Source organism: Rhinatrema bivittatum, chromosome 1, assembly GCF_901001135.1.
Source record: "Rhinatrema bivittatum chromosome 1, aRhiBiv1.1, whole genome shotgun sequence".
Taxonomy (NCBI): Eukaryota; Metazoa; Chordata; class Amphibia; order Gymnophiona; family Rhinatrematidae; genus Rhinatrema; species Rhinatrema bivittatum.
The window spans coordinates 337,864,266-337,936,354 of record NC_042615.1 but is presented as its reverse complement, the minus strand read 5'-3'; the positions used below and the strand labels follow the sequence as shown (position 1 = coordinate 337,936,354).

General features: G+C 44.6%; 1 long non-coding RNA gene across 1 annotated transcript; it reads right to left on the bottom strand.

Annotated features, from left to right (window-relative positions):
- Positions 1 to 39,623: 39,623 nt before the first annotated feature.
- Positions 39,624 to 60,296, bottom strand: LOC115080742. The gene is made up of 3 exons (XR_003853643.1): positions 60,171 to 60,296; positions 40,977 to 41,011; positions 39,624 to 39,755 (listed from the first exon to the last, which is right to left on the bottom strand). It is a non-coding gene; the product is annotated as an uncharacterized LOC115080742 (long non-coding RNA).
- Positions 60,297 to 72,089: the final 11,793 nt, after the last annotated feature.

Below are 72,089 nucleotides of genomic sequence, written 5' to 3'. Positions count from 1 at the left end.
ACTGACTCTAAGCCTTCATATAGGAGGGAACATATCATCACCTTTTCTTTCAGGCCATCATTCACGTCCACCAGTTACACCAGTCCCAGAGGCTTCCAATAGCCTCAATCTCTCTCCCGACGATAGCAAGGATGAGGAGGAAGCCACCCAAGGGTACACCACAGGCTACTATAATCCCATAGCAACATCAGTGAAATATTGGAGAAAAGGCTGACTATCCCCTTGTGCTTCACTATTGTAAAGGCAAAAAGAAAGAAGACAAATTGGAGCTCTTCTCAGCCCACACAGCCTGTCACTATTTTGAATCTCCCTCCTTAATCACTTTTTCTAATTCCTGTTTCACTATTTCTTTAGTCTTTTCAGGGATATAGTATAGCTTTGGAGTAAGTTTTCTCCAGGATGGGTCTCAGTTTGGTGTACACAGAGTTTACTTTTGACTTACACAAAAGACATTAAAACATTTTTTTATGTATTACGTCTTAGCACATTGAAGTGAAGACAATTTTCACCCCTCCCCCAATTTCCACAGTTTAAGTGGCTATATATTTTGCTAATTAATGCCCCTGTTCTGATTCAATTTATTCAAAAGGAACAAACAGTTGTCCCCTTTTTCATGATTTTAGAAAATTTATGTACTAAAATATGTTTGTCTTTCTTCTGGTCAAGTTGTATATATCATGGTCCATAGGGCCTACCTTTCTTATCACCTCATGTTGCTTCTGCCATCTGGAAAATAATTTACCCTCTTTTGAGGAATAAAATCAACCTGACCTCACAGAGAGAAAAACCATTTGAATGTCTGATTGAAATATTTCTCACAGCAAATAGTAGAAGTAGGGAAGGTATGTCCAAGTGTCATATATCTGAATCAGTACATTTTCTCAGCATCATTTTTCGTGTTCTAGTAAAGTTCAGGCTAACTTGCCTGCAGATGTTCCAATGGATTAACAGAGAGAATACTGCATCAGATGGGACATAAAATTGATCCTTAGGTCAATCATTCTATTAAATACTTGTAACAGTTTACTGATCACTATTTTTATGAATATTGGTTGACCATAGGGGGATTGCCTTGAGATGTCTAGTTGAACAGTCCAATATGAACAATATATACTGATAATCCATTGCACTTTGTTCCAGTGCTCTAACCATGTTTACCCCAATTCTCTCAAATGAGGTTTCCAATCAAGGAGGTACTAATGTTATTTATGTAATCCCTTTTGATGCTAGCAATTGGCACTTTGGGTATGAGGCATAGAAAATGGCAGTCTTTATATATACTTATGGTTTAAAAAATTATTCTATAATATAGACAAAGGTCTTTCCCCAGTCTAAACAAGTAGACAATGGGGGAGTTTAAGCCAGTTTAATTTATTTCTAACTCATACGGCTAAATTTCATTTACATTTTTAAAATTTATGAATTGCCTAACACTAAAAATAGGTCTAGACGATGAACAAGGAAACATACATAAACACTTATAATAAAAATAGCAAAAGAACTGAAATAACAATATAAAATAGAAGCTCAATAAACAATATTAAAAATAATCAAATTAAAACAAATTAAAATTAACGGATAAAAATAAAAATCATAATACATTAAAAATAGGCTGTCTTAGACAAAAAGGTCTTTAAACCCTCTCTAAAGCTTTTAACCAAATCACACTGACTAAACTTCACTGGTAGAGAATTCCAGAGCGATGGCCAGCAATTGAAAAAAGAGCATTCTTGGGTGATATGTCAGCATTCAACTTTAGGGGATTGAACATCTAATAAGCCCCGTTGGGAAGAACATAAATTTCTTGAGAGCTGATAAAATTTCAAGATAGTATTCGCCCATGGACAGGATTGGTCGGTAACCAGTTTTTAAAAAGTCATGACAATTTTATATTTAATTCTCTTACCAATTGAGATCCAGTATAACTCAATCAAAACCTGGATAATATGATCAAAATGTTTCAACCATTGATTAAGCGAGCTGAAGAGTTTAGCAAAAGCTGCAGCTGATAATTGGAAATATCAAGGCTTGTAGTACAGTATGGAATTCTGAAGCATGTAAACGTTTCTTAAGCCCAGACATAACATGCAACCTGTAAAATCCTTTTCTGATTACTTGATTGATTTAAGGTAGAAAAGAAAGGTACTAAGGGGGTAATTTTCAAAGGAGTTATGCGCATAAATGTAACTACTATTGTAGCAATTTTCAAAAGCCATTTACTCACGTAAAGTGCACTTATGCGAATAAATCCTATGGACGATTCAATGGCATATATTGTAGCAATTTTCAAAAGCCCACTTACTCGAGTAAAGTGCATTTACATGCGTAAAACCCAGATTTACGCATGTAAATGCTTTTTAAAATCGGCCCCTAAGACAATAACAATACTTTTGACTTGATTCTTGATCTGAAATTTAGTATTATCAAGTTGGATGATTTTTCAGTGAATATAAAGTAAGGACTGGATACCACAAGAAACTCTGTATTAGATATATTTAATGAAAACTTGTGGTAGTTTAACCAACTTTTGATAGCAAAAAAGCATATATTAAGGTGCTTGAGAGTTTCATTCCAAGAGGAGCAAATACACAAAAACTGAATATCATCAGCAAAGACTTTGTAGCAATCAGTCAAATTAGATAGGATTTTACAAATTAGAGTTAAATAGATATTGAAGAGAGCAGCAGAAAGAGCTGAACCTTGAGGAACACACGTTTTTTTGAGAGAAACTAAAGAGATTTCATGATTAAATTTAATGTGTTGAGAACATTCAGAAAGATATGAGTGAAACCAGGTTAGAAATGTTCCAGCTAATCCACATTGTAGCAACAGACAGAGAAGAATGTCCTGATCAAAAGCATCAAATGCAGAGGAAATATCTAAAGAAACAAGGAGGAATTGATGACCACTATCAATACCCCTTCTTGACATGTCAGTGAGCGATAAAAGAAGAAGTTCTGTGCTCACAGCATGCCTGAATCCATATTGGTATTGATCGAGAATATTACATTTTTCCAAATGGTTAAGTGACAAAGTCCTGAGGCCTTGAGTATCTTAGAAACCTAGGGTAAGGACGAAATGGGACTATAATTACTAGGGTCAGAAGGGTCCAAATTATGGGGTAGATTTTCAAAGGGGTATGCGCGTACCCCCCGAAAACCTACCCCAAACCCCCCCCTGCACGCGCCGAGCCTATTTTGCATAGACTCGGCGGTGTGCGCAAGCCCCGGGACATGTGTAAGTCCCGGGGCTTGCATGGAGGGGTGTGTCGCGAGTGACGCGGCGTTTCGGGGGCGGTGCCGCGGGCGTGGTTTCGGCCCCGGGGCGTTCCGGGGGCGTGGCCGCGGCCTCTGGACCAGCCCCCGGGACCGGAACATGGAGTGGGGCAGCCGGCCCAGCGCGCAAAGTTATGCCTGCTTCCAGCAGGCGTAACTTTACCGACAAAGGTAGGGGGGGTGGGTTAGGTAGGGGAAGGGAAGGGAAGGTGTGGGGGGTGGAGGGAACGGAGGCAGGCTGCGCGGCTCGGCGCGCACAGGCTGCCGATTTTGGGCAGCCTTGCGCGCGCCGACCCCAGATTTTAATGGATACGTATGGCTACGCGTGTATCTATTAAAATCCCGCATACTCTTGTTCGCGCCTGGTGCGTGAACAAAAGTACGCGTGTGTGCAGATTTATAAAATCTGCCTCCCCATTTCTTGAGGAGTGGATGAACAACAGCCTTCCTCAGATTGATAGGAATAACACCTTCAGTAAGGGACAAATTAATGAGTTGTGTAAATGTGGAAGATAACGGGTCTCTTATAACTTTGAAGAAGACTGATGGACACTGGACAGTTACTTGAAGGGCATAACTGATAATCAATGTCTTCAGTCTAGCTATCTTGAATAATGCAGTGTAATATTTAACTATGAATGTCAAAGTAAGGAAATTGATTGGCCTATTGGGCATTCACAACTTTGCCATTTACCATGACAAAGATGTCATATTAACGACTTAATGTTAGTCAGGTTCAAGATTTGGTTACTTTTGGGTTGAAACAGAAATTAGCTTAGAACTTACAGACATCTACATCTACTTCTTTCATCTCACTTTTCTTCAGTGTAGCTACTTTTATTAGTTCCAATATCTGGAACTCTTTTTTTAAACTTGTATTCTCTTTTTGTTTTCTGTGGTCATTTGAGAGAAATATCTTGGATCTTTAAAAGAGTAAACATTTTCTTGAGTTTTCCTCTTGTTAGAAATTTGTCTTGAAAATTGGAAGTCTGAAAATTGTTGCCAATTCCTCATGGTAAGAAAAGAGTGCCTACTATCTCCATAGTGATTCAGGACATTTGGGTGTCATATAGTTCTATGTCAGTCATAGGATAGATAGGATAGGCTCTAATATCTATATATGTTTACATCTATCTACAGTATCTCTCTCTCTTTATAAATAAATATATATATATATATATATATATATATACACACACACACAACCAAATCACAGAGGGATAGATTTTCTAAAAGTGTGCCCGCGCGTACTTTTGTTCGCGCACCAGGTGCAAACAAAAGTACGCCGGATTTTATAAGATACGCTCGTAGCCGCGCGTATCTTATAAAATCCAGGGTCAGCGCGTGCTAGGGGATGCACATTTGTGCAACTTGCCTGCGCTGCCCGTTCCCTCCGAGGCCATTCCGAAATCGGAGCGGCCTTGGAGGAAACTTTCCTTCAGCCTCCCCCCACCTTCCCCTCCCTTCCCCTACCTAACCCACCCCCCCCAGCCCTATCTACACCCCCCCTACCTTTGTCGAGAAAGTTACGCATGCCATCACCCGACCCGGGGGCTGTTCCGGAGGCCTCGGCTGCGCCCCCGGAATGCCCCTGTGCCGGCACCACGCCCCTGACATGCCCCCGGCACGCCCCGAATGTTGTGCCGCCCCAATACACCCCCGACACACCCCCAACACGCCCCCTAGCAAAGCCCCGGGACTTATGCACGTCCCGGGGCTTGCGCGCACCACCGAGCCTATGCAAAATAGGCTCAGCGCGCAGGGGGGTTTAAAAGGGTTACACGCATAACTTATGCACGTAACCCTTTTAAAATCTATCCCAGAGACACTAAATATTTTTTTAATACTCTTTAAACAACAGTAATATGCTGTCACATGTGGCTTGTGCCACTTACCTGGGATGAAAAAGCCAGTTCACAACTTGTTGCTGAAGACCGTAAGCACTATCACTTGCCATTGTATTGCCTCCAGATTTTGCAAGAACTTTAATAATAACTGGTATAAAAGACATTCCAATTTGTCCAACAAATTTTATCCAATTTATATCAAAACATTCCCAAAATGTGAGTTTTGTAATGAACCGATCACCAAGATATATTAGTTAGCACAATGATAATTCAAAATATGTTCAGCTCAAAAATTCAAGAACGTTATGTTGCCCTAACAAAAGGCCTATGTTTTGCTAATATTCCTAGGGGTAGATTTTAAAAGGTTGCGCGCAGGCATACATGTGTGTGCGCTACCCGGCGCGGGCACATGTACACCCCATTTTATAACTTGCACGCAGCCTTCCCCCGTTCCCTCCCCCTAACATGACCTTCACACCCCTTCCCCTAATCTTTCCCTCCCCCAGCCCTACTCTAACTCTCCCCAAATTTTTGTTTTACCTTTTGCGCCTGCCTCTGGGCAGGTGCAAGTTGCGCGCACCAGCCAACTGGCGGCGCGCAATCCCCTGCATAGCAGCAAATGGCCGCTGTGCCAGGAGCTGCTGACCCCGCCCCTGGACTGCCTTGGACCATCCATGCCCCACCCCCTTCCCACCCCTTTTTGCAAGCCCCGGGACTTACGTGCATCCCAGGGCTTTACGGGCGCTGCTGGGCCTTTTTAAAATAGGCCTGTCACGCTTAACCTTTTTAAAATCTGGCCCATAGTTTCTTCAGGGAAATTTATACATAAAAGTATTATTAAAGAATTCTGAACTTAAAATATTCATAGCTGCATTTTGAGCAATTAGCTTGTTCAAACTATAAAGTTATGGATGAGCACTACAACCTAAAACAGAAAAAAAAAATCTAATCAGCTTATCTTACAAGGAATAATACTTAAAATTGAAAAACTTCTTATTCTGCACATACTTGGCATTTCCCCATTAGACTCACTTTGACTAAGTATAAAGTTATGCTGTTCCTTAGGGCTTATACAGTAACTCTCAGCTTGATGTCAAAGCTAAATGAAACAATCTTAGTAGAATATATATTAAAAAAACAAAACAATCGAATTAAGCGAAAAAATATGCTGAACATTTAATACATCAAAAACTTCAAAAAATTAAAAGCGTCATAAAAAAATACTTCAAAAATATGCTTCCCACTCTATAGTTTATTTTAAGCATTGCAGAAATACCACATTCTAAGAATAAGTAAAGTATTGCTCACGTTGATGTAATTGTAACCTCTATTGGAACCTGGAGCTTTTCATTTTGTTGACCAGGCCTTTTTGATGTCGACACTAGACTACTGTAACTCAATCTATTTAGGTCTACTAACATCTATAATAAAATCATTGTAACTTTTACCGAATGCTGCAGCTTGGCTCATCACATGATCTGTTTGCCTTCCACTGGCTTCCAATCCAGTTGAGGATCAAATGTAAAAATTACTATTGTAATACAATATAGGATTGCTATAATTTCACTTCCTTGGATAAATGCTATGCTGCGGATATATAATCCAGCTAGGGCTCTTTGCTCTTCACAGAGAGCTTTGTTGGATATACCTACTGTCCAGAAGGACAGACTATTGGGCATGAGAGAATGTGCTTTTTCAGTAGCGGCACCTATATTCTGGAACTCTTTACCTCAGGAGTTAGGGACAATGGAATGAATAAAGACCGTTAAGAGTTCCTTTAAAACATTTTGGGGTAGATTTTATAAATCTGCGCCAACGCGTACTTTTGTTCGCACACCAGGCACAAACAAGAGTAAGCAAGATTTTAATAGCTGCGCGTATCCATTAAAATCCGGGGTCGACGCACGCAAGGCTGCCCAAAATCGGCAGCCTGTGCACGCCGATTTTGGCATTAACGCCATAACGCATGCAATACTTCCGGTACCACATGGCATGAATGCAAATTTTTGAAAGGGGCAGGGCTGAACCATTAGCATAGTCCACATCAGACACTGATGTACACCTTCTTTTAAAATGGATGGTTATTCATGAATGATCAATGCTATTGAAAGAATGCTTTTCATTGAATGTTTGGAATTCAATTCTACTAAAGGTAGGGCCGGAGTTTAAAAGGTTACGCGCGCTTGGCTTATTTTAAAAAGGCCCGGCGACACGCATAAAGCTCCGGGACACGTGTAAGTCCCGAGGCTTGCAAAAAGGGGCAGGGATGGGGCGGGGCGTGAGCTGTCCAGGGCTGGAGTGGAGACAGGGTCAGGCTCCCGGTACAGCAGCCATATTTGCTGCTGTGCCAGGGATTGTGTGCCGGCAGGCGCAAAAGGTAAAACAAAAATTTTGGGGGGCGTTAGAGTAGGGCTAGGAGGGGAAAGGTTAGGGGAAGGGGTGGAAAGGTCAGGTTAAGGGGAAGGGAAATTTCAGAGTGGCCTGGGAGGGAACGGGGGAAGGCAGCGCGGCTCGGCGCATGCAAGGTGCAAAATTGTGTGCCTACTTGCGCGTGCCGACCCCTGATTTTATAACTTGCGTGCGCACACATGTACATCAGCGTGCAACCTTTTAAAATCTACCCCACAATGTGTAGTCAATGATTGTTATTATAGGAATATGCTATATATCTTGTTGATCTCACCTCATGGGTTTGTCTTTTTGAAATGTTGCAGTTACTCACACTTAAAAATTATGGGCCAGATTTTAAAAAAGGTTACACGTGTAAATCCAGAGGATTTACGCACATAACCGGCCTTACGCATGCTGGGCCTATTTTAAAAAGGCCTGGTGGCGTGCATAAAGCTGCAGGATGCACGTAAGTCCCGGGGCTTGCAAAAAGGGGCGGGGTGGGGGCAGGCTCCCGGCACAGCGGCCATATTTGCTGCTGTGCCAGGGATCATATGCTGGCAGTTGGCCGGCAGGTGCAAAAAGTAAAATAAAAATTTTTGGGGGGGGGGTTAGAGAAGAGCTGGGGGGGGAAAGTTAGGGGAAGGGGTGGGAAGGTCAGGTTAGGGGGTATACATATTACCTGACTTTGTACAGCGGCGCTTCTCTGCAGATATTTGGACACAAGGATATTTACAAATAATTTAATTGAGGCAAATATAAATTTATTATTGCATATCCTTGGGAGATACAGACTATCAGACCTTCAATACAGAGAAAGCTCTACAGCCTGTGTCTCTCAGTATCTTGTAAAAAGCTATATTATATAGATTCAAACTGCTAAATGCTTGTGACGAGGATCACTTACACAATATGACAGTGTAATAAGCTGACCTTCTCTAGCCTGAGAAATCTCCTCCCACCTGAAGGTGCCTTTGTTTAGCATTGCTTTGATGTGCTCTGTTTCTTCTGAACTTCTTTAAGAATGCAGTTTCAGCCATCTGCCATCGATAACCTCCTGACCTTTAATTATAGGCTTTGCAGAGCCTACAGGTCTTCCAGATATCTTCCAAATTCTTGAGTCTGAGGTCAGTGAAAGGTTCACTGTATACCAGCAGGTTCAGTTAAGGCAGACAGCAAAGGACTCTGGGACAAGCTGAGTGAGCCAAAGGCCTGAACCAAAATCTTATGTTACGCTGCCATATATCATTGGAAGGGAAATTTCGGAGCGGCCTGGGAGGGAACGGGGGGAGGCAGCGCAGCTCGGCATGTGCAAGGTGTACAATTGTGTATCCCCTTGCGTGCGCCAACCCCTGATTTTATAACTTGCGCGCGCAAGTTATAAAATCAGGCGTATCTGTGTGCGTGCCAGGTAGCGTGCGCACATGTACACCACGTGTGCATGTTATAAAATCTGCCCTATGTGCACTTTAAGCCCCGATGAATTTTTTTGAAATATAGTGCTATGTCGGGTTTTCAGACAGTTTTATCATGACTATCTAAACGACTAAAGGAAAATAACTTGCTATATGAAACTACTTTTTATTTGCAATATGAAAAAATTCTTAAAGATATGATACTTGAACTAATGAAATAGTGTGAACCTATCATTAAAATTATGACCCATGCATTGGTAGCTGATGAGTGAAAAAATATCTCCCTGCTGTAAGGGTATTCATGATGATTCACATGTATTGCACAATCTATATAAGCAATATTGATAAGATTTGTCGAGCCCAATGCCTGAATCCCAGACAAGCCCGTTGGTTCTTATTTTTTAGCCGTTTTAATTTCTCTCTACGTAACCGGCCAGCATCTAGGAATCTTTGTGCGGACGCACTCTCCCATACTACTGAGACAGAGGACACACTCACCTCTCCTCAGTACATCTTAGATCCGGCTAAGGTCATCATTGCCGCCTCTGAAGTGGTTCCCGCTGGCAAGACGGTTGTGCCCATCCGTCTACGAAAGGAAGTCCTCTCCTGGGCACACGACTCTCTAACGGTGGGGCATCTGGGTGAGGCCCAAACCTTGGAGCTTTTAACACAGTACTACTGGTGGCCACATGTCAAGCGTGAAGTCCAAGCATATGTCAACTCCTGCCCCACCTACTCTAGGCAAAAGCCCTTGCCGGGTCAATCCCTGGGGCCTTCTGCAACCTCTTCCTTTACCTGCAGAACCGTGGACGTACCTCTCTACAGATTTTATAGTAGATCTTCCCCCAACTAAGGGGAAACAAGTCATCTGGGTCACTGTAGACAGGTTTTCTAAGATGGATCACTTTGTGCCTCTCTCTAAACTTCCTACTGCACCAGAGCTTGCGCAGCTCTTTACCCAGCACATTTTTCATGCACATGGACTATCACTACACAATGCCTCAGATCGAGGTTCGCAATTTACAGCTAAATACTGGAAAGCGCTTTGTAAAATGTTTGAGGTTCGCTTGGACTTCATGTTTGCTTTCCATCAGCAAGGCAATGGACAAGCGGAACGTACTAATCATTCTCTGAAGGCTTTACTCTGTTCCTTCGTGGGGGATAAGCAAGACAACTGGGTACCCCTACTATCATGGGCAGAGTTCTCCTACAACTACCACGTTCACTCTGCAACTGGAGATTCGCTCTTCCAACTTGTCTATGGTAAACATCTCAAGCCTCCCTTGCCGCACCCTCTAACAGTACCTTCGCCTGTGGCCCAACTCACAGCCCAGCAGCTTCGCTCTCTCTGGGAATCTACACAAACTAAATTGCAGCAAGTGGCTACCATCGTGAAAAGGAACACTGACAAACATCGTCGTACAGCTCCTATTTTCAGCCCTGGAGATAGGATAAGGGTAAGCACCAAGCATATTTGTCTCCGGATTCCCTCCATGCGCCTGGCCCCTAATACATTGGTTCCTTTGTGGTCTCGGAACGAGTGGGTGCTGTCTCCTACCACCTACGTCTTCCGCCTACTTTGAGGATATACAATGTATTCCACATTCCCTTACTTAAGCCATTGATACTTTCAACTTTTCACCGCAGACCTCCCGTACCTTCCAAGACAGTAGCAGAGGAAGAGACCATATACCAAGTACGTGATGTTTTGGATGTGCAGTTCTACCATTGAACATGGGAGTATCTAATTTCATAGGAAGGATGTGGTTTGGAGGAGAACATGTGAGAGCCTGCCTCCAACATCTTGGACACATCACTTCTCCGTCAATTCCATCATGACCATCTGGGTAAACCAAGACCCCAGGGAGGGGGTGTAAAGGGGGGACGACTGTTGTGAACCCCGTCCGTGGGCCCCACAGCCGGGTTCCCTCCTTACCTGCTGCACCTCTCCGGTCCTTGGCGGTGTTCTCTGTGTGGCTCCAGGCCTTGGCTGGGCCTTCTCGCGGCATTCTCCCCACGATGGAGACGCCGCCAACCTCCTCTTCCAAACCCCGCCCCTTAGGCGCATGCACAACGGGCCAGGATTTAAAGGGGCCGTAGTGGGAAACCTTGTCCCAGCCCCCCAGCTTGGATCTCTGTTTCCTGCCTTGGGAACAGGTCGACTCGCTGAGTGTCTAGTTGCTGCGTTCTTCAGTTCCTGAGTTCCTGTTCCTGCATTCTCCAGTTCCTGTGTTCCTGTTCCTGCGTCCTCCGTGTTCCTGTTCCAGCTCTGCTCCTGCCTCCATGTTCCTGCCTTGCTCTGCTCTCAAGTTCCTGATCCTGCTCCTGTTCCCTCTTTGGTTTGCTTCCCTGGTTTGACTTCGGCTTGGCTTCTGGTTCTCTCTGTGTCTGCTGCCCGTCCTGACCCTTGGCTTATCCTTCAACTTTGCTAATCTTCAGCCTGCCCCAACATCTGGCCTGGATCTCTGTCTCGCACCACTGCTGCCTGCCATGATCTCTGGACTGTCTCCGTCTCTTCCACACTTTTGCCTGACTCAACCCGGACTGTTCTTTGGATTCTTCATAGCCAGGAGACCCTCGCCTAAGTCCTGCTGGCCCCAGCACCCAAGGGCTCAACCTGCGGGAAACAAGGGCTGGTATAGGTGAAGGTCCTGCACCGCTTGCTGGTTACGAGTCCCGTTGTAGGCCTTCCTCCAGCGAATCCTTTCAGCACTCTAGCCGGTCCACATTCATAACAGCCTGATAAAAAATAGTTATATCTAAGCATTCTTTTCAATACACCACTAAGTGCTAATATTTTTTTTTCTTTTACTTAAAATAACATTTGAGGCAACAATCCATTGTCAGCAACTGGCATTTTCATTGCTTGTTAACTATGAACTCCTGCTTCTTTTTTTACATACCAAGAAAGAAGAAACAACAATACTGCAGTGCCAGAGAGAATAATATCTTTTTACTGTTGAAGATAAACAATGATAACGAGCGGCTTGTGCTAGTCTGCCATCTGACTCACCAACACTCTGTATAAAATAACCCTCCTTGACAAATTCATCAAAACTGGAGAAATAAATAAACTATAAAAAAAGAACAGCCACCTCAAAACGGATGGTGCTTTGAACTTGTGTTCTACATGTAACTTGTGCACTGACGGTGGTTCCAGATCTTATTTTCTTTTTCCATCTTAACTCTTCCCTGTTTTTTACACCAAAAAGCTTCAGCATACAATTGAAGTTGAGTTTTAGGTATACAAATGCACTGTGTGTTAGCTATAGACAGTGCTAATATCTGCTGCTTAGCCCTCCGTAGCAGTAAGTTTACAGAAGATAGATCCGCATGCTTTCCTGTGACGTTCACTTTCACTCTCTCTCCCTCTCCATTTTTCTCTTTCAAAAGAGAACTAAATCAGTGTAAGCTTTCTGCACCTCCCAGAAACACTTGAAAGGTCAAACTACATAACTGCAATTTTTATTCATCTTAATCTTATTAGGCCAGAGCTTCTGCTTAGGGGGGGGTGGGGGGGTGTCAATTTTCAAAGGCTGTAAGCACTTAACTTTGGGACTTGGGCTCCTAAAATGGTGTCTTGGGATTCAGCACCAAGAAATGCATCCGGGGTGCTGCAATCCAAAAGAGCTTTACAATGTGGGTGACAAAAGCCTAATGAGCACGGACTCTGAAAGGGTCCTAGGGGTGATAGTGTCTGGTGATCTGAAGATGGCAAAGCAATGTGACAAGGCGATAGCTAAAGCCAGAAGCATGCTGGGCTGCATAGAGAGAGAGGAATAACCAGTAAGAAAATGGAGTTGATCTTGCCCTTTTACAGGTCCTTGGTGAGGCCTCACCTGGAGTACTGTGTTCAGCTCTGGAGCCCTTATCGCAAAAAAGGCATGGAGACAGGATGGAGGTGGTCCAGAGAAGGACGACCAAAAATGGTGTGGGATCAGTATCAGAAGACCTATAGGGAGAGACTGAAGGATATGAATATGTACACCCTGGAGGAGAGGAGGTGCAAGGGTGATATGATACAGACATCTGAAAGGTTTTAATGATGTAAACATGTCAAACCTTTTCGGTTGGAAAGAAATCAGTAGAACTAGGGATCACAAAGTAAAATTCCAGGGGGGATGTCTCAGAACCAACAATAGAAAATATTTCTTCATGGAGAGGGTAGTGGATGCCTGGAATGTCCTCCCAGATGAGGTGGTGAAAACCAAAACAGTGAAAGAATTCAGAACTGCATGGGATAAATATTGTGGATCCCTAAAGGCTGAAGAATGGAAAAGAAGAAAAGAATGCATGGAGTAACTTGCTGGTTTGGCAGTTATTACCCTTCAACCAATAAGCCTTGATACTGTTGACCAGGGGTGGGCAATTCCAGTCCTCGAGGGCCGAGAACCAGTCAGGTTTTCAGGATATCCCTAATGAATATGTTATGTCCCGGAAGTGGATCCTTAGGCCGACCGGCGAAGAGAGACGGTCGGGAGGCAGAACACGCTCAGCCGAAGATGGATCTTCACCTGGAGGCCCGAGACGCCCCCAGAGGAGCTGTCGACGCCCGGGTCACTAGGGCTTAGGTGGCTTCACCCTGGAAGTCCGAGGTCCCCCCAGGAGGAGCCCGTAGGGACCCGGACCGCTGGGACTTAGGCGAGAATACGAGCCGAGGTCAGGGCAGGCAGAAGACAGAAGCGTGGAGACATACCGAGGTCAAGGCAGGCAGCAGAAGTCTGAAGCGTGGAGACGTACCGGGGTCAAGGCAGGCAGCAGAAGTCAGGAAAACAGGAACAGGAGCGTGGAAACCGGCAGGCAGGATCAGGAACAGCAACTAACACTCAGGAGTGACCACGTTGCAAGGCAAAGCAGGAAGAAGCACTGCCGACTTAAATCCCCCGCCGGCGCTGACGTCAGGAAAGAGGGCGGTTCAGCACTTCCGGGTGCTGGACCTGTAAAAGGACAGCCCGCGCGCGCGTTCCTTGCAGGGGGAGGAGTCGATATCGGGCATTGGCAGCGTCGGCGGTGTCTCCCTCGTGGAGACGCCGCTGCCATGCGGCCAGGCCGGCCCCGGATCCTGCGGCTCGCGGCAACGCGGAGGGGACCCTGTCGGAGGTAAGGACCCGGTCGCTAAGACGGCGACCGGGGCTGCAACAGAATATGCATGAAATAGATCTGCATACACCTGAGGTAGAGTGCATGCAAATCTCGCTCATGCATATTCATTAGGGATATCCTGAAAACCCGACTGGTTCTCGGCCCTCGAGGACTGGAATTGCCCACCCCTGCTGTTGACGCTACTCCATCATTGCTTGATGCAACTCCATCGTTGCTCTCTGCTTTGACATTGAGGAGAGGGGGGAGTTGGAGCCGTGTGGTAACCATCGGGGGCCCCGACTTGTGTGGTCTGGGGAAACAGGTATGGGGGTAATTTGCTGATGCGGTGGTTACTGCCCTGGCCCAGTGAGCCTTGATACTGTTGGTGCAATTCTAGAGTTGCTTTCTGCTTCGGCGGCAGGATATAATGGGGAGCTGGATTCAGACACCAACCAACGAGGACCCTTTCTTTTGCGGTGTGGGAAGCTGATGGGCATGAGGTGGCCTGTGGGGTGCAGCAGATATTGCCATGGGCTTCCTGGGAGGACTGGATGGACCATTTGGAACTTTTCTGCCAAAATTTCTATGAATAGGCCTATGGTCTTAAATTTAGGCCCCTATCAAGGGCTGCTACAGGGATAGAGTTAGGGAGGGGGAAAAAATCATGTGCTTAGCTTTAATTTTCAGATCTAGGCTCTTAACTTAGGTGTATAAATCTAAGTAAATTAATTGCAAATCTAAATTTAAACATATAACTAACATAGAGGTTGATATGCAAAAGATTTGTTTGGCTAGCTGACAGACCAATGTAGACAGTGTGTTGAGCTGAACACACCTTTCTCCTGCACTTCAGCGTGCATTTTCTTTGCACAAAACTTAGTCAAGATGCAGCAAAACATTTTACACACAGAAAATGTGCGTTCCTAAATGGGAGTTCTGTTTAACACCCTCACATGGAAATTCCATGCAAATGAGATCATTAAGCAGTACTCTCCAATGCAAATAGTTTCCCCTGGTCAAACATGGGCTTTCTTAGTGCTGGAAGCTTAACTCCTGGGTCAGAGACGGAGTTAAGTTTCCAGCGCTAATGCACTGGCACTTAAAAACCCTATCAAAAAGGGAAAATAGGAAAAAAAAGTAGTCTGGACTTATCAGGCTTACAATAGCCACTTAACAGGATAAGCATGGACTTATCTAGATTCGTAGCATTCACTGCTGATTAGACGGATTACTGTTTATACATATCTGGATAAGTAGTGGCAGCAGTGGCAAACAGGACTGCATCAGTCTATCAGGGACAGCTCCTCTGCATTTTTTAGTTAAAATGTGGGTTCGGTTTGCGCAAAACACACATTTTACACTCAACACGCTTTAACATACTCTAACGAGAGTTAGAAAAATGTCAATCTGAGCATTAAAAATGTGCACTAGAATCCAGAGCAGAGTGTTTTAACGCGCAGATTACTGCATCGGCCCGTTTGGAAGTTAGCTGGACAAACCTACAAGGTTAAAAATAAACCATCGTCTGCAGAAACTCTGCCCATATAGCAAGAGGCAAAATTGGAGGCTTTTTGGGAATGTGATTACACTTTAGCTGGAAGATTCTCCAACTAAATTTAGATGGGTAAGTCAGGTCAGGTCTGTCCTCAGGATAACCAGGTAATGGTACCCAGCTATATTTAGCAGCAAATTTATCCTGATAAGAGCTGCTGAATATTTATGTAGAATTACCCAGGGTAACCTATTTGTTCACTGACTCTCTGACTACTTACCTCTTAGCAACATGGTAAATAATGGCAGATAAAGCTCAAAACGGCCGCTCCAGTTTGTCCAGGAGTGGCCAGTTCGCTCTGGGTAAATATACACAAATTCTCACACGGAATCTGCCACCTACTCCCCTTCTCCCATGCGTTGTAACTACCACTCCATGCAAGTTACCCCATGTCTTACAGCAGAGGTTCCCAAATCTGTCCCAGGGAACCCCCAGCCAGTCACATTTTCAGGATATCCACAATGAATATTTGTTAGGAGTAACACTACAATCATACAATCCGCAGTGAATACTAAGATTGCAAAACAAAGGACTATTAACTATCCCCACAATATGAAGCACACATCTAACGCAAATAAGACATCCATAGCGGATCCAAAATTCTAGAATTTTCTGCCTGAGACGCTACGTATTCTACCAGATAGAAAGAAATTTAAATGTGAGCTAAAAACATGGCTATTCAAAAACACATATAATCTAACTTAAAACCATCAGAATATACAGAGCAACAAAGACAAAAAAGGACAAAAGATTACATTTGAATCATGTAGAATAAACCAAACGAGAGAACATGTTGCGAGCGTGGAGGTTCGGTTGCTTGCTCACGAGAGATTGTGAGCCCTTGGACCACAGCGCGGCTCAGGGAGGAGCCCCAAGACACATACTGTGGGAGGTGAGAGTGTTCAGGCACTGGCTGGAGCAAGACTGGACCACGATCAAGGTGTGGAACATCAGGAACTGGAATAAAGCAAGCTCAGCCCTCCACTGGACCTGCACACACCGGTGAGACCAGGCAATGCAATGCTGGTCTCAAGAGTATAAGCATGCTTTATCTGTAAACCATCTTGAGGAGTTACCCTTTTTTATTCTATTGGTACATCATTTAGTTTAATATGTTTTATATTAATGTTTTATGACTATGTTTATTTGATTAATTTTTATGAGTTTTTATCTTTCTTAACAGCTAATTTATTCTTTTAGTCTATATAGTTTTTAGCTGTTACTATTTTATGAATATTGTATTTCTGATTTTGTTTATGCTGTGTAAACCGATGTGAAGGCTTGTCCGATGTGTCGGTATATAAAATTTAATAAACCATTAAACCATTAAGAGTAGCCCTCCGGCCACTCGGTAGCCCTTCCGGACCTGCCGCTTGGGAACAATGAGTGTGTGAGGCCAGACGGAGGCTGAGTGCAGGAACAAGACAAGACATGGAACTCAGAAACTCAGACGAGGATACATGGAACTTGGAAGACTCAGATGAGGTTTCAGGATACTTCGAAGACTTGGACAAGGTCTCAAGGAACTTGGAAGACTCAGGCGAGGATTCAGTGTTCAGGCACTAGTACAGAGTGAGTACTGCACCACAGCACTCTACACAGCTGCCCATGGCTGGTCGTGGACCACGCCAAAAGTGAAGTAGGCTCCAGGCAAGAAAGTGAAGGCTTGGAACAGGAAACATGTTGAAAGTTCAGGAGAGGCCTGCACTGAGGCATGCCCTACACAGCTGCCCATGGCTGGTCGTGGACCACGCTGAAGCTGAGCAGGTTCTGGCTTGAGACTTGGGCATGGATGGAAGCAGGTCCAAGGTACTCTGAAGACTAGGAACTGGATTCAAAACTCAGGATTCAAGACTCAGGAATCAACACTCTGAACTCGGATTCAGGAATAGACCTCGGCTTTAAAAACAAGGGCCTTCCGGAGACTTGTGCTGCAGTCGTGAAGACAGGCCTTGTGCCACGAAGCGCCCTACACAGACTCCCATGGGCTGGTCATGGACCACTACGGTGGCACACCAGGAAAGGTGGATAAGCAGGGAACCTGGAAGCAGGACAAAGAGCCAGAGACAAGGACATCAGGACCAGGACTGGAACACAGAACATCAGGAACTTCAGGACATGGAACATGGGACTTCAGGACAAGGAACATTAGGACACCGAATAGACAATGAAGGAGATCCAACAAGGAACAGGACCAGAATCATCAGGATGAAGGAGACCAGGAACATCAGGAACATCAAATAAGACACGAGAAGACCACGGAGGACCTTGACCGGAGAAAGAAGCATGCATGACTATGGATCCGATTCAAAGACCCCAAGGAAGTGGAAGAGAGCCTTTTATAGGCCTGGATGAGGAGCAGACTGATGATGTCATCCGGTGGGGCTGCGGGTTTCTCCTGCTGCTGGCCCTTTAAATATTGAAGTGAGACCTGCACGTCCACCTATGCAGGACTGAGAAGGTGGAGGCGTCAAAGTTGGCAGCGTCCCTGCCACATGAAGGAGGCAGTCAGCAGCGGCACTAGGGCTGCAAAAAGATGTCTTGGCAGCAGCTCCTGCCACAAGGAAGAGGAGCAGCGGCGGTCCAGGGCGGCTTAGCCGCACTAAGAAGTCCTGCGACATCAGGCGGCAGCTCCTGCCACTAAGTGGAACAGCAGTGATGGTCTGGAGCGGCCTAGGTGGCAGTGGCATGGCAGTCCAGGCCGCGGAAAGAGGATGTCCTGCAGGAGCAGTGGCAGCGTCGGGCCAAACCGTGCAGGTGAAAGGCTGCTCGCGGGATGGGCTCCGCAAGCAGCATCATAACAAAACGTATGTTTTTCAAAACAACCCTCTAGCTAAGATGTGAAAACTATCATTTCACTCTGATTTTCCATACTCATTGCCCTATGTACTAGATTAATTATTGATACGTACTAGATAATTTAATTTGATAAATATGAATGACGGTCTATGAGCACCACCCCTGTAACCAATCATTGTTTGTTTGTTGAGTTATAACTATGAATGTCACTTTGTAAACCGTTATGATCTATACATGGAATGATGGTATATAAAATGTCTAAATAAATAAACAAACAAATAAATAAATGAGAGACATTTTGCATGCATGCTGTGGAGGCACTCCATGCAAATCAATCTCATGCAAATTCATTGTGGATATTTTGAAAACCCCGACTGGCTGGGTTTGAGAACCACTGTCTTATAGGAAGCACAATGCAGTCGTATTATACAGGTTCGAGCTGCAACCGCTGCTGCAGGTTACTCCTATGCTTCATTACCGTTCTCTTGCCACTGGAAATCCTCTGTATTTAGCTCATGCTTTTTTTAAATTTAATTCCGCTATCATTTTTGTCTCCACCGCCTCCTCCATTAGGGCACTCCAGGCATCCATCACCTTCTCCTTGAAAAAAAAAATATTTCTTGATGCTAGTCCTGAGTCAACTCCCCTTGGAGCTTCATATTATGACCTTAGTTATTTTCCACTTCAAAAGCTTTGCTTCTTATGAATTAATACCTTTCAGGTATTAATTCAAACATACATACTGCACCTGAAGTACCCAAGTGTATTTAAATGCTTGTTTGTCTTGATTTTTTAGGAATGTAATATTGTAAACTGCCTAGACGGGCAGACACCTGCTTTATTCGTGTGGTATATAAGAATTTTAAATAAATAAATTTAAATGTCTACAAGCTAATGTTTTAGCAAGTTTTCAGTTGAAATTTTGAGTACCTATATTCAGCTAAAAATCACCTAAATCTGGAAATCTAACTGATTCATTCAGTGTTGCTCTATATTTTTTTTTTAATAGACTCCTTAATGAACATGTATCCTGCTCATTTTTATGCAGAATGTAGACTTTCTCAATTCAGTTGTAAATAAGTATGGTCAAGTCTGAAAACTTCAAGTCACAATAAATTAGTTTTATCTGACATGATGTACAATCTTTAAGGCCTTCTTTTCTAATGTTACTAATGAGATTCATGGAGCTCAAGCCACCCTGGTTTTTGGTCTCCATTTGGTAAATAAGCATTTGTTTTAATTGGATACAGTGGGGCAGGACCAAGACGGAATTGCTCCTGCCCCTATTTTCTGGCAAGACCCACATGGAAAGGGTACATAGGGGATGGGGAGGTCCCAGCCCTTGGAAGGGAGATGGAAGGGCCCAGGGAGGCCCCAGATGGGTTTGGCTCAGCCCAGCCGGGAAAGCCCTGGCATATTGGTGGGGGAATGGAGGGTCAGAATGGTCCTGTTAGGCCAAAATAAAAAAAAATGAACCTAATGAAAACTTTTGGTCTCTACATCCTGTAAGAGGTACCAATTACATGCACATCCTTCTCTGTCATGGAAAAGTAATAGAAAATTTAAAAAAAATTAAAAATTTTCAAATATGTTCCTTTTAGTTTGCATAATTGGTTTACTGTATCTTTTCTGATAGATATGCAAGCATGATTGATGTGCATAATTGCAGGCAAATGGGTGCACGTGCACAGAGGAACAACTAATTTATGTATGCAAGGCAACATTTGAAGATAAGGTATACATGATAAGGGAGGCTATATTTATTTTATTTATTTATTTAAAAGTTTTTATATACCGCACAATAAGGCAATTATATGTCCGTCTAGGCGGTTTACAAAGATACAAAGATAAATTTTGAAACAAAACGAGGTTACCACAAGATTAATAACTGAAGTAAAAGATAAAAAATGATATACATACATTAAAATCTAACACTGGTAAACTTATTTTCATAGAAATGTATAGCGCATATTATTGTACTCTATAAGCATTGTTAAATAGATATGTTTTCACTGTCTTTATGGTTTGGTATCAATTGGATTTGTTCTGGGAGATTATTCCTGGGAGATTATGTTCTGGGAGATTATCCTGCTACCGAGAAGGCCCTTTTTCGTTATTAGAGCTAAACTGACAATTCTAACTGATGGAATTTCTAACAAACATTTGTCCATAGAACGGAGCTGTCTTGACAGCTTATATGTACATTAACAGAGAGCAGAGCCATACTGAATCAGGGTTGTAGAGAAGATTATGAATGATGGGCAGAATTTTGTATGTGATGCGATGGGTAATAGGGAGCCAGTGCAGATGTTGTAAGATGGGAGTTATGTGTTCTTTTCTTGGTAGGTTGAAGAGCATTCTTGTTGTTGCGTTCTGGATGAGTTGTAGAGGGTGTATTATGGATAATGGTATTCCTAAATATTGTGCATTGCAGTAATCTAAATTTGTTAGAATCAGTGTTTGTGTGACTGTACGGAAATCAGATGATAATAATATAGGTTTGAGTTTTTTGAGCATGTGTATCTTAAAAAATGATTTTTTAACTGTTTCAGAGATGTAGTTAGCCATTGATAGTCTTGAATCTATAATCATGTCTAGATTTTTTGCATGGCGTTTTATGGGTATATGTTGTCCTTCAAATGTGAATGTTTGCGGAGGTTGATGAATCAAATCTGGTACTGAAGATAGATAAATTAATTCAGTTTTGGCTGCGTTTAATTTTAATCTGTTATGTGATAACCAGATTTTTATTGTCGTTAAATAAATTTGGAGTAGTGAAGAAGTTTTGACCCAAGAATCTGAGAAAGGAATTATGAATTGTATGTCATCTGCATATATTTTAAAGTTTAGGTTCAAACCATCTAAGAGGTGGCATATGTTGTTTCTAAGCCTTTTAAGCATACATGCAAATTAGAAAATATCTGGCAAGCTGCTTTTAAAAGACCAATATCCTCTCTTTTAAAGAAGATAAAACATCTACCAATATAGGACATTTTAAAACTTTGAATATTTTGCTTTTTCTACATTCTATTTCAATGAAATTACAAAGTGATACAGCCCAGCTCCCATGATTTTCTATGGGAGGAAATATAAATAAAAATGGAAGATACAGGGAGATAAAAGGAAAAAGTGAAATTTCAAAAGTTACTCTTGATTCTGAGCAGGAGTATTTGTGGTTGAGGGCTCTAAGATACAAATAAATATCAAGTAATTGAGTGACTCAGGGTTAGGTACCGTTGGTCCTGGTATGCCAAAAACAGGTCTGGTTTTCAGGACATCCACAATGAATATGCATGAGATATATTTGCATACAATGGAGGCAAGGCTCGTAAATATACCTCATGCATATTCATTGTGGATGTCCTGAAAACCAGGCCTGTTTGTAGCACGTCAGGACCAACGTTGCCTACCCCTGTACCAAGCTCTGATGAGCCAGACCAGGCAAAGCCTTAAACACCTTTTCCCTGTGTGTTTGCTGAATGAAATACTGCTGTGATATTCTCTTGAACTGGTATTAACTAAAGTATGGTTAGAAAGGAGCAATAGCTCAGAGGGTCACTGTCAAACCAATTGCAGTGTGTGAAACTTCAAAGGACTGTTAAAAGTGATTTGTATTTTGAAGCACAGATATATATAATAAGGTAGAAGCTCAGTTGCCTTAATCGCACGGGATTACTGAAAGAAGATGCTGCCTCTGCTGTTGGGCAAACATAAATTGTAAATAACAGTATTGCTATTTGGGTGATTGTGAATTAAAGCTTGAGTGGGGAGAGAGATTATAGGCTGAATTGTTAGATTTCTTGTGTTTGAATACTTAAAACAATTATTTATTTATGTATTTATTTTTTTTATTTATTTGTATACTGTCACTCTGTATTCAATTGCGGCGGTTCACAACAAAATTAAAAGACTAACAAAAATAAGCATACTAATTGACAACATATATAATACAAAACATGTTAGGTCATGTAATCTTAGACTTAGATTCCATGAGCCCAAGATTCAAGGCTACTTAGCCAGATAACTAGCAAATTTTCCAGCTAAGTGGTGGCCACCGAATTTCCAGTAACGTTCAGCAGTCGCCACTTAGCTGGATAAGCCACTTAATCTAGCTAAGTAGATAACCAGATAAGTCAAGCAATATGTGTAACAGGGCAGCACTACTTATCTGGTTAATTTAGCTTGATATGTGCTGATATTCGAACTTATCCAGTTAAGTTTACCGGATAAGTTAGACTTGCCAAGCAGCATTGAATACAGGGATAAGTGTGCTGCTGAAAATACCATGTAAGTTAGTCAGCTAAATGAATATTTGAGCACATATCTGGATAAATTCTAGCTGGTTAATAAGGTAACCAGCAAGAAATTAGCCGGCTAAGGCCTGTATTTATCAAAATGCACTAAATATCGCATGCGATAGGAAAAGAGGTGTGTTTATGGTAATAGGCTGTTATTGCAAAGTGTGCTATCTTAGCGCTTTGCATAGGTATTACTGCAAATTAGGGATGTGAATCGTATTTCTGACGATTGAAAATATTGTACAATATTTTCAAATTCGTCAGAAATCGGGGGCTCCCCGAAACCGATAGGAAAACCCCATGAAATTGTTCGTGGGGGTTCTCTTATCATTTTGGGGGAGGGCGGGAAAAACGGCACACAAAAACAATCCCTAAACCCACCCCGACCCTGACCCTTTAAAACATCTCCCTTAGCTTCCCCCACCCTCCCGACCCCCCCCCCCAAAAACATTTTAAATTACCTGGTGGTCCAGTGGTGGTCCTGGGAGCGATCTCCCGCTCTCAGGCCGTCGGCTGCCACTAATAAAAACAGTGCCGATGGCCCTTTGCCCTTACCATGTGACAGGATATCTGTGCCATTGGCCGGCCCCTGTCACATGGTAGGAGTAATGGACGGCCAGCGCCATCTTTAAAAATGCATCAGGTGGGAAGGCTTGAAAAAGCTGCCATGGATAATCCACTGTTTTACAATAGAAATGACTTTGAAAGTTTCTCTCTTAGGCCTGGATTTTCTAATATCGCACCGGTTTGTGAATCGCGCGGTAGCGGGCAGGGGGACAGGCCTGTGAAAGCCGGTAGCGATAGCACCACCGCGGTGTTATCACTGCTGGCTTTCGCACCCAATAGCGCCACCGTGAAAAGTGGTGCTATTGGGCGCGCTTCTGGCGGCGATAACGGGTCTTATCTTATCGCCGCCAGCGAAGTTACCGCCATGTCCACCCCGATGCTGCCCTGACTCCTCCTCTTCTGGTGCCGACTCCGCCCCACCCCTATCTAGCTATTGCAAGTGAAAAGTCCCTTTTCGCGTGTGACAGTGATAGAAAATGACTCCCTTAATTTGTAATCAGGCTTTAATTGTAACTATAACCCCAATTTCCAAACCCAAGTTATGTGTATAAAGTGAGCATGAAACTTGGGTTGTTATGAGGCTCAATACAAGATCATGATTTTACTTATTTGAGAACCAGGCATAAAATTAATGCGAGCATGAAGTTTACAATTTTGTTAAATGAACAAAATCCATAACATGCTGTTGTGTTCCGTGGCCACGGCCCCCTACCTGACCCGTGGTGGCAGGTCGCCATGGCAGTGCCAGCAGAGCTCCGGGATTCTGGTGCCAGTCGCACCGGCGTGGGCCTCCACGGTGGTCGCCAGGTTGGGAGCCGTCCCTGCTCCTCCCTCGCAGCATCGGGCAGCTTTCCTCCACGGACGTGAATCCAAGATGGCCGCCGCCATCTTAGGCGCGAGGCCGCGCATCCTTACTGAAGTTAAAAGGACCTCATCCCTTTAATTGCCTGCACCTGTTTCCAATGAACCAGACCAGGGGAAGTATATAAGGAGACTTCCCCTGCTCACTCATTGACTTGGCAACTTCTTCATCGCTGTTCGAGTCTGCTTGCTTCGGTGAGTCTTCTTGTACTTTGGATCCTTGTTTCCTGGTTCCTGTCTCGTCTCAGTGATTCCTTGGTATCTGACTTCGGATTGGCAAGCGGTGATTCTTGGTGTGTGACTTTGGACTGGCAAGTGGCGATCCCTCGGTGTGTGACCTCGGACTGGTAAGCGACGACCCTCTGGCACTTGACCTTGGACTTCTTCTGGACAATCGTCTCCAAGGGCCCACCTAAGTCCCAGAGGCCCTAGTCCCTATGGGCTCCTCCTGGGGGGACCGCGGGCTTCCAGTGGCGAAGCTCCAGTTGGCCCTTGCACTGATCTCATGACTCCTTGACCTCTCAAAGGTCCACCTAAGTCCCAGCGGCCCGGGTCCCTATGGGCTCCTCCCGGGGGGACCGCGGGCTTCCAGTGGCGATGAACCAGTCGGATTCTCCGACGTCACGACTCCGTTTGTCTCCACAGTCGCCTCAGTCTTCAGTGCCGAGGGTCAGCCGGTCACATCTTTTGTTCTGCCTCGCCACCCAACGGGGGAACCTAAGGACCCACCTCCTGAGGTACACCATCCTCCCGTCGGTCCAAGGGTTCACAAGCCTGATCATAACACATGCCCCAGAAAGTCACTTTTTTATGCAGCACAGTTTATGCTCATTATGAACTTACCAAGGATCTACTTTCATATTAAAATGACATGAACATATAAACAATATTTGTTTTATAGTTGTGTGCTGTTTCCCATCTGAAATGCCACAAAAAACAGATGAATATTGTTAATGTCCTTCATGTCATTTGAATACATGCTATAAAGTTTCAGCATAATATTCAAAAAATATTATATGCTGTAAAATTTAGGGTGGATCATAAAAAAAAAATATAGCATGCACTAAAAATTAATTAATAAAATTATAGACTTTTAAACATAATGAAATTGAACCCTGTCTTTCATTCAAGAACAAACATGCCTAGGCTGACACCAATTTGTTAGTAGTAGCCAACTAAGTAAGGGCTTGTACTTTTTCCATTTGGGACTTGCATGCATAAAATAAAGGAGGTATGTGTGTAAATCAGCTGTGTTCTGTATGTGCATCAGTGGATTCGCAGATACCTAAAATATATATGCGAGTTCCAGGCATGTGCATGGAAAAAAAAATCATTTTTTTTGTTTGTTTTCCATTTACTAAACAAAAAATGAAAACAAAAGAAAATATTAATTTTTTCATGCACACCTCTAGAACTTACATGCACAGAAGTCCTCAGACTTAAGATGCAATTGGTTCCTGAAAACCATATCTTAAGTTCAAACATTTTAAATTAAAACTGATTGTCCCATAAGAACAATGTTCTAATTGAGGGATTGGTTCTAGTACCAGGGCCCGATGCCCCATTTTCACCAAAATACCTGGAATTTAGTAACATATAATACTGTAAAAAGCTGTGACACATTTCAAAGCATTACTTTTTTTATCTGAAGAAGAAAGTGCCAAGATATTAGAGATGTGAATCGTGTCCTCGATCGTCTTAACGATCGATTTCGGCTGGGAGGGGGAGGGAATCGTATCGTCGCCGTTTGGGTGTTTAGAGTATCGTGAAAATCGTTAAAATTGTGAACCGGCACACTAAAACCCCTTAAAACCCACCCCCGACCCTTTAAATTAAATCCCCCACCCTCCCGAACCCCCCCCAAATGCCTTAAATTACCTGGGGGTCCAGCGGCGGTCCGTAGCTAAATCGGGGGAAGGGGGAGGGCAGGAAAACCGGCACACTAAAACACCCTAAAACCCACCCCCGACCCTTTAAATTAAATGCCCCACCCTCCCGAACCCCCCCCAAATGCCTTAAATTACCTGGGGGTCCAGCGGCGGTCCGTAGCTAAATCGGGGGAAGGGGGAGGGCAGGAAAACCGGCACACTAAAACACCCTAAAACCCACCCCGACCCTTTAAATTAAATCCCCCACCCTCCCGAACCCCCCCCCCAAATGCCTTAAATTACCTGGGGGTCCAGCGGCGGTCCAGAACGGTCTCCTGCAATTGAATCGTGTTGTCTTCAGCCGGCGCCATTCTGCGCCACCATTTTGCAAAATGGCGGCGCAAAATGGCGGCGGCCATAGACCAACACGATTCGACTGCAGGAGGTCGTTCCGGACCCCCGCTGGACTTTTGGCAAGTCTTGTGGGGGTCAGGAGGCCCCCCAAGCTGGCCAAAAGTCCCTGGGGGTCCAGCAGGGGTCCGGGAGCGATCTCCTGCCGCGAATCATTTTCCGTACGGAAAATGGCGCCGGCAGGAGATCGACTGCAGGAGGTCGTTCAGCGGGGGTTCCGGACCCCCGCTGTGCGCACATGTAACATACACATGTATTTGTACACGTTATCAAATAGCCTGACCACATAAAATATGCACTCCGCATACACATATGCACTCAGTTTTAACTGAATGCACGCCTATGCACACAAATGCCACTTCTACCATGTAAGTGGGGATATTTTAAAAGGTAAGCGCTCTAATGCCATTGCCAGTTTTCCCAGTGTGTTCCCAGTTTGCCCAGTTAAGGCATAGGACTTCCACACCCCCCTAGTTTAATAGCCCTTCTTCCCCGCCTTAGATCCGACCCTTAAAACCCCGCTGATCTGAATAGATTTTTTTGTTTTATTACTTCCATGTCATCTATAGCAGAAGTAAAAGTACATGGCAAGGGACCCTGGAGCACACCAGTGCACAGAAAGTATTTACACGCTAATTTCAAGTTAAAATCCAGGAACAGACCACGCCCACTCCCCGCCCCTTTTTGGAAACTTTGCACTTGTGCATGCAGCAGCATGTACGCACATATCCTGGCGTCTTTTAAAATCTGCTCGGCGCACACCAGCCTGACATATTCGCACATCCCCTAGTTTCAGTTCACGTAAGGCTTTTAAAATTCATCTATTAGAATATACAACTTACTTACGCACATGGGGCAGATTTTAAAAGCCCTGCGCGCGTAAATCCAGCTACATTTACGCGCGCAGGGGGTTCCGCGTTCCGAGCCTATTTTGCATAGGCCCGGTGACGCGTACAAGCCCCAGGACGCGTGTAAGTCCCGGGGCTTGAAAAAAATGGGCAGGGGGGGCCTCGGAGGGAACGGGGAAAGCAATCAGGGCTCCCCTAGGGCGGTGCGAGCGAGGTGCACAAGTGTGCACCCCCTTGCATGCACTGACCCCGGATTTTATAACATGCACGCGGCTGCACATGCATGTTATAAAATCGAGTGTAGATATTAAAGTCCGGCCCATAGGGTTAGATTTTAAAACCCCAGAGTTTATGTGCATGGCCGGGCCTTATGCATGCTGGGCCAATTTTCAAACAGGCCCAACCACGTGCGTAAACCCTGGGATGCGTGTAAGTGCCGGGGCTTTAAAAGGGGGTGGTCCGGGGAGTAAGGTGGGGCTAGAGGCGCCCGGTACAGCAGCCATTTGCCTCTGTGCTGGGGGATCGCACACCAGCAGGGTGCAAAACGTGAGTTAAAGAAATGGGAGGGGGGGCTAGGGAAGATCCCTCCCAGTCTGCTCATGCGCATATTTTTTGAAAATCTAACCCATACCTTCTTTAGTTTATGCATGTAAATCCTATATGGAAAAAGTACAAGCCCGTATTTAGTTAACTACTTTTAGCAAACTGGAATCAGCATATGTAAGTTCGTTCATGAATAAAAGAGGTCAATATCAAAGCAGTTAAACAGGAAATAGGATGATCAAACTGGCAATGTAAAAAAAAAAACTATAGATCAAAAATGTGAGAATATTGCACTTGGCATTCAGGAAGACTCAAACGAATTATTGTTCTGTGTTCCATCTATGTGGCTATTTGAATTGCAATCTCTTTTCAAAAGGATTAGCCCAGCTAAAGGCTACAAAATGTATTCTGAAGGTTGATTCTTATAAACTATGTAGTCCAATGTGAATGCAGCAAAGTTCTGCCTTCTGCATACAAAAGGACCCTGCTCTTTGTGTTAATATGCTACTTTTAGTTAATTGTGATGCTGTATTTGAGGGTCATTTTATCACTGCCCTTGTAGGGCGGAAGTCTATATATATAGAAAGCATATACAGACTTCAGCCTATATTTTGAAAGCAGACTTAATCACATAAGCTGCTTTGAAAATTATTTCATTTTTTACACTGTATGTGTTAATTGATTTAAATTATGTGTTTTATTATTTTATATGATTCAGTCCGATATATTTTATCTTGTATTTCTCATTTTATGTTTTTTATCTATTGTTTGACTATCCACTATTGTACACATTGCGGCGGATTTTAAGAGCCCTGCTCGCCTAAATCCGCCCAAATCTGGGCGGATTTAGGCGAGCAGGGCCCTGCGCGCCGGTGAGCCTATTTTACATAGGCCTACCGGCGCGCGCAGAGCCCCGGGACTCGCGTAAGTCCCGGGGTTTTCGGAGGGGGGCATGTCGGGGGCAGGACCGAGCGCAGCGCTGTTTTGGGGGCGTGTCGGGAGCGTTTCAGGGGCGGGTCCGGGGGCGTGGTTACGGCCCGGGGCGGTCCGGGGGCGTGGCCGCGTCCTCCGGACCCACCCCCAGGTCGCGTCCCGGCGTGCTAGTGGCCCGCTGGCGCGCGGGGATTTACGCCTCCCTCCGGGAGACATAAATCCCCCGACAAAGGTAAGGATGGGGTTTAGACAGGGCCGGGCGGGTGGGTTAGGTAGGGGAAGGGAGGGGAAGGTGAGGGGAGGGCAAAAGAAAGTTCCCTCCGAGGCCGCTCCGATTTCGGAGCGGCCTCGGAGGGAACGGGGGTAGGCTGCGCGGCTCGGAGCGCGCCGGCTATACAGAATCCATAGCCTTGCGCGCGCCAATCCCGGATTTTAGCGGCTCCGCGCGTATCTACTAAAATCCCGCGTACTTTTGCTTGCGCCTGATGCGCCAGCAAAAGTACGCCTATTTGCGCGGTCTGAAAATCTACCCCATTGTGAACCACTCTCATAGTCTTTTCAGAACAACGATATAGAAATAGTTTTAAATAAATAAATAAAATTAGCAGGTGTTAGGCAGAACCCACTGCGACAGACGTGCACACACTTACTCCTGCTTGACAGCAAGTGTAAATAAAAGCATTTGCATATATATACGAGCATCCTATGGAAAATCAAAAGTATGAAGGGTAAATGGTTTTCCCCACCTCAGCTCCAGCCCTGGGAATGCCTCTTTCTAGGGCACGTTAAAGTATGCACAAAACTGCTTCCACTTGTACTTCTACGCGTACCATCAGGGAGGTTTTATGCATGTAAATACTTTTGAAAATCTGGTCCTTTGAGCATGGCTTAGCTTACTGCAGCCAAAAAAAAATGTACATTTCTGTCATTTTGTTGCATCTTCATTTTTTTTCCTTATTTTTTTTTTTGTTGCTATTGTGTTGTTTCATTTTAACATTCACAATTTCAGCACCTGTTATAATCCATTTAGCAAGCATTACACATGAAAGTCACATGTGTTCAGGCACTTCAGTGTGCATGAATTTTTTTAACCTGTGCTAAAGAATTAAACGTGCACTAAATGAAACGATGCAAAACAAAAGGCAGCACATCTTTATCATGTAAAAGAAATGCACCTGGGTGTGCACAGGGAGCAGTGCCTGTTCTCTTGCTACTAGCTCTGCTGTGTTTTATTTCATCATTTTTCCTTTTTCTTGTGTGTTAGTATTTGCAGCCCTTTTCTCAGCACTTCCCCACCCCCTTTTTATGTCTTTTGTTCAATGTAGCATGACTATGCGGCTCAATCTGACCGCATCAGGCTCAGTTGCATGCCAGCGCATGTATACCCAAGGGTCTTTTTGGATGTGGAGCTGTATGTGCTGTCTACATTCTTGTTTTCCAGCTGTGATTTAATGTTTTGTATTATGATTGAAGAGACTTCAGCATGACATTTATTGTTTTCCTTGCACAGTTTGTTGGCTTTCCTAGGCCTTTCAATCTACAGTAAACTTTTTTTTTTCTCAAATTATGCTGTGGAAAAAAAAACGAATTGAAAATATAAAAATAAACAAGAATATAAACATAAGAAGTCACTGAGGGATCTAAGTCACCCAATTTAAGCCCAGAAATGTTAAATAACTTCAGGATAGTGATTTTAACCTGCTATTCATCATGGAGCAGAGGCTATGGAAGAGGCCAGATAGCAGCCAGGTGGATGATAATGAGCAGATAATGAAGCATGGAAGAAGAATTACCATGGAAACATGATGGTAGAAAAATACCATTATGACCTATCTAGTCTGCCCATCTACTCCAACTAATTCAGCTTTATAATCTCTACCACTCCCTGTGTTTATCCCATGCTTTCTAGGTATGTGCAGGGGAAAACGTTTTGTTTTGATTCAACCATTTGTTTCTCAGGGCACCTCCATTCAGTTCATTTATTTCAAACAAACAAAAAATGTCTTTTGTTTGTTTCATTTGTTCATTCATTTACCATTAAAGTCAATAGCGGAAGCACTGCAGCCTATTTTTTACACCAAAATTGGGGTTCTCTTATTAATTCTAATGAAATGTATAGGAAGACATCATCAGAAGAAGTAAACAACTCCAAGGTGCTTAGACTGAAGCAAAGTGGTACCAAACGTGGCATGAACAGCCAAAGGCACCGTAAAGTGACAGGAATTTTTCAAGGCATAGTCAGAGGAAGAAAAAAGCAGCACGAGTGGAAAGAACACCCCTAGGCTTCAAAAGAGGGCACAAACACCAGTGTCATGATTCATTAAAGGTAGCACGAGAAGCAATGTGGCTCTAAGAATGGCATCAACATCCCAAGGCACTGTGAAGAGGAAACAAAGCAGAAAAGGTGACATAAAAAAAATTCCAAGAAACAATTAAAGGAACAAAGTAACACAAAGGCACCAAAACAGCAGCTTCCTCACAGTGGCAAAAACACCCAAAGGTGTAGAATCTGGGGTACAGCAGCAAGGCAGACTGGCAGAAAGTACCCTAAGGTGTAGCACCAGGTTGACAGGCCGATACAGGATTGACAGGCCAATACAGACTTATTCAGTAAGGGGTAATAGCGTGTCAAAAACACGCATCCAACCCCCCTGAAACCTAATATCGCCCGCAACATGCAAATGCATGTTGATGGCCCTATTAGATATTCCCGCGCAAAACAGTAAGTAAAATGTGCAGCCAAGCCGCACATTTTACATTAAGAAATTAGCGTCTATCCAAAGGTAGGCGTTAATTTCTGCCAGCGCCGGGGAAGTGCACAGAAAAGCAGTAAAAACTGCTTTTCTGTGCACCCTCCGACTTAATTTCATGGTGATATTAAGTCGGAGGCCCCAAAAGTTAAAAAAATAAAATAAAATAAAAAATAAAAAATTTTAAATGGGCCCACGGCTTGAAAACCGGACGCTCAATTTTGCCAGCGTCCGGTTTCCGAACCCGTGGCTGTCAGCGGGTTTGAGAATAGACGCCGTCAAAATTGAGCATCGCCGCTGACGGCCGCCGCTCCTCTCCAAAAAGAGGCACTAGGGACACGCTAGTGTCCCTAGCGCCTCTTTTTGCCACGGACCCTAATTTTAATAAATTAATTTACTGTATTGCGTGCACAGGAGAGTATCGGCCCGTATGGTAGCAAGGCTAAGTGGCAGAAAGGCCTCTATTGTTTAGCATGAGGGGTATAGTAGTAAGGCAGAGTTGCAAATCTTCCTGTTGAAGGATTTGCCAATAGTCAGATTTTGTATGAATGATCTGTCATCAGTGTCAGTTTTATGACAAGCTTATGTTATATTCCCTACTTGAAATTAATCTTACTGCTGGGTAGAATTTTGGATTACTTGTAAAATGTAAAAACTCTTGTCACAATCAGAATATGACAATGGTCTCTCATCAATGTGGCTTTCCTGGTAATTTGTGAAGTTTGCTTTATTAAGAAAGCTGTTCAAATATTCTGTAGCTGAACACAGTCTCTTCCCTTTATTGATTTTATGGTGTTGCATTAGTTCTCTCTTACCAGTGAAACATTTAAACCATTCAGAACATGTACAAAGGTCTCTCCTGTGCATCTTTTTTGATGTGCCTGCATGTCTTCCTTCTAAATGAGGGATTTTAAGGACAACACACTCCAGTATAACCAAGAAAAGTTAACCTCATCATCCTTGTGGACAATACCTTGAAATCTTCAGCTCAGTGTGTGGTGGTGGTGGTGGTGGTGGTCAAAAAGGCAAATAGAATGTTTAGACTTGTTTGGAAAGCAATAAAGAACAAAACTGAGAATGTCATAAAGTGTTTGTATAGAGCCATGTTCTAACTACACCTTGAGTGTTGTGTGTAGTTTTGATAGCCCCATCTCAAAAAAGACATAGCAAACATTGAAAAAGTACAGAGAAGGGTGACAAAAATGATAAATGTAATGGAATAGCTCCTTTATGGAGAAAGGCTGAACAAATTAGCTTAGAAAAGAGAAGACTGAGAGGGAAAATGCTAGAGACATATTACATCATGAGTAGGGTGGAAAAGATAAATAGGGAATGATTATTTACTCTTTTAAACAACACTAGGACTAGAGGACGCCTCATGAAACTAGCACCCTGCAGATTTAATACAAATCATAGGAAGTATTTTTTCACTCAGTATACAATCAAGCTATGGAATCTGTTGCCAGAGGAAATGGTGATGGCAACTAAAACAATGGGGTTCAAAAGAGGATTAGATAAGTTCCTGAAGAAAAAATGCGGCACTGACGCTCCCTGCTGAACCACTTCCGGTGCGAGCTCCCGAAACAAGAACCACTTATAACAAGAAAGAGAATTAGCCACAGCGTTAGAAACCCCGGGAACATGCCTAGTAGGGGTGTGCCTAGCCCATACAGTGATATTCCATCCCATACAGTGCAGCGTGAACTCATGCAGCAGATTGGACACCAATATGCACTTCACAGACTGCCTATTAATGACATCCACCACACTCCGGTTATCACACCAAAACACTACTCTCCTGTCTTGGAATTGCGATCCTCAAAGGAATACAGATATGACAATGGGGAATAATTCAAGGAACGTAATGTTCTTGGTAACCCCGGCCTCCTTCCAGTCCTCTGGCCAAGGTGCCACACACCAGGCACCGTGGAAGTAGGCACCAAAACCAACCAATCCGGCAGCATCGATAAATAATTCTAAGTCGTGATTCGAGACAGAATCATCTTGCCACAATAAAGAGCCATTAAAATCCAACAAGAAATGATCCCAAATCTGTAAATCCTCCCACAGCCACTCTGTTAAGTGAATGTGATGGTCACTCTTCCACAAACCCGCCATACTGGAACTCAACCTTCTCAGAAAAACTCTGGCCATAGGAAGTATGCGGCAAGCAAAATTCAGACTGCCCACCAGGGATTGCATCTGGCGCAGAGTTAGCTTTTTGGCCAGCAATGCCCTGGACACAAGATCCCTCATGACCATCACTTTGTCTGCCAGCAAACTTGAGATTATCTTGATTGAATCCAACTCAATACTCAAGAAAACTAGATGAGTACAAGGACCTTCAGTCTTGTTCTCTGCTAACGGGATTCCAAAGTCAGAAGCAGTGCTCAGGAAACAGCTCAACAGGTGCAAATAAGTCGATGAAGATTAGTCACCAATGAAAAAAAAATCATCCAAATAATGCACGATGTTCGCTACACCAGCTCGCTCGGCAACCATCCAATGAACAAATGAACTAAATGTTTCAAAATAAGCACAGGCGATGGAACACCCATAGGCAGGCATTTGTCAAAATCGAATGCCTCCTGAAAATGGAAACCCAACAATGGGAACAACTCAGGGTGAATTGGAAGCAACCGGAAGGCAAACTCAATATCCACTTTCGCTATCAGGGCCCCCGCACCACAACGATGAAACCATCGACACCACCGACTCAAAAGAAGCATACCACATGGTGCAGAGATCCCTAGGAATGTAATCATTGACCAAATTACCTTCCGGGAATGATAGATTATGGATCAAATTAAACTTACCCAGTTCATTTTTGGGCACCACCGACAAAGGGGATAAGGAAGGAACCTGGAAATGACCCGCAATCCTCCCCAAGTCAGTCTCATGTTGCATTTTAGAGGATACCACATGAGCCAATTTTTGAACCGATGGGCAATTCTGTCCCCGTCCCCCCCACACACACACACCCACAGGACCCGCAAAGGGGATATGAAAACCATGCACAATACCCTGAAACAAGAGCAATGCAGCTTCTGCTTTGTGATACCTACCCAACTATACTGACATAGCTGCTAAATGGATGGGGGTAGGCGCCAACCCCGCTACCTCATTTTGGAGTGCTTTTTGCAGCAAACCTGCCACCACCCCCGACACTGGATCATTTCGGACACTTGGGGGCAGGTTGACCCATCCCACAATTGGAGCATGCATGTTTGAACTTACAGTCAGGGAAGTTACAGGCCAAATGGTTGAAATTCCAACACACATCTGGGAAACTGGCCCCGGCTTGACTGCCACTTGCTGGGGCCATTCTGGTCTGAAAGAGCTGCCCGCAGGCATGCCAGACATTCCACTAATGTCCCCTCTGCCAGAAGACCCTACCTTGGCACACATCTGTGTCAACCACAACCCGACATCCCTACTACCCCAAGTCATAAATTTGTTCTCCTCCATCTGGTCCCTGAAATGCTCATCATAATTGAGCCATGACCAACCCTTGTACACCCGGATGGCTGCCAGAATAGCATCGGCATATGCCAGCATGGGGCCATACTGAGCCAGGTCACGATGACCCACCACACTAGCCAAACAGAGGAATGAGTGAGTCTAGTTAAGTACATTGCAAGCCACCCTGCATGGCATACCCTGAAATCTATCCGCACCCCCTTTTTTCTCTTCTCCCTGCGACCCTCCAGCAGCTGGAAAATATTGATGTACTTACGCTGCCTGATCTTCTTGCGAAGTGATTTATGCACATCCACCCATAGCTCGGACAGGCTAACTAATGCAGGTGCACCCCTCACCTGACCCTTTTCACCTGCCTAGCTTTTCTCACCAGAAGCTATGAAGGAAGGGCTAGAAAAGGTAGAAGAGGAAGAAGACGAAGAAAAAGAAGAATCCGAAGAACTGGGCTTGGAGCACTTCTTTTTATGCCATGATTTCTCATGTTTCTTGGAAACCGAGGAACCAGGAGCCAAAGACTCTGCAACCCCTCCCCGAGAAACCACAGCCTGTTCTGTCAAACTAGGAACCCCAGTCCCTGGTGAAACCTGAGCCCTGATCTGCGATGGATGAACCCCCAGTGATGGCATCAGACTCACAAGGTTGTCCTCTGTCCGAACTCATCTCAATGGTGTTCGAAGCTCGAGAACAGATGGTAGTACTGGAGGTTGAAAACTGGGAGCCACTGGCAGGACCCATCTCACTGGGGTTTGGAGCTCAGAGGCTGTTGGTGGGACCCGTATCATTGGGGGCAGGGTCCCAGGAGCTGGATGTGTTCACCGCCGCTGAGACTGGATCATTTCGCCAACCCTCCTGCCACGAAGGTCCAGGGTAATCGATCGACTCTCCAGCAGGAGAAACCTGTGAAAAAGGAGCAGCAACAACCGAAGCCCTGGAAGATGTTGCGACCTCCGGACCTTCTCGAGGAGGACCCATAGCAAAAGAGGGAGATGCTGGGCCCCCCCCTCCCGCCAGGAACACCACCCCAGGGGGACAATAATGCAGGCTGCATCCCCCAAACCTCCCCTGGGGACACCCATACCAAGCGGGAGGAAGTTCCTCACCCCATGGCTGAAGAAAGGGACCCCGGTTGTCCCCACAGCCCCAGAAATATTCTGGTGCCCTCCCCATGCCTGGCCAGGCACTGCCAAAATCCAGACCTGAAGCGGAACTGGGATCACACATCCCAGGAAAAACTCTCCCCCCTTTGGCAAGAAGGTGCCCAACTGGGTGGCCCACCAAAACTCACCCGAGCATTGGAGTCCCCATGGTCCCAGGGATCCCTCCCCAACACACCCCGGACTCCCTGGGCACAGCATTCCCCCCAGTCTCCAACCCACTTTGCATAGATAAAAGAAAATTCTCCTGTGCTGCACTTCCCCCAGCTTCAGCACCGGACAGCTCCTAGTGCGATGCTGTAGCCGGCACAGCAGCAGGGGAAGGCAGGAACTCCTGGCAATTGCACGAGCAGGAGGGGGAGAGCCGCAGCTAGACAGCGCAGCAGCCTTAACTCTGCAGGTCCTGATCCAAGAGGCCCGCCCTTTACCACCCACAGTATCAGGACACCTTGATGCCCACCCCCCGAGCCAACCGCATCGGAACGTGGTGCGGTCGAGCCGGTCCCGACCTCCCAATCGCTGTGATTCTCACTCTGAGCCATCACAGAAACTTCCTCTCCTGGCATGGCTGCTTCCTCAGACGCCATTCCTCACAACAGTGGAATCAGGCAGTAAGTTGAGGAGCAGGAGCAGGACTTGCAGCATCAGGCACGTGGGGCTTGTCTGCTGCTTCCACAGAATGACCCCCCCCCCCCCCCGACTCCTCCCACTCCCATCTACCCCTGGAGGATGGGAACCAATCAGATCCCCAGAAGCAGGAGGTTTAAATCAAACCTGTGTCTCACCCTCCTTCCCCCCCCCCCCCCCCATCCCCCTGACCTACTCGCTGCACGAGGCCAACGGTCTTTGGCAGCAGCGGCTCCCCTCCCTCACCCACCCACCTGTCCTGTAGGCTTGCCAGGCGTGCCTGACACCATATTACAGCGGCCAGGCAGATATGGGACCTGCCTGACCTTATATAGTTTATATTTCGCCCACTCCACTTTCAAATTCTCTTATGTTCCATGCCCTAAATGATGAGGACAGGCCTTCCTGCAACATTTTCCATTTCCATAAAGCGGTGCTCGTGTTCCGTTCTCTCATGCACTCTGGAAAGAGGCTTGGACTCCAGTTTCTGCTCAGCTTTGAGGACAAATGTCCTAGAATGAGGGTAATGTGTCTGCTTTATAAGCAGTAGCTCCCAGGTTTGAAGAGTCAACTGTCTTTGTCTGCTGGAGACCTGCAGCTAATATGCTATAATAAGTATTCAGCCCTCCCTCCCACCCCACCATTTGCCCACCCTCCTCTTCTATGGTGGGGGGCGGCGAGGCCTTCTCATTTAGGCCAAACAGTCACTGATGTTTCTGGTACAGCAGACATACAGTAAGTGAAGGATGAGGGGATTAGTGTCTGTAGGTTTCAGGCAAACCTTGAGAGACTTAATGGTTACCCCATCTGTCCTCAGTTGCACAGCAGACTTAAGGATGAAGTAGAATTTTTTTGGTTTGTTTTTTTTAAAGGAATAACTAGGGGAAGAGGAGGTAGGGGTACTAATAACTCAAAGAAGAAAGCTGTTTAGCCCGCTCGCTCACAATTGCTCTCATAAAACTTTCATATGAATTTTTATGAAAGATGAGCGAAAGGACAGTCGCCAAGGTTGACGCGCTGATGATTAATGCCGCTGCTGACAAGTTTCTAACTTGTGTTAATTCAGCCCCCCTTTTCTACCTGTTTCCAATATATGTGAATCTACAGCACTTACTTGTACAATTACAGCTTAGGTGGATTTTGCATTTTGCAAGGATACTGTCTTTATAGCCTGAAGAAAATGAATCCCTTGTGTGAATGAGATCATCACTTGGCTGTGAGTGCATCAGGAGTACTTTTAATTAAATTAAACCGCATAGTCTAAAAGCCTAAAGAGAATTATACACACTTTGAAATGTACACAGTAAGAGGATGGAGATTGAGGCAGAGAAAGTGACAATATCTAATGCTTGCTATACTGTTTGTGCTTTTTAGCTGGGATGCTATCCCTGGGTACCACAAGTATCTGGCTAAATGCTGACTTTAGAATATTTTGGGCACTTATCTGGCTAAGCTTTACCAGATATCTCATCATCCTGCTAAAACATAGCTGGATACAAGTAGGGCATTTCAGGAAGGAGTTAAGTTAGCCGGCTAATAGGGTCATTTATCAAAATGCGCTAAGGCATTTTCGCATGCGTTAAGGGCTTATCGCATGCAAAAAGCCCTGTTAATGCATGCAAAGCACCATATTGTATGGTTCGATGCAAATTTGGAAGAGTTAGGGGCAGGGAGTGGGCTGGGTTTGCCTGTCTGTGAAGAGCTATCGCACAGACATAACGCTAATTTTAACAACACCTTTTTGGATAGCGTTAAGTTGTGTGATAGCTGCTCTGATGTAAGGTTTTATCGCCTTGCACGGTCTCCTGCAAGGCCTATTTTAGGTGAATTGAAGCTCCCAGAGCATCAGAGAGAGAGAGAGAGAGAGAGAGAGGTATTTGTATCCCTATGGTAGGCCCACCTAGTAACTCGAGGTGAGGTTTAGGTATTAGTGTAGGGGATTAGGGGCCCCTTTGACATTCAATGTTAGACTGAACATTTGATGACCCTCGGAGTGAGAAAACTCACTCCAAGATGAGATTTGGGCAATGTTCTCTCCACCTAGCTTGATGGACTCTCTACCTGGGTAACATCAAGCTAGGTGGAGAGAACATTGTACAAATCTCATATTTGGGTGAGTTTCCTCACTCCGAGGGTCATCAAATGTTTACAAGAGACCACTGTTCTGTTCGTACGTCTAACATTGAATGTCAAAGGGGCCCCTAACCCCCTACACTAATACCTAAACCTCACCTCTCTCTCTCTCCCCCCCTCCCCCCAGTGGTTGTATGCAGGAAATACAAAGGTCTGGCTCCTATCACAAAGTCTGATAATGTGAGCGCAATTTGCACTAACTTAGCTCTTCGCATAGGTAATTAGCGCAAATTGCGATAAACCATGCCCCTTTTGTGATACCGCATTTTGTTAAATCTAGGCCTATGTTAATGAGCTAACTCCGATATTCAGAGTTAGCCAGATAATTTATCTGGCTAACTTTGGTTGTATCAAAGAGAAGTCCTAACGTTAGTGGATTAAGTTATCCGGCTATCTTTAATACAGCCTGTTATATTCAGTAGTGTGGCTGCACTACTGAATATCCCTCCAAAGTTAGTCAGATAAGTTTATCTGGCTAACTTTGTAATCCAGCCAGTGGCCAAATATTGCTCTTAATTATCATTTTTATACAAAAGGTAACATTTTGGAGGATATCTCAAAGAAAAGGTTGCTCTCATCTTAGAATCTTCAGAGCAAATAGATAACCCCCCAAAAAAGGTTAATTTGCATTAGACATAGGAGGCAAAGTCTACCATGTTAACTGTAGACGTTCAACTATATATCTTTTAAAACAGATCTATCCCAGAGGTAGATTCCAAATAAGGAAAATTAAACCCTGACATTTTTCAGCCAAGTATAGTTTTGAAATTATTCAGTCCTGCTGGCAGTGAATACATTTTACTTGATAACCAATAATTTCAAAGACTCTGATTCTCCCATTTTCTTTTCTAACTGTCCAACTGACATAGAAACAGTCTGCATCTCATTTTCCTGGATTTCTCACCCAATTAAAACGATGTTCTCCTGAAAAAAAAAAAAAAAAAAGCTGTACTTATCTCTTTTCTCCCTGAAATGGAAACCTCTACTGTAGGTTGCAAACTGACTCCCAAACAAAGGGGCTTCCCAGAAGCGGCACCCACATTAAACTCTTGCTTTGGACAGCAGGAAGGGAGGGGAGATCACCAGCTCACACTCTGTCCTTTTTGGGTTAGCAATGGCGGGGGCAGGGAGTTTTTTTGCGGGACACATTTTTTTTTTAACAGAGGGGAGTGCCCTGGAGGGAGGGGAGATTGGCATAGAACAATAAAAGAGATAGTTTGGATATTCGTTATCTTGATGTATAAGTTGGGAAGTGTAACAGAAACACGCACCTCTTAAGCTGTTTGTATGAAGTATGTTTATTAGAAAATTAATAAAAATGTTGTATCATAAAGCTTTGACAGAAGACTGGGAGGGAGAAAATGTCTCAACTGTCATTTTCTAAGTTTTCACGGGAGACTAGGAGGAGGACAAATGGCAGCGGGGATTCCGGGAACATATTTTTTAAATATGTTTTAGACAGTTGAGAGAGAAGGGAAAAAGACTGTGGGGATATTTTTAAAAATCATATTTTGACAGTCAGTTTAGAGAGAGGGCCAGGAGGGAGAGCAGTGGGCATTTTTTTTTCCCATAAAAGTAAAATTACAGTTGGTTGGGAGGGAAAAAGGAGAGAGAGGCCAATAGGGGTTTTTGGGTGTTTTTAATTACAGTCAGGAGGCAGGGAGTGTGAATGGCCAGATGTAGGCCTGTTATTGAAGCTCCTAGATTTGGCTAGCCGAGTTAGGAAGCCAGCGCTGATAATCAGAGCCAGATGCCTAACTTTCTCCCCCAACCTACCCCTGCCCCTGGGCCAGTCCTGAATTTGGTTGCCTAAATTTAGCCACTAAGCATGGTCAATTTTCTGAAGGCTTTAAATCCAATAGGCTAAAGTCCTTACTTAGGCCCTCGTTCACTAAGCATTTTTCCCATAGACACAGAATGGGAGAAAAGCCTTAATAAATCAGGCCCTTAGCCAGCTAGATACCTTTAAAAACTGATCACACACACAGAGAATGAAAATAAAAAAAAAAAAAAATCTAGAAGGGGTTGTGTATATTTACCTAATCTCTAAGGGGAATAAAATAACCTATAAAAGAAAACAAAGGAATTATAAAAGATTCAATGGAGGGAATGAGAATTCTCAATTTCAATAATATTGTTAGTTACCTCTTTTCTGTTCTGCCTGAAGATCTGAAGAGCTCCTGAAAATAAAAAGCAGATATTTATTTGCAAAATTTATGAATTTATTGTATTTTTTGTAATATAACAATCACATTTCCAATTAAGTATTACATATCCAGACACATCTACCCAAATCTGTAGAATTATTGTAACATTTTGTATTCTAGCCCTCCTTCAAATATGCTACCAGTTATCTTAAATAACCTGGTCAACTCAGGACTGCATTTCCACCAACTTAGAATAATATGCTCCTGGCATATTATTCTAAGTTGGTGGAAATGCAGTCCTGCAGTGATGAGGATAATATGGAGTCTGATTCAGCTAAACCTGTCACAAAATCTAGCATCCTAACAATGATCAAGGAATTTAAATTATTCAGAGTTGTATTTCTCAAGCAGCTGTGAATATGAAAGGAGGAATGAAATAGCTGAAAATGAAATGAACATAGGCGAAACTGCTTTCAGATCTAACAGCAACCTGGACATTGTTGAATTTGCTTGTGGGATAAGATCCCCCTCCAAAGACATGGCCAACCTTTTGCTAAGAATGGTTGATACATGGGACATACTTCTTCTGATGTTGGCTGCAATGGCAGTGGCCTAGTTCTTCCCCCATCCTACCCCCCCCCCCCCCCCCAGCCTGGTGCTCCAAGTGGGCATCTGTCTTGCCTATCGCTTGCAATGGCCCTGAACCCAGCATAGCAGTTGGACACATTGGCTCATTTCTCTACTATGTATGCAAAGTATGCTTTTTTTTTATTTATCCCCTCCATTAGTTACAATATTCAGAAAATAACACAGTATAGAACATCACACACACACACACACTCACACACACACACCCTGGGAAAGGTCAGAGTGATATAAAAAAGAATTAGACAGAGAAGAACAAATAATTGAATCTTTGTTGTAGCAGAATGATGATGCCCAGAAAATTGTCCAAAGGAAATACAAATCCATCACGGGAACTGAAGACATACCTGAAGATCATATTGATCTTCAGGCATGTCTACTGAGTTCTGAGGAACAAGAGTAACTAACACCAAGGGTGGTGTCAAGAATTTCAGGACAAAAAGGACTCAAGAGATCAGAGAGCAAGACGCAATCAATTATAAGACCTTGAAGATCAAAATCTTCTCTGTCTCAATATACATTATTCTATAGAAGAAGCGTTCAGCCCTTAACAACATGGCTCAGTGAAAGGGCTTTTCCTTCTCCCTCTGTTTTCAAGTAAATAGCAAAACAATTTTCAGCACTGGAATAGAAAGATGTATGGAACTGTACTAGAAAATTCCAGGGGATGAGAACAAAATAGACCACAAAGGAGAGAGAGAATGAGCAAAAGTGCTCCTGGACAGAAAGAAGATAGCTCATAAGGGGATCAGAGGAGGGAACCAGGTCAGAAATGGAGTTCCTGCTACCAGAATTCTGCCATTGAGTGCATCCCTTGTGATCTTGTCTCTACTTATGTAAAGAGGTCTAGCATTACTAAATATAGATTCACATGGTGCTAACACTGGGCTAGATAACTTTGATCTTTGATGATGCAAGGATGTATAATTTATGCTTCAGCCATCACCCACAAAATATCGGGTATGCAATATTGAGTAGTAAGCATAGACAGCATGTTAGAGTTTGCACAAAGAAAGAGCATAATTACTTCTGACAGGTCTAAATACATCTCAAGTTCTGTCTCAGGGCATACAGAAAATATAGTGCACATCCATTTGCCAACACTGTATTGAACATTTTTCTGCACCAAGCACATAGAAAATGCAGATGTCATAGTAGTTATATTCTTATTTTCTGCAGTAATTACAGAAAGAAAATGTTTCCTTGCTATTTTCTTTACATTTGATAGAAAAGAAAATAAGATGTTCTTGATATTGTAAAGTTATCATCTTTCCCATCAGTATGGGGCAATTTCTTAAGTGCCCAGGGAGCTTGTTTATTTTCAGGAGTGGCTGATTCAGGCCAGCTTATATCCCATTGCATGGATGCAGATCTAGCCAAGCTTTTGGGAAATGTGAGCTACAACCATGCCCTCTGTGTCAATGAGGAAAATAAATCATTGGCATTATGGTCCATGGAGGTAGTTGCTGAAGCTATGTGCAAGGAAGACAGATGAGCTATTAGATGGAGCTTTACAGGATGAGGATCTGTAAGGGTACAACGACAAGCATGATGATTGTGCATCAGCTTTGCAGAGGCATTTCTACCTGCCATCTGTGTGACTGGCAGTGAGCATAGGGCTAGATGAAAGAATGCTGGGAGCTACTGACTTAGCAGCAATCCCTGCCCATACCTGCCAACTTCAAACCATTAAAAGAGGGCAGAGTCATGCACTGAGCTATGCAACACAGCTGTGAAGGACCAAAGACCAATTTTGAGTGTATAGTGAACAGGGCGGGCATGAAGGGTGTGTGACCTGTGAACAGGGTTGGGTCTTCCATTAATATGGACTCTGGATACTTGGGTATGAAGTATTGTTCAGCGTCTGCAGCAATGCAGGGAGAAAGGCTCTTGGACCCCACCTGTCAGTGGAGACGGGGATCTCTCCAGAATGATAAGGCTTAATCCTGGAGAGGTAGAAGAGAGATCACTACAATTACTGGGGGGGGGGGGGGGGGGGGGGGGGGAAGAGGGATGAGAGGGGTTAAAGGGTGCTTTGAAGGAGATCCAGGTTCTTTTGTGGCGATCTGGGTGCTCTGTGGTTCTGGAGGCGGGGGCAGTGGTGTGAAGGGGGTTGATTTTGTGTGAAAAACTGTTGTAGATTCAGTGGACTTAATCTTGTGTGAGGGGGTTTGATGGTATGGATGGCTTGATATTGCAGGAAGGTTGCTTATGGTGTGGGTGTTCCTGATGATGCTGTGGTGGGGGGGGGGGGGGGGGAGCGGGCGGGCTGCTTCAGTCTTGCTGAAGGGGCTGGGAAGAAGAGATCCTCTGTGCTAACTGGCCTTTTCACTTTGGGTTGGGTAGCATGAAGGATTTGGACAGAGTTCAAACATTATATTTATTACAGTTAATGTGCATACTAGTTCCTTGCATTTTATTGTCATATATTTTACATGTTTATGATAACATTCAGTGCATACCTTGTTATGTAGAATGTTAGCATACACATTAAAATGTTAGTGACATACATACTACAACATTTTTAGCATGCATTTTAGTACATAGACTCCTTTATATAAAACATAGTAACATAGAAATGACGGCAGAAAAAGACCAAATGGTCCATCCAGTCTGCCCAGCAAGTTTCTTATGGTAGTAACTGCCGCTCTGTACAAGTTACCCCATGTTTCTTTTAAGGGTGATAATAGCCACTCTGTGCAGGAAACCCCCAAGCTTTTTGTTAAGGGTAATAATACTATTAGCAACATTTTTACAAGGTGAGCAGCCTTGATAATTCAGACAATGCTGCTTGAAAATGCTTTGCTTTGGACTTGGCCATAGAAGCAACCCTATGCTTTATCCCTAATATCTATTTACTAGTACACCCTGGACCTTTAAAGTCAAGGCCCAGAGTTGGCTGTCATCGGAATCCAATTCCTGTTTCAACCCTACCATTGAAATGGAGAATAACGTTGCAATTGCGTCAAAATCATGAAAGCTAATTGGTTAAAGGTAGTAACAGCTGCCCCATGCATCCTTTTCTTCATTTCCATGTTCTAGCCTTTAAGGATCCGAGGTGTGTATCCCATGCCTTTTTGAATTAATATACTGTTTTTGCCCTTAGCACCTCTTTCAGAAGGGCATTCCAGGCATCCACCATACTCTCTGTGAGGAAATATTTCCTGATGTTGGTTCTGAGTCGTTCCCCCTAGAATTTCATTTCGTGACCCCTAGTTCTACTATCTGTTTTTCCAATAGAAAAGGTTCAATGTTCATGCATCATTAAAATCTTTCTGGTACCTAAAGGTGTGTATCATATCTACCTTGCTCCTCCTTTCCTCCAGGGTACATATATTTAGATCCATCGGTCTCTTCTCATAAGTCTTCCGATACAGACCCCACTCCATTTTGGTCGCCCTTCTCTGGACCGCCTCCATCCTGTCTCTATCCTTTTTGAGATACAGGGTCCAGAACTGAACACAGTACTCCAGGTAAAGCCTCACCATGGACCTCTTCAAGGGCATTGTCACCTCTTTTTTCTTATTGGTTATTCTTCTCTCTCTATGCAGCCCTGCATTCTTCTGGCTTCAGCTATCACCATGCCACATTGCCTCTAAATCCATCAAAGTGATTTTTCTTTACCATCCTGATTTCTTTTAGTATACCCTCTATGTGTCAATATGTACACATTGATAGTAACTTTCCAACTGGTGTGCGTGTGCACATATGTTGGCCCACGTCTAGGAACGCAGCCATTTAATAACATGTGCACACATATGGGCTCATTTTACAAAATAGCCTGGCTGTGTGCATATATGCACCAAATTTTAAGTGGGCACGCTCCTGTGCGTGCAAATTCTGCTTCTCTCGCTTAAATCAGGGGACATTAAAAGGGGCATGTGCTGACGCACTTCTCAATTTTACCAGTTCGTTCCCAGTTTGCTAGCTAAGAGATAGGTCCTCCAACCCCCCATGGTTTGATAGCCTTCACTCTCCCCAGTTAGCCCTGACCCTTAAAACCCTGCAGATATTTAAATGTTAACTTACACTGTATCCATAGCAAGAGCAAAGTTAGGTAGCAGGAGACCTCAGTGCGCACCAGGTTGCCTAAGTATTTACTCGCTCATCACAGGTTCATGCCCTAAAAGCCCAGACCATGCCCATGCCCTGATTTTTGAGATGTGCCTGCTGTGGCATTTGTGTGCGTATCTTGAAACTTTTTAAAATACAGTCGGTGAACGCAAGCCCGATTTATTCGTGTATTCCCCGACTGATGTGTGCGCCGGGCTGTTAAAATTCACCTCTAAGCCTCTAAATCTATCAATATGCTTTTTCTTTAACATCCTGATGTCTTTTACTGTATCCTGTATGTGTCAATGTGTACACTGATATGCGAAGGTCATATTTGCCTACATTCAGCTAATACATTAATTAGTTCTGTTTTCTACATGAGAGGGAATAAATAACCAATGTTTGTGACAAACATCAATATTTCATGTATACATTTATGGTATCCAATATAGATGCAAACCCTTTCTCTCTTCTTGTAGCCTTCCCTTAACCCTTCCCCATATGACTATATATGCTGATCAAGTAGTTGTGCCTTACAGTTTATTGACACAAAGTAAGAAAGAAGAGGCAATGATCATGAAGTTCTATGTCTTCTCAAGTTTTGTCATGAAAGTTGGATGAGGAAGTAGATTACATCTAGGTCATCTTGCAAATCTCTCCAAATATAATAAAAAAAATCTCTCATGCCTGTTGTTCTTTAGAAGGCTTTTTGTGCACGCTAAATGAATCCAGCTATAATTTAGCTGGATAACAAAGGGGCTTTCCAGGAGTATATAGAGGAGGGGGTTGAATTATCTGGCTAACCTACCTGAATATGAGATATATCTGACTAGGCAATCTGGATAACCCTAGGCCCCGGCATCGGGCCTTTGTCTGGGCCTAGACCCTGCTGTCGGGACCCAGCCTCCAGGTTGGGTCGCAGCATCGGGCCTGGGTATGGGTTGAGGCCCCGGAGTCGAGACCCAGCCTCCATGTCAGGTCATAGTGTCAGACCAGGAAACAGGCCCCAGCCTTGGCTGAGGCTCTGGATCCAGTGGCAGCATTGGGCCTGGGTCTGGGCCAAGGCCCTGACATCAGGACCTGGCCTCCATACCAGGTAGTGGCATCAGGCCTGGGTCTGGGCCCCGGCCTAGGTCTCGGGACCCAGCCTCCAGGTCAGGCAGAGTTCGTGGCAACCTATTGTGCCCTCGGCCTATGTAAGGCTGAGGCTTTGGCGTAGGCCAAAGTCGATGGATCCCCACCAAACCAGGAAAGTGGGGGACGGGAGGAATCCCGACCCCAGCATTTTTTCGGGTGGATGGGCGGGAGGTCTCATTTTCATATTTTGGCTGTTTTGGGGGGAATTTTTTTAATTGTTTGTTTTGTTTTTTCTCAGGAATGAAAATGAATCATACAATCCATAAACCACAATTTTTGGCAAAAAAAAACTCCCAAAAAAAGAACTGAAAACAAAAATGAATTTTTTTTCTCCTGCACAACCCAATCAGTGGCTGTGTTTAGGAGAGAGAGCGTGCACAAGAGACTGAGTTCCCCACCACAGCACAAAGTGCCCTGATGATCTTCCCTCACCCTGCCAGTGAACCTGACCTCGTGCCCCCCCCCCCCCCCCCCCGGGGGTTATTAATCTAATGTGTGACAGCTCTTTGAGATCCAGGAGAGAAGCTATGACTTTGAGACTCTGCTGTAACCCTTCAATTAGTTGGCTCAAAACCAAGAGGGGTTTACAGACAGTGCCTGAACAGGGACTCGTAGGTGCACTTGTGGTGGCTATGGACCATTTTTATGTGAAGACAGATGTTAAAATCAATAGGGAATTTGTGAAAAATGTCCCCATTGACTATAATAGAGCTAAGATGGCTACCAGCCTCGCCTGTGGGGACGAGGATGGCAAGAAAAATCATCTTACCCCTTGCTGGGAGGCTGTGCATGTTACATGGGGCCAGGAGGATCTACAAATATACTCTGTAGAGCTCAGTGATGTAAGCAGTGGGGTGGAAAGGAATCTGCCTGAATCATCAGAGGTGGCATGGCTTGCAGAGAAGGAGGTAGGTTCTACTGCCAAGTGGCCATCCCCTTTACAGCCCTGGAGGGAGGGGAAGAGCCTGCATGCCACTGTAGGAGGGGCAGAGAGAGACCTACCTCATGCAGGCCTGATTGTGAAGAAAGCAGAGATGAGTTGCATGTTTTGCAATCTGCTTGCCTGTTGCTTTTCTAATGGCTATGGGACTGAAGGCATCTGTGAGGAAAAAGCGGGGCCTGTAGAGGGGAGAGCCATGGTGGCTGAGAAGGCCCAGGTGGTGAGGGCTCGATGAAGAGAGTGGAAGCAGCTGGGGCTGCCTCCACTGCAGGCTGTTTGCCCCGTGGTTCTTACTGCGGCAAAGGAAGAACGGGAGCGGTGCTGGAGCAGAGAGGTTTCCAAAATAAAAGAATCCTCAGTCTGCAGAGACTTACCCCTGCATTGTGGCCAGTTTTGGAGGAGCTTGGCCAGATGAAGGATCACCGCTGCCACTGGGAGAGGCAGGCCCGGTGGCTTGGGAGAACTGCCACAGCATCTCAGCGGAAGAAGGCAGAGCCCAGTGTTGCGTTCAGTGTTGCAGTGACGAGGGGAAGAGGGAGCTGCTTTAAAAGGGAGGTGTCTCCTTTTCTTCCCAGCTCACAAAAAGAGCGTGTTCACTCTGGGGCCAGCCAGGAGACAGAAAGCAGTGCCCCGCTGCCCCTGGAGGAGCCTCAATGCAGCTGGAATGGAGCAGCAAAGGGACTGCCCAGATTCAGTGAACTCAGAGGAACTGGATCAAACGCTGGATTGAGGAGAGGCCCCAGATACCTGCTAGGGTGATCTGGTAGGCAGAAGTTATAGTCTTAGTCATCTTGCTGTGAGTACTTGTCGCTTGAGTGTGCTGGATAAACTGGCTTGCCCGGTTAACACATAGTAAGCTGACTGAGATATCTTTGAACTGAGTTTAATATTGCTGATTTTTTTTTTTTCCTTATCATGTTGGGAATTTAAAAGAAATGTAGTGTTTCTGTGATTTGCCTTTTGTGGGAGGGTATGTTTGTCCCTCTGCTTTTTTTTTTTTTTTTTTTTTTTTACAGATTTCTACACCCATCTACCTCAGCTTCAAGCAAGTGGCACCTGGCATATCAAAAGCCAACGAAAAGTTGTTAGAGTTGCCAGGAGACCGGCTGCTGAATTAAGAATTAATTAGGAGGCACTTATTCCTTACTGTGAGTATGTGGGAGTATTATTTATGTTCCAACTGAAAATGGTATAGGAATGTTTTGATTTGCTTGTAGGTTGCTAGTTGTGCTGGTGCCCTGAGCAAATAACAGATGTGTTGAAATACTGCCAGAGTAAGATGAAGATATGTTATGTTACTGTTTATTTAAGAAAAAAATCATCATAAAAATAGAAAAATATTCACAAAACTTTAAAAATCCTGATGTTCAGTATATATATTTAATTCCTTATGCTACTATTCTCGACTAACTTTATTTTGTGATATATTATTTGGCTATGGAAATATTTGTTTAATACCAAAAAGTCTATCAAGCAATCAGTGTCCTCCTTTTAGGGGTTTTCCTACGTGTGATCTCCCCCAGGGATTACACTGAAGGTTAATTTAAGCTGCAGTGGTTCCTACTGACGTGGAATGGTATACATGTATGTGGTTGCCATATTTTCATTGGGATGCGGACTTAAGTGGATATTGTCTTTTTTCTGTAGTGTTTCCTGCTAACTCCGCATTCGGGCTTGCCATGGATGGGACTGAGACCTCTTTATTGTGAAGGCATCTCTGTGTAGGTTAGCGGAATGGCCCGTGTGTGCCAGTCTGTTACCCTCGCTTTTTCTTGGAAGAGGGCCAATTGTGCCTAGATTGAGGATCGTTCCCTCAGATATGGAGGGATGGTTAGGTTACTGCTGTCCATAGGTAATGGTCCTCTGGTTTGTGGAGCCAATGGTGTTAAGAGGTGTTGAAGTATGGAAAGGTTGGGAGCTCCTCCTTGAGAGCTTGTAATGACTTACAGGTGTTGTATAAGAAAACCCATGGTGCTAGTCTATGTTTAATGTGATTGCCTTATGTAACTCGGGCACTTCTCGGTTTGCCAATAAGCCCTGGGTGAGTGCAGCGTCAGTTAGCTAGAGTAGGATGAATGAAGGGAGGATCCATTCAAATACAGCCCTTCCTTCTGCAGGGTCTGGAATGGCCAGTCCATTTGTAACAGTATATAACTGCACCCTTGCTACAGCTTGGCAGGCAGTCCTTTGAGTTAGAAATAAATACAGGAAGCAGAGAGGAGTTTAGATGTTGTTGCTTTATAGGCCCAGCCAGTTTTAGCCAGGCAAATCCTGTTTGGTTGCTCTGGTTAGGGTCGGGAGGGTTTCTGCCCAGCCAATACCCAACCTGTCTGGTGGGAGATCCCTCTTACATTTGTTGGACTTTTACCTTTTGAGCATAGGGGCCTCGTTGGAGCCTCTTCAGCTCCTGGAGTCAAGGAAGACCTGCCTCCCATTGCCTCGGTGAGAAAGGGGGTGCCAGTGGTCTGTTGTGAGCCATTCCAGAGTTATCCTCAGTTTTGTCAGCCTAATTTCAAGATCCAGGTCGGAAGTTCTGACCGCCCTTCCTTCCTGCTGGGAGCAGGACACCCATCCGGTGATTCTTCAAACCCTGGGGAAATAGAGACTTTAACTTTCTGAACAGCGGCTTAGTTTTCTGGCCATGTGGAAGCAGGTGTTCTGCCCATCCAAAGGACACCCTGCCCACCTGGGACTCTATTTTCCAACAACCTGGAGGGTAGAAGGTACCCTGGCTCTGGCATCAGACATTCCTGTTCAGATTGAGGAAAAACCTGTAAAGAACATATTTGTGGTTCTGTGGACCAGTATTGTGGCATTTTTTAACTATGTGCAACAGTAAAGTTGATTTGGACACTAACACAGTGACTCCTTTGATTTCTTTGGCACACTATGCACAGCACACTGAGTATCAGAATTTCTCTAGCCCGGGAATTCCAGATGGAGAGAGTTAGTCACCCTGCACTGGGAACCGAGGACTCCTTTCATCCCCCAAAATAACCTATACCCTGGGAAGAATGGGAGGATGGAGAGCTAGCCTGGGTTCCTGCCCCAAAGAACTTATAAATTATTTTATGGCCCCATTAGAGTGCAGTCTGCACACAGGGATGGGGGGGTTACACTTACATGACGTATTGTGTATAATGCTTACCCACTATATGACTATTAGCAACTGTACCTGTTCTACGCCCGGGCGGTGAGCCTTTTTATTGGTACATCTGCTCTTGTTTTGAGCAGAATTTCCCTAGAAATTCACTGTAAGAGTGTCCCTTCCACATACACACACCCTCATACAGGCTCCCTCACTCTCTGTCACACACATCCCCTCATATAGGCTCCCTCTCTGAAACCCACACTCAAAGCATCCCGTGCACTCCCCCTCTTACCAACCAAGCTGTCTCTCGCACTCCTGCACACCCCCTGTCCTCTCTCAAACACACATTCTCTCTCACCGGCATCCCCCCACCCACCCTCTCTTACCTCCCATGCTCTCTCTCAAACCCTCCCCCACCCCCTCTCACCAACCATGCTTTCTGTCACCCCCCCCCCCACACACACACACACACACACACACACACATTCTCTCTCACCGGCATCCCCCCCCCCCCATGCTCCCTCACACCCTCCTGCTCTCTCTCATCCTCCCCTCCATTCTCTCTCACCGGCATGCCGCAGGACCCATGCCGTTCGCGGCGAAGATGAAAGCCTGGCGCGCCATTCGCAGCACACGGGGGGGCCTTCCATTTTCGCCTTGAGCAGAAAATAGCAGCGGAGACCCCGGCATGCTGTGAACGGACGCTTCCCATGGCACACGCTCCATTCTCAGCAAAGGCGATGGCCCGGGTGCGCCATCGCAGCACACGGGGGCCTTCCCTTTTTGCCGCGAACGGCGCACCAGGCCTTTCTCCTCACCGCGAACAGAGAGTGTGCCGCGGGACGTGCTCTGTTCGCTGCATGCCAGGGTCTCCTCTGCTACATTCTGCCTGTCCCGCGATGGCCGCTGTCCTTCGTACCTGTGCTGTGTTTAAGCCTCCAAGGCAGCCAAGGAGCCACCTGCGCCATCTATCGGCGGGCTGGGGAACATGCGCGAGCACTGACGGACACACTACCAAGCCCGATATATTATGGATGCTGGCCATAGTTTTTTGGGTGAGTGCTGCACCGAGTGCCCAATGACAAATATTACACCATTGGTGTTAATGTTCAATGTTTAGATGCTGCTGCTAGAAAAAAAGAATCTGAATCAGTGTCCTGCTGAAGTTTTTTGGTTTTGTTTTTGTTTTTTTTTTAAATCTGGAGGAGGATGTAACCAGGCGTGTCAGGGTTTCCTATATCTTAGCCTGGTATAGCCCCCTTCCTTGTTCTTCCCTTTCCACTTATGGGATGGGCTTTAGGCTCACATATAAGGATACGGGAACATGTGCAAAAGGTCTTTGCCAACCCCCAGGAAGGCTGACCAGATGCTGTGAGGTGTGTCTGCGTCACAGTGGACAAGGCCAAAGGAGACAGTTTTTGGAGTTTAGAGTTAAAGAAGATTTTGAGATTTTTATGGAACAGTCACTTTCCCCATGCAGTTAATAGTGGGCTGTATCTGGTTCAGGGTTGCTATCCAAGACCAGTTGACGGTGGGTGGCAATTACTCTGAGGTCTGCTTTTTGATTGTACAGCGTTTTGAATTTTTGTTCTTCAGAGGAGAAAGAGAGTGGGGGATTTTTGAACTTTTCCCCTCTGCCTGATGCTGTAGGGACAGGACAATTTCCTTACCCCTTTTGGAGAGAGTTTTATGGTACTAATCTAGAAGGAAAAGGAAGTGCAGAATACATAAAGACACTGTTGATTTTGTAGTACTCTCTCTGATTTTTGCTATATACTCTTGGGGGAATTCTGCACAAAAAAAAATAAATTCTGTGCATAAAAACTTAAAATTCTGCAAACTTTATATTGGTCAAAATAACACAATTTACATAACAGTCCTAAGTAAATACATTTTAAATTAATACAGAAAACAGTTATTACTTAATGATGCAGAATTTTAAATATTTTGAGCAGAATTTCCCTAGAAATTCACTGTAAGAGTGTCCCTTCCACTCGCTCTCCCTACTCCCCTGGCCACTTTGCCCTCTCAGGCCCCAACTCCTCCACCTGCCAGTATCTCTCCCCTCCACCTCTAGGCGCAACCCCTTCCACTCTGTCGCCAGTCCCAGAGTTTGACCCTGTTCTCAGTACTGCCCTTCACACAGGCTCCCTCTGTCCCTCCCTCTCACACACACACATGCTCCCTTTCTCTAGTGCACATACACACACCCTCATACAGGTTCCCTCACTTTCTTGCACACATACACATCCCCTCATAAAAGGTCCCTCTCTCTTGCATGCACACTCTCACAAGCTCCCTTTCTCTCTCACACAGGCTTCCTATGTCTCTCTCTCACACACTCCTTCACACAGGCTCTCTCTCACACATACACAATCTCTTCACAGACACAGGATACCTTTTTCATACACACCAGCATACCAGTATCCCTTTTTCATACATACCAGCTCCCAATCTCTCACACACATACACACTCCTTCACAATCTCCTCATATAGTAGGCTCCCTCTCTGGCACCCATAATCAAACAACCCCCTGCTCTCTCAATTCCCCCTGCTTACCCTCCCTGGTCTCTCTCACACTCCCTTAACTCTCTGTCTCACACCCTCCTGCTCACCCCCTTGCTCTCTCTCTCTCACCTCCTCCCCCTCCTCTCACACCCACACACATACACCTCTCTACATACAGTAATGCTCACCGGGGCCTTCATCTTTGCCGCGAGTGGAGTGCGCCCCGAGGCACGCAGGGGCCTTCATGCTCTCCGTGAATGGTGTGTGTGCTCCATTTGCGGGATGCCGGGGCCTTCGTCTTCACCACAAACGATGCACTCCAGTCGCAGCGTGCCGGGGTCCCCTCTGACATTTTCTGCGCAGAATTTGGCAATTCTGTGCAGGGGGAGAATTCTGCACAAATTCTGCACTCCACAGTAGTGCAGAATTCCCCCAGGACTATTGGCAGGTATCCTATTTTTCAAACTTCAGTAAAGCTTATTTTTGTTGAATACCATTTCTGCCTTATTGAGAGGGATTCTCTATCTCTGTGAGTAGCAAGCATTCAGTGACTGTGTGCACAAGAGACTAAGTCCCCACCACAGCATAAAGGCCCTGGGGATTCCTCCCTCTCCCCATCGCTGAACCAGTCCCCCCGGAATTATTAATCTGATGTCTGAGAACTATTTGAGATCCAGGAGAGAAGCTATGATCCTGGGACTCTGCTGTAACCCTTCAATTAGGTAGCCCAAAACCAAGAGGGGGTTGCAAATGATTCAAATAAAGAGTAGGAAAAGAAGGAGAAAATTACAATTAGCAATAAGTAAAATAAAGGTACAGGTTATGGAAAGTACAGCCTCAGGAACATGGCTCAGGTTTTGGTGCCGGTCCATATTGTCCATTTCAGGTTTCATTTTTGGCCTGATGCCAGCATACCACATATTTTTTGCTGTTGTAACTGCTACTTCTCCTCTTTCCCCCATAATTATACAGAGGTTTTCTTGCTCATTCTTTTGGGGGAAGTCTTGGATTTTCTTTATCAGCTTTGGGAAATGTGCAGCTCTGATCTCCCTTTATTTTGCACAACAAAACAGGAAGTGAACACTGCTGATTCTAAGTTGTCTTGGGGATAGTGACCACCTTTCCCTCTCCATTACAGGTGCCACCAGTCCAAGAGCTTCCCCAGACTCCCCCTCCATTCCTGAAACAAAGCTTTAGGGATATGAATCATTTATCTGACGATTGAAAATATCTTCCGATATTTTCAATATCGTCAGATATCGGGAGGTCCCCGATAGCGATAGGAAACCCCATGATTAATTTAGTGGGTTTTCTTATCGTTATGAAGGGGGGGGGGGGAGGGGCGGGAAGAAAGGACACAACCTGACCCTTTAAAATGAGTTTGTTAGTATCCCCCCAAAAAATTTTTAAATACCTGGTGGTCCAGCGGGGGTCCCGGGAGTATTCTCCCGCGCTCGGGCTTTCGGCTGCCACTAATCAAAATGGTGCTGATGGCCCTTTGCTCTTACCATGTGACAGGGGCTATCGGTGCCATTGGTCGGCCCCTGTCACATGGTAGGTGCACTGGATGGCCCACGCCATTTTTAAAGATGGCGCCGGCCGTCCATTGCTCCTACCATGTGACAGGGACCGGCCAATGGCACGGATACCCTGTCACTTGCTAAGGGCAAAGGGCCATCGGCGCCATTTTGATTAGTGGCAGCCGAAAGCCCGAGCGCGGGAGATCGCTCCCGGGACCCCTGCTGGACCACCAGGTATTTAAAAAATTTGGGGGGGGGCTGGAGGGTGGGGGGGATACTAACAAACTTATTTTAAAGAGTCGGCTGTATATTTTGGTTATTGGCTCGGGCGCAGCTGATAAAAAAAAAAACGATCGGACTGCAAGAAAAAAATTTCACGATGTGAATCGGAACCGGAATCAGAACAGATACCGGTTCCGATTCACATCTCTACAAAGCTTGCTTTCGCCTTCATGACCACAGTGCTTTCCCATTGGTTGGCCATGCCCTACACAGCCCTTCTGACTCCTGGCTGTCTGCCATGAGGTGAGACTTTTTTTTTTTTTTTTGCAGGGCAGGAGAGCAAGATGGGGCCTACTCTCAGGCAGGGAAGAGAGAACACATGGTCACCCTAGCAAAAAATAAATAAATATCAGGTAAATTTTCAAAGGCCCACACACGTAAATTTTAGGGTTTACGTGCGTGGCCGGGCCTTGCTCGCACATTTTCGAACAGGCCCAGCCATGCACGTAAACTGATATGTGCCCAAGAGCCAGACCTGTCAGAAGGGATGGGCCGGGATAGCACCATCAGTTCCTGTCCCGGGGAATCGTGTGCTGGTAGCTGGCGGGCGCGCAGAAGTTACTTCTACTCCATCGGAGCAGTAAATAAAAAAAACAAAAAAAATTGGGGATAGTTAGGGTTAAGATAGGGGGTCGGGCAGGAGAGGAGTAGAGGTAGGAAGTGTAGGGTTAGGGATAGGAAAGTTTCTTCCCAGTCCGCTCCTTAATTAGAGCGGACTGGGGGGGGGGGGAGAGGAACGGGGGAGACCTGATTGCATCACCACGCCGGCATGTTATAAAATTGGCGCATCCATGTATGCGTGCCAGGAACCCCAATGTGCTCTGCAGCAAGGAATTACGTTAAGTTGTAATTTTAAAATTAGCACTTATCCTGGGGGTGGAGTCAAGATGGCGCCCTGATCGGCAGCACTGCTTGTTTGTCCCCTGAGAATTTCTTAGTAAATCTTGTTTTTCCTGCTTCGAAATGCCGCCAAAAAGAAAGGGTAGGGTGAGGAACTACCCCTCCGTGACCACCCTACCTCCCGGGCAAAGAACCATCACACAGTGCGCCCAAATACCCACACCACAGGGGAATAGTGTTCCGGCTGTTGGACCCGCAGTAGGAGGAGCGGAGCTAACTACGGACGAAATATCACTATCCCCACCTGATGAGAGGTCACCACCGGAGCACAGAGGGACTTCGACCCCGAGCTCGAGGACGGACTCCGAAGGGGAGATCATTCGCTCGCAGGAGGAGGGAGCTGTGTCGCAGGACCCTCTAGCCACTAGCCTCCAAGAGACAGAGGCGATTCAGCCCGGTGAGCGTAATCGGGACAGTGGAGAAGTGCAGGCAGGAAGTTGTGAAGGTAGGCCTGCAATAACTCCCGTTCCTTCCACCGGAGTACTGATAGGCTTGGAAAAGCCTGAGGTGGTGACTTTAGACGCTCTCTGGCACCTAACTTCTGCCATAGTAAAATCATGTGGAGACTGTTCTGACAAAATCAATAACTTGTCTCAACAAATGGATTTGTTGAATAAAAATTTTGGAACACAAAAGCAGGAGGTAACTGGGAAATTTGAAAAAGTAGAAAATGAGATCAAGCAAGTGAAATCTGTGCAAAATGTGATAATTCAAGATTGTGGTAACATCAATAGAAAAATAGAAATGATTGAAAATGCGTTAAGATATCTAAATTTACATATACTGAATTTTCCTAGGATAGTGGGGGAATTTCCTCGTGGTACAATTAAAAGATATTTCACTTAAATTTTGGAATTTCCTTCTCAAGTAACCCCACCCCTAGACAAAGTATACTTTTTGCCAAGCAAGAATAGACAGAATGTACAAGAAATCCCAAGAGACTTTGCCAATTTGACGGAGTTTCTAGAATCTTCGGGATTTGAAATAACTGAAAGAAGTACTTTATTGATTACATTCTACAATGAGAAAGATCTTACAGATGTAATGAGAGCATATTTCAAAAAGATGGAATCATTGTTTATGGGTGCAAAATTGAGAATATATCCGGACTTAACAAAAATTACACAGATGAAAAGAAAACGTTTTTTGGCATTGAAGCAGGAAACATTGGCGTTGGGAGCGTCATTTTTCCTGAGATTCCCCTGCAAGTGTGCAGTGAAGTATAACCGAGATAGTTATATTTTTTTCCAACCAGAACAGTTGAAGGACTTTATACAATCAAAAAGAGTCCAGTTGATGCTACAGAATTAAGGAATGCTCATTATTTGTTATTTGGGGTATTATAGGGTAGCCTGTTATTTGTTTTAGAATTTGAAAGAATTACCTATATATTCCTACTGTTCCCTCCACCCCCCAACGTGATAGTGGTCTAAAGGGTAACATAAGGGAGATTTGCAGATTTAAATATTTCTTTGTACAATTATTGCGATTATGATGCCATGTTTCTGTACAAAGTGAAATACGTTGATGTTCATTTTGAAAAGTTAATAAAGTATAAATGAAATAAAAAAAAAAATTAGCACTTATCCTTATGTAATGAGAAAGCATCATAAGCAAATAAGGTTTTTGCACGACCTATGGGAAATAGCATGGTATGAGCTCTATGCGCACTGTTTCTTGTGGGCTTAGTAAAGCTAGAAAACTAAATACCTGTCTTGCACCAAGTGTTAACTTTATATTTGGCTTGCTGCCTCAGAAAATCCCCTAAAGTGAAAACACCTGCCCCACTCATTAAGTCCCCTCTGAAACCCCAAATCTTTCTGGTGCCTCGCCAGAATGTAGATTTACCATTTCAAAGGGCTGTGCTGTTCAGGGGCAGGAAGGACATCAGAGCTTTCCTGCTCATATTCAGGCCCATACAGTAAAGTGCGCGGGAGAGTTGGCGCTCAGAGGCGAGCGCCTGCTCTCCCAACGCGCACCCAGGCACCTCTCCTGGGTACACGATTCACTATTTAAATTAGGGTCCGTGCTAATAAGGAGGCGCTTAGGGACACTAGCACATCCCTAGCAACTCCTTATTGGCAGAAGCGGCGGCTGTCAGCGGGTCTGACAGCCGACGCTTAATTTTACCGCGTCAGTTGTCGAACCCGCTGACAGCCATGGGTTCGGAAAACAGACGCCGGCAAAATTGAGCGTTCATTTTCCAACCCGCAGGCAGGTTTTTGTTTCTTTTTTAATTTTAATTTTTTTTATTTTTGGGGCTCCAACTTAATATCGCTATGATATTAAATCAGAGGGTGTACAGAAAAGCAGTTTTTTCTGCTTTCCTGTATACTTGCCCGATGCTGTCTGAAATTAAAATGTGCGGCTTGGCTGCACATTTTGCTTTCTGTATTGCGGGTGAATACCTAATAGGCTCATCAACAGGCATTTGTATGTGATGAGCACTATTAGTTTCGGGGGGGGTTTGGCCGTGCATTTTCCATGTACTATTACCCCTTACTGTATAAGGGGTAAAAATAGCACGTCGAAAACGCACAGCCAAATGGGAGCTAACGGTGTACTCAGCCGAGCGCACCGTTCTGTATTGGCCTGATTGAGGTTGGTTGCTGTATCTTGTCTTTCTGTCTGAAAATACACATATGTTTCAATCCACACATACAGTTCCAATTCAAGAAACCATACTTTCTGTGCTCACTTTATAAACATATACATGTATATTTTATGTGCAAAATAAACGTGACCACTGTTCCATCTATGCTGAATGTATTTGTGTGTGCACACAGGTCATGAATACTGAGCATGCAGCAAAACATAGCATGTGTATAAAATGGCATAAATAGCGTATACTGCATATCTTTACTATATAATTATGCTTAACTAAAAAAAAGAAATCAAATATGTTGAAATGTAGAATTTTATTTTCATTAAAATAATAATTTAGCACGTTCAAAATCCAGATATTATTTCCTTTATACTTGCTTCAGCACACTTTCCTCCTAGTGCACAAATTTGAGGTCAGCTTATAATAAGTTGCGCAAAAGGAAATGTTTGCACAGGCAGCCTGTCAAAAATTAGAGGAAACATTAAATTGTGACACTGCACAAATAAGCACCCAAAATTAAACACGGAGGCAGGTATTTTATAAAGTTTGTGTATATACCATTTTGAAAAGTACTTGTGAATCTCCAGTTCACCGATATCTCTGCCAGTTCACTGAGTCCTTTTCCAGTTCACCTAGACTCTCTAGCACTTCATCCTGACTCCAACAAGCAGCAGACAGACTGGTCTGATTTAATTTGCATCAGTCAACTAGGAGGTGTAAAAGTATACAAATATGTTTGATAATGTATACTGTGAAGGTCCACGGTCATCCGACACCTCCGGTCCGCTGGAACACCACTGGAATTCCCACCTCTGTTTCCCCGCTGCAGAACTCCCAGAATTTATTTGACGCAACTTGAAGGGAAAGGTGCGCCTCTGTACGAGGCAGAATAAATAAATTTAAAAATCTTGGTTCACAGGATGCCCAGGAAAGATAGGGAATGTCCAAATCCTCTTCCTCAGAGCAGTTGTCCGGACGTCTCCCTTCCAGTAAATGGGCAAGTCTTTTTCTTTCTTCTTTCAGGGCCTGCCTCCTGGTAGGCCTTCCTCCCCAACATTTGAAATGGCACTTTCCTTTCCTGGGCTTATAGTATTGCTCAGCCCACAGGTTTGCCAAGTAACAAAAACATACACACCAAAAAAAAAACAAACCTTGTGGTTAATCACATTCTTTTCCTCGGGAAAGAAATAGGTGGGTTTTTTTTTTTTTTGGAATAGCACTGCTCATCACAGCTTTGCAAGGCCACAACCACACACCAAAAAAAAAAAAAAACCCCACCCTTGTGATTAGATACAATCTTTTTCTAGGGAAAGAAACAGTTTCTCTCTTTTGAATTGTAGCACCGCTCAGCACAACTTTGCAAGGCCACAAACACACAAAAACAAGCTGAGCAGATTTAAACACCTCCCACCTGTGGTAAGGCATGACGATTCCTAACCAATACTTTGGTTGGGGTCAGCCCTGCCACAACTTCCCACAAATATCTTTCCCTTCTAAAAGTGTGCTGTACCTGCTTGCAGTTTCCTTTCTTCTCCAGCTTATAAATCCCTCGGCTCACTCAGTTTCCATGTCCACATCGCTGACTTCCCTTTCTGAGGGGTAGTTTATTCCTTTCTCCTGCTTGAATGAATTCCAACTCCTCCTCTTCATCTCCCAGGGCCCCTATTAGCTCCTCCCCTCCATCAGGGCGGATCCTTCTGGCTCTTTCCCTGATTCCTCCGGGGGGTGGGGAACCCGCCCCTTTCCTGCCACTGGACATTCCAAGTTGTCTCACTTGGTTGGGGAGGGCCTATCCAGTGAGTTGACCCCCCCCCCCTCTGCAAAGACACCCCTTTTTCCTCCGTTCCACAGTCCCTTTGGGTTAGCACTGCAACTAGTGATGCCTGTTACTACCCTGAGTTGACAGCCTCTCCTCCTTCGCTCTAGTGGGCTGCTATACTGGTGGTGAAGGCTCACTCCTTCACAATACTCATATGTATATCTTTTACAAAATAGCAACTACCACCCGTACTTCTGAACGCGTACCTGGAATGCCCCTACACTACCCTTTTTTTCCCTTGGTGAAATCTCCCTGCAAAACCAAAATACATGCGCGTTCTCAATGTTTATAAAATAGCATATACGCACACATACTGTATATGTTATTTTTATGTGCAGAACCCCTTTCAAAATTCACATCTTAATGTGCACGTTAAAAATTGATTGCACAGGCCCAAAAAATGTCTTTAGGACTTCTGCTGTTGTTCATAAGATAGATATGCCCAAGCTATTGAAGGCACCTCTGAGCTGGTTGAAGATAGTTGGAATCTGAGCCTGCTTCAGATCTTTGGAGTTTGGGATTTTATTTTTTCAGAAGATAATAAGGATGCGAACCAGGCAGCACGTGTGGAATCTATTTCGCCTCTTCATGTGAGAAATTGCAATTTTCATGAGTTTCTTATCGTGCATCGCTGAACACTATACAGGTTTCTCCAGTGCGCCAATGTTATTTATGTTTAGCTTGCATATGCTTGATGTGAAGCCACAGCTGCTTTTCTGAATGATTCATGATCCCCAACCGAGACTCCGATGTAAAAGAAACTAGCTATGTTAACAGAGGCTCTCAGCTCCAAAATCATTCTGTCTATTCCAAACTCTTTTAAGGCTCCCGTAGGACTGTAGCCTTTGGAAATAGAATATAATTGATAATGGCACCATGAAGGTTTGGAGTATGTTGTATATTTATGACCTGTCAAAATAAACTTTATCTGCTCCACAGAGATGCTATTAGAGCACACTGGGATGTTTATGTCTCCCCATGGTGGCCCCTTGCCATTCTTCCTCTGGTATGCTTTTTCTTTATGTAGCAATATTTTGGTATTGGTATAGTCGTATTGATGTTGTTTCATCGGTGCAGAGAAGACAGGATCTTTAAACCTACAGAATTTTTAATAGTCCTTTTACAGGACACCTTAAGAAATGAGAACTTGACAAAAGACTAGAGGGCTTTATTCTTTAATGAGATGAAGAGTGAAATGGAGTAATCAACGACAAAAAGACATTAGTCTTTATGCTCTTTACAAGCTCAGTGGGTGTCCTTGCCACTTTGTTTGTTCATTAACCCTGCTCATTTGTGTGTCCTAACATAAATGTGAACCTTGAGGGCACTGGCACCACAACCATATCCCTGGTCCTTTAGATGCTGAAAATGAGATTAAACAATCTACACCATAAACTCCAGAATGTGGCCATTCAGAAATAATGGTTTTATTAGGCATGTGCATAAACATTATTTTGGTTTAATTTTTTTTTTTTTTTGGGGGGGGGTCCCCATTAGTTTTCCATTTGTTGCTTATTCAAAATGAAAGAAAATGAAACGGACAACAAATGAAATTTTAAAATGTTGAAAAAAAAAAAAACCCTAAATGAAATACAGACCAAACCAAAGAAAAAAATGTCAAGCCCCACTGGAGAAAAAAGACTCTCCTCAGTCTCCTGGGCCTCCCATTCAAACCCTCTTAGCATAATTTTCTTACTCTTCACGGGGTAAGAGCGATTCCTGGTCACTTCTGCTCTACCAGAGGGATGTTTAGTAATGGCATCATTATTAATTTCTTCCATACAAAATAGTGCTGGCCAGGCCCAGACTGATACCATTTTTTATGGAAAAAATCAACAATTGTGCCATTTGTAAGAATACCTCTGGAGGGGCAGGAGTGATTGGGAATTGTTCCTGCCCCATGAAGAAAAAGAAAATTTATTAGGTATGTGCAGAAGAAAAAAATTCATTTCGGATCATTCATTCATTTTGTGGAGACTCAGATTCATTTCATTAGATGCAAAATGAAAAAAAAATTATTTGTTTATTTGTTTTATTAGTTCATTCGTTTTCCTTTCAAGTCAATGTGGGAAGCATTGCAATTTATTTTGGGCTCCAGAATAGTGGTTTTCTTATCAGTTCTCATGAAACTTGAGGGAAGATATCATCAGAGGTTGCTCCAAGGGACTTACACTGTGGGAAAGTGGAACCAAAAGTGGCATAAGTGGCCTAAGGCTTTGCAAAGGAGTACCAGCATTGGCAGGAGTTCTCCAAAAGACAATGAGAGCAGCAACTGAAGCATTAAGAGGAGGAAGAACACCCCAAAATGCCAAAAGAGGACACCAGTAATAGCAACATGAACCCCTGATGGCATCATGAGGGACAAAGTGGCATCAGCACCCTAAGGCACCATGAAGAGGAAACAGGTGGCAGAAAAAATCCCGAGGAGCAGATAAAGGGACCAGTGGTGGTGTTGGGGAAATAGCAGGCTGAAGCAGGATATGTCAAGCCCCAGTGGTTGTGGTTGGAACATGGCAGGCTGAAGCAGGATGTGCCAGGCCCTGCTAGTTATTAGAGACGCGCATTTGGGAGAAACTAAATAGGAAATGGCAACAAAATTTCCTATATTGTTTCGGTTTGTTTTCAAAATGAAACAATTTAAATTCTGTTAGGATTTGGTTTAGTTTTGAAAGTAAAAAAAAAAGTCACACTTTGGGCCTACGCCTAGATCCAATTCTGGGGCCTTGCCGAGGGAATAGGCTGAGGCCCAAAGCAGGGGGCCATGGTCTATGTCTGAGTGCAATGCCGGGGTCTTGGCCTATGTCCGAGCCCAATGCCAGGGCCTCAGCAAAGACCTGAGCCTGATGCCAGAGCCTTGACTGAGACCCGAGCAAAGGCCTAGGCTGGAAAATGTTGACAGAGTCAGTAAATTTCTTGACCCCCATTTAGTTTATCTGTTAGAGATCTGATACCACAGCCAGTCCTAGGCCCAATAACTGACCTGGCCTGGAGGCCAGGTCCCAATGCCTGACGCCAGGGTCTGGTCTAGAGAATAGGTTTTGAAGCCTGAGCCTCAGCCCAGGCTGGGTCCCAAAATCTTGGCAATAGTCTAGACCAAGTCCCGGGCCCAAGCTCAACTCTGAGGCCTGGTATAGAGGTAGGGTTCTGATGCCTTGCCTCAGCCCAGGCCCCGGCTCAACACCAGGACCCAGTCCAGAGGCCAGGTCCTAATGACTGGGAATTGGGCCAGGCCAGGTTTAGATGCCGGGGACTCAGCTCAGGATCAGGCCCATTCCCAGAAGCTGGAGCCCATGCCACATTTTCATCTTCTGACTTCTTTCTTATTCAAATAACTGTGTTCACTGGGGATGCGCTGGGGTAAATCAACTCTAGCACTTCCCACTCAGTGGAGGGTGCCATTTTGGTATATGGCCTGGGTCCCAGCATCAGGCCTGGGTTTGTGCCGAAACCAAGGTATTGGGACTTGGCCTAAGGGCTGGGCCAAGCATTAGGCCTGGGCCTTGGCCCTAACCTAGGCCAGGGCTCACACTTCGGTACCCAGCCTCCTGGTTAAGCCCTGGCATCAGGCCTGGGCTTGAGCTGAGACCCAGGAGTAAGGGCTCATCATCTGGGCTGAAGCAGGATGTGGTTGTACTGGGGACATAGAATGTATCAATATTCTGTGTATATCGTCTAGGGATGTGAATCGTGCTTCTGACGATTGAAAATATCGTACGATATTTTCAAAATCGTCAGAAATCTGGGGCTCCCTGAAACTGATAGGAAAACCCCACTAAAATTGTTCGTGGGGTTCTCTTATCTTTAAAAATGGCGCGGGCCATCGAGTGCGCCTACCATGTGACAGGGGCCGGCCAATGGCACGGATACCCTGTCACAAGGAAAGGGCAAAAGCCATCAGCGCCATTTTTATTAGTGGCAGCCGATGGCCCAAGAGCGGAAGATCGCTCCAGAGACCCCCACTGGACCACCAGGTACCTGTAAAAAGTTTTTTGGGGGGTCGGGAGTGTGGGGGAAGCTAAGGGATTAGTTTTAAAGGGTCGGGGTGGGTTTTTTGTTCATCGGCTCGGGCGCAGCCGATAAAAAAAAAAACCCAATCGGGCCAGACAAAAAAAAAAATCACAATATGAATCAGAACCGGAATCAGAACCGATTCTGGTTCCGATTCACATCTCTAATATCGTCCCTTGTGCTGGCATTTCAGGCCTAGGAGGCAGATGCAGAACATTTAAAGGAATGGCGCCCAAGTGCTGGTGTTGGTGCCATGGCAGGTATCAAGATTCTGTGTGTCTGGGCTCCTATATGGCATTTCGGTCCTAGGAAGTAGAAGCAGCATATATTATGGAGGAATGTGGCCCATGTGCTGATATTGGGGACACTTACAAATAACCATAACAATCCCAATGAAAAATATATACATGAAACTGAAAGATCGGGCAAATATCAATTCAAACTATGGAAGGATATATTTAGAGACCTTAAGATGGTAGAGTGAAAAAGGGATCGCTCAAGTATGTGCCACGTTTTACAAGAAATGGGAACACCAAGGCATTTAGCTTTCACTCCATACATTGAACCATGGGTCTCATTGCCCACCATGTTTCAATTGTTTTCTAAAAAGTTTTAAATTGCAAATTAAAATGATAAACACGTGTGTCGCTCCCAAATCCTTCTAAAAAATACTTTACTTATCTTAATTTTAAGAGGGTTTTTTTGTGTTCAGTTCCTCTGCCCGACACATTGTGTGTTTCACATTTACTTTAGGGACAGTTATGATTTCTCAGTTCATACTGTTCATAATTTTAAAAAGGACCAGCCAAACAATTTGGGACAAACTCCAACAGGTAACAGTTACTGGGGACATGGCAGGTATCAGGATTCTATTTGTTTAGGCCCTTATGCTGACTTTTCAGGCTTAGGAGGCAAAAGCAGAATGTGCGTGTTACCCTCCACGGACTTCAAAGATGCGGCCGAACGTTGCCATGCCGCGGCAGAGATGAGCTACACTATAGCCTTTTCTTTAAAGGGCCCCGGCAGGAATTCTCTGTGGCACGGGTGAAGGACGTCATCAAGCTGCCCTTACTTAAGGGCAGCCTGACCTGCTGTCTATGCCTCAGCTACAGGTCTCCTGTCTGACGTGTTTTCCTGCTGGTTGCCTGTTTGCCCTGATTTGGATTGTGCCTGGATTCTTCTCTTGCTTGCCGCCTACCCTGGATTTGGACCGTGCCTTGGACTCTTCTCTGCCTGCTTCCTGCCCTGATTTGTATTTGGACTTGGACCCTACTTTGCTTACTGTTGACCTGATTCGGACTGTGTCTATCAGGCCTCGTACCAAGCCCCTGGTCTTTGAAAGAGTATCCGCCTGCTGACCCCAAGAATCTTTGGGGCACCTCTGTTGGCCTCCCCATCTTGTCGCAGCCCAAGGGTCCACATAAGTAGCAGTGTTTGTACAGAGGTTGGTGTTACCTAAGGTAGTGTCTGGGACATGGCAGGCAGATGCAGTCAGTGAATATCATTGGATGATTAGATATATGCCCCAGTGGTTCTATTGTGGCAAAGCAGTCAGTGGGATGTCACTGGATGTGCTTGTAGGCCCCAGGCAGATGCAGTCAATGGATGTCAATGGATGACTAGATATAGTTCCCAGTGCTGGTATTCAGAGAAAGGCAGGCAGATGAAATCAGTGAATGTCTCTGGATGACTGGATGTACACTCTAGCGGTGGTATTCGCAGCACAGCAGGCAGAATTACTCAGTGGATGTCAGGGATAACTGGATGTAGGGCCAGTGCTGGTATTTGGGGCAAGGCAGGCAGATGCTGTTAGTGGATGTCAGTGGATGACTGGATGTACTTGTAGGCCCCAGCAGTTGAGTTTGGTGCACGACAGGCAGATGCAGTCAGTGGATGTACTGGTAGGCCCTAGTGGTGGTGTTCAGAGCAAAGTAGGCAGACAGGCAGAGCAGCAAGGCCTTCAAATTGCTTTCATTCATCTTGCCACACACATGGCAAATCTGGAACCCCCAAAAAAGGCAGATTGATTATGAGGAGCATTAGCTTTTCCATCAAGTGTGGTAACATACTTAAGCGATGAGGTCTGAAGATCACTGAAGAGACTCATTCACTGGGCATACTAGTTGGTGGGGAAGACAGATAGCGCTGATCCACTCTAGCTAGTTCTGGTGCATTTATGGGCCCAATATACCAGCACATCTGTGTCCATGTCCTCAATAGTCTCTGTGAGATAGCATGTCACAGAGATTTGTCCTGCTGTTCTTTGCTCAGGTAGGGTATGTATCTTTCTTCCCAACTGCTTTAACAACCACCTGTGCCAGAAATGAAGATTCTTTATGGGCAGCATGGCTTTGGAGTGTTGAATTGGAGGAGGAGGAGAAACTAGGTGTCAGTGACAGTTTGCTGCTCCTAGTTGCACTGTTGTCTGATGTGCCCACTGTTAGTGTTTCCTCTTCTGCTACATCCCTCCTGTGCCTCACTCTCTGGTACTCTTACTCACAAAGCTCTGTCAGCATGCTCTTCATATGCTGGCCTGGTGGGTAAGTCTCCCTTTCACAATGGGATCACATAATGTAGCGAGCATGTATGTGCTGTTTTTTGATGAGAGGTCCTAGTCTCTCTGCCACCTGCTTTTGCGCAGCACCTCATCTGTCAATCCCTCTTCCTCTTTAAAGCCCTCCAACTTTTCCTCCAGGATGTTTGCTATGGGGATAGCATCATCTAAGGTGGCACTTCTGCTACTCAGCTCCTCCATGACATCCTTAAAGGGCTTCAGGAATTTCACCAACTGTCTCATGACTGCCCAGTCATGGTACCCTAGGAGACCCTGCATACCTATCTCCATTTCCCGAGACAAATCATGAAGGGGTGTCTCCTGCTCCACTAGCCTCTGCAGCATCAGGCAGGTGGAATTCTAGCAGGTGCCCACTTCTTGAATGAGTCGCTTGTTTGACATCTCAAAATCATCCTGTTTTTCAAGGAGAAGCTGTCCTGCCTTCACACGTCTGTGGAAGTGCCCAGCTATTTTCTTCTATTAGCTCCTGCAATTAGATATTCTCTAGGTCCCTGCCCCCCAGCTCCAGGGCCTTCTTCACTACTAGGTGCAGAGTGTGAGCAAGACACCGTACACCCTGATATCCCCAGTTGGATATTTCCTTTATCATGTTTGAGGCATTGTCTGTCATGATAAAAAAAACCTGTGTTATGACTTCTGGCTCTCTCGTCCAGCTGCCAGTCCTCCAGCATCTGTTTAAGGAGGTATGGGCCTCATCCATCAAGTGAGTATGCAGCAAATCCCACCTGCACCCCTGATACTCTTTCCCCTATGGAACTGTTGTTTGCCCAACCTCAGCCAGGTTCAATTAGTGTGCCATCAGAGAAAGAAAGTGTGACTTGTTTGTAGCTGTCTAGATGACACTCCTCTCTGTGTTGGCCAACAGCACCTGGATGCGACTACGGCACTACTTGTACAGGTTGGTGAAGGACCTTTCTAATAAAGGGGGTTCTGGAGGGCACTTTGTGGTTTGGCACTAACACTTGCAGGGGCTACAAGTGTTAGTGCCATTCTCCATTACCTGCAGGGGCTGGTCATCGAGGGCAGTCATTGCATCAGTGCTCTTTGTCAGCACGTTAGATGCTGCCTGCCTCTTTCCCCAGGATAATGCCGCTTAACGCCCATTCCATTTCCTCCACTGTGGGACTGCTGGCCTGCACCTGATTAGTGGAAGGAGCTGAGGACATGGGAGCAGCTTGAGTAGCACTTGTCATCTTTTCAAACAGTGTCCTCTGGATGGAAGAAGGGATGCCCTGACTAATTCTACTGCAACCATCCCCAGCTGACTGTTGAATGGGGATGCTGCTTCTACAGGTGATGCAACATCCCAGCATTTGTTAAATGGCCCACTTGCTTGCCTCAGCTGATGTCCCTGGCACAATAATTACAGTGAGCCAAGCGTGGGTCCTCCCTCACTTGAAAATGCCTCCAGTTCACTGATTTCTTTCATGATCCCTTGCCTGTGTTTTCATTTTTGGGGGTGGATGATGCTGGCACTGAAGTAGAGGTGGAGGTGGGTGGACTCTGAGAAACACTGGCACTCATGTGATCTTCTTGGTGTTTGGGTACCTGCCAGGTTCTTCTAGCCTGGTTTGGCCACATTGGAAACAGGATGCTGGGCTTGATGGACCCTTGGTCTGATCCAGTATGGCAATTTCTTAGGTTCTTATCCTCTGTTCCTGCACTGTCACCTGCTCTCCCTCACCAACATCAACTCCTGCCTCTCTCTCTCTTTCATCACTGACGTAGAGGCTAAGACACTGCTAAGTAATGCTCTAATGCTCCAAAACTCAATTGCTCAGCTAACAGCTTTACCATCTCTTCTTCTTCTGGGAATCCTTTAAAAGGAGATTCAGCTTCATATTCTGATGAGGTTTCTGCCAGTACTGCTTTTACTGCCTCTTCAGCGCTAACTAATGAAGATTGCGCTGCTGGTGCTTTTAGGACTTCCACTTCTACTGCCTTGTGCCTAAGGAAAAGACAGAATTGAAAAGATAGTTTATAAATAAGATCTATTATGGATCTTGGCATCTCTCTCCCATATTTACTTAAGATTATAGAACAATTTACAAACCTATGAGGATATAAAATCAATTAGAGTAAATCTACTTTTCTTTCCTAGACAGGACACGTTTCAAAAGCATTTCCTTGGTTAAAACAGTGTTTTACCCACAGAAATGGGCTTTTAAAATTACCCTCCTGATATGCAGGTAAACCCACCCATATATGTCCTGTTCCCACACAAGTTTATCCAGACTGAATGGAGGGGTTTTGCATCATACTTTTTTAACATTTATTTTAAAAATTTCTGGGTACATTGTTAGCAGATATAATTGTGTGCAGATAGATTGGTGAGATAATTTTCAAAGTGAGCTTGTGCATGTAAATCCATTTTGAAAATTGGTGTAACTTATATGAATATTTCTCAACTAGCCTTTGTGCAATATTACAAAATTACCCCATAAATGTTCATCACATCAGGAGTAGCATTTCCCTGTTTCCAATTCAGTGAATTTCGGAAAGACTTATAATACACTGGTGTTTCCTTTTCTAATGACTTGGAGAGGAGAATTTCAACCAATGCCAGGAATCTTGAACAAAGATTTAGTATTGACTATTAAAATCATCTCCATTACAGATCTGGTGGGGGAAAGTAGAAACAAATCATATATATTGCACTGATCGTAATTTAAACATTTAGCATGCTGCCGATTCTTTTTCCAGCACCATTTTACAAATCCTTAGATAATACATGCACAAGATTCTTAAGGAAGGGGGAAAAAAACCCCTAAAATTTGCTAGGAATAAGGTGGGGGAATACCATTATCCCAAATTTTATGAATATCATCAGGTTTATATTTTAAGACAGAGAGGGTTACAGTCATATTCATAAATGGTTAAAAGTAGGTAAAGAAATAGCCTTGCCCATTATGGGGCAGATTTTAAAAGCTTACGTGCATGGGGGGAGGGGGGGTTAAGCTTGCTGGGCCTATTTTCAAAAGGCCCGGCGGCGCGTGTAAAGCCCTGGGACGTGTGTAAGTCCCGGAGCTTGAAAAAATGGGCAGGGCGGGGCGTGACCAGAGGCCTCTGCAAGGCCGTTAGGCCAGGGGATTGCACGCGGGCAAGTTATGCCTGCCTGTGAAACAAATGTTTGGGGGGGGGGGGGGTTCGGGCTGGGGGCACGACAGGTAGGGGAAGGGAGGGGAAGGTGGGGGGGAAAGGGAATGGGGAAAGCCAGCTGGTCGCCCCGAGGGCTCGGCGTGTGCAAGTTGCACTAGTGTGCACCCCCTTGCGCGCTCCGACCCCTGATTTTATAACATGCGTGCAGCTGCACACGCATGTTATAAAACCGGGCGTCCATTTGTGCGCGCCGCGTAGTGTGCACAAAAGTACCCTGCTTGCGTAGATTTAAAAATCCGGCCCTATATTAACAGGTTTCCCAAATCTTCAGTCATCTCAATAAATCAGAAATCACCCAGTGAAAGAATTCACCATAACAGCTTTTCAGAAGCTTAAGTTCTTAGCAGAGGTAAAATAAAATGATTGACTTCTGCCATCATTATGGTGTAATCCTTTGTTTAAGATTAATAAGACAAATGTCAGTTGGCTTTGGCAAAATTATAGTGAATGGCATTTAAAGGAAATCTGGTCAGTTGATGATAAGAAGGATAAATCATGTTATCTCCCCCACATATAATATTTTAAATGGGTACAGTTAAGCTGCTTAATAAAAAGTGATGTTCTACCATCTAAACTGAATGATTCTCTTGATGTTTGGGAATTGTGCTTAGCAATCATGGATTTACCTAAAATTGTGTCAGGATTTGTAAACTCCTATGCCAGAATGAAAATATTTACAGTGTTAGAAAGCATTTAGCAAAATGATTGAGGGTAACAACTTATAGAGAAACAGTGGAAAGTGTTTTGGGGCAAATCCATGCACATTTCTCTGACAGCTTCCATAAACCCAATGCTTATATTTCATAGCACATTGAGATCTGAATGCCGATTTTAAAGTATCTAAAGTAGGTAAGGCACACAGTGAAGCCTCTTAGGTTTGCAAGCATGAACTAGGAACTATTTCCTATATGTTATATAAGGGTTTTTTTGATAGTCACTTGTATCAGATGCCTGTTTGGAATTTGCAATTATAATATGAAGATCTTCCATTTTCTCAGTGTGTCTGCAGTGAAGGAAAATGCTATTGGATTTTTACTAGCTTGGTCATTGAAGGTTATTGTAAGTAGCTGGAAACGTAGCTCCAAAATTACTTTTGCTATCATGGTGGAATGTGGTAATTTCAACCTATAAATATACGATGGTTAAGGAAGAAAGGACCAATAGACAGTTTTCTGCTAAGATGCTATGAAACTTTCTGTACTTGTATTTACATCAGACAACCATCATATTACCTAGTGACTGTTCAATATTGCTACATTCTTGCAATTTTCTTTTGTTTTTTTCTTTTCTATATTTTATGCACGGAATTGGAGCAATGAAACAATAAAATACATGTGAACAGTAGAAAACTGAATATATTTGCACAGCTGCAACCAGTAGTCATTGGCATACTGTATAGGGCCATCTGTTCACAATTATTTTGGACGGCTCTTAACTCTTGCATAGGCTTTTGGCTTGGGGCATGCTTATAGTTGCATAAACAAAATGCGCTTTGCTTCAATGACTGAGATCATCACTCGTTTCGGTTGTGCTTGAAACCAGTCAGTAGTCTCGCCATGCTTTTCATCAAAGACTGTCAGGGTGGTATTGTGAACAGTACCTTTTAGTTGTTCCCATGTCTCCTGTCTGTAGGGGAAGGGGCCGATAAATATGTTTTCTCTAGAGTCTCAGCATATAGCCTAGCCTTCTTTAGACCTTTGCTTTCCGGTGGACCATGTTACAAACTGTGAGCAAGGAAGATGCTTTAAAGCAGTGGTTCTCAACCCTGTCCTGGGGACCCCCCCAGCCAGTTGGGTTTTCAGGATATCCACAATGAATATGCATGAGAGAAAATTTGCATACACTGCCTCCATAACATGCAAATTTTC